General features: G+C 37.9%; 1 protein-coding gene across 1 annotated transcript; it reads left to right on the forward strand.

Annotated features, from left to right (window-relative positions):
• Nucleotides 1-3,994: 3,994 nt before the first annotated feature.
• Nucleotides 3,995-28,100, forward strand: SEC23A (Sec23 homolog A (S. cerevisiae)). The gene is made up of 19 exons (XM_009578937.1): nucleotides 3,995-4,220; nucleotides 6,048-6,105; nucleotides 6,373-6,459; nucleotides 7,605-7,841; nucleotides 7,950-8,029; nucleotides 8,725-8,869; nucleotides 9,212-9,370; nucleotides 10,199-10,314; nucleotides 12,549-12,672; nucleotides 13,617-13,697; nucleotides 15,443-15,532; nucleotides 16,796-16,902; nucleotides 17,918-18,071; nucleotides 18,806-18,883; nucleotides 19,974-20,135; nucleotides 21,652-21,738; nucleotides 23,169-23,324; nucleotides 23,941-24,006; nucleotides 27,587-28,100. Exons 1-19 carry the CDS (start codon nucleotides 4,000-4,002, stop codon nucleotides 27,674-27,676), a joined length of 2,298 nt encoding a protein of 765 aa, XP_009577232.1. The 5' UTR covers nucleotides 3,995-3,999; the 3' UTR covers nucleotides 27,677-28,100.
• The last annotated feature ends 43,304 nt before the right edge of the window (nucleotides 28,101-71,404 follow it).

A 71,404-nucleotide genomic window follows, 5' to 3' on the forward strand; every position in this document is an offset into this window, starting at 1 on the left:
GGCAGCGGCTGCAGCTCTCCTGTACCCGCGTCGCTGTGCTACTGCCAGGGGCTCTGGCAGGGGTGCCTTGCGCTATAGGTAAAGCTACACAAAAATTGTGTTTAGGCAGGCCCTGCTGCATTTGAATATGTGGTGTTTTTTTTTTAATTTAGGTGGGTTATTACATACGCTGGTTGTTTTTTTAAAAAAAAAAAGCCCTTAGTCAACAAAACTGGGGGAGCAGGTTTGGAGGATGGCTGTGTTTGAGTAGTGAAAATGAGATTCTTATGTTGTCAGTTTGACAATTTGCAGTTGCTTTGGATAAGTACTAAGTCATTCTCCTCGTATGTTTGAGTTCCTCCTTGGGACTGAAATAGATTTGTTTCTGAAATGCTGATTTTGGCATAAAAAATAATGAAAGGCTTATTATTAATCTCTTTTATTTTACCAGCTTATTGGTGCATAATCTGAAAGAATAGGTTTATTGTAAGAAAAGTGCACAGTGAACTGTACTAATTTAGTGGTATTTCAATACACAGTCATATGAGGACTCTGATCTCTCTATGCTGGAACTCTTAAAATGCTGTGGAGAGAAATGTTTTGATTTTGTTTGCATGTGCTTTGAAGGATTAGTGGATATTATTTTGGTGATCTTCTGTATTGGGACATGTTTACGTGTGGTGTGTACATGTTTAAAGGTGCTGAGATGAAGGAGGAGCTTTTAGAATAATCTACTTTGAAGAAACTTTTGTTACTGTACTGTTTGCAGTTGCTTCTAGAAGCATTTCAAAATAATGTAATTTCAAAGTGATGTATTTCAAAACTGTTTATTCAGCTATAGGATAGCTTTCCAGATGGTATATCAAACATGTTTGATATGTGTGATGGTTAGAAAGTATTAACTGTACTCTTGTATCTGCTCAGAGTAATTACATAAATACTATTATTTAGCTGAGAATCAAGCCTTCATAGTCAGGTGTAGTCAGCACTCTTTATGCAATTCAGTTGTGGCTTCTTTGTTGTGACACAGAGCGAGATTGCCATGGTGCAGGGATGCGAAGTACATTCAGCCTCAGCAGCGGGAGGGAGGAAGCAAGCTGGGAAGGACTGCTGGTCTCATCTGGGTGTCCTATCCTGCAGTAAAGCTGAAGCGGTGACACCCCAACATGAAAGCTGTTGCTATTCAGCTGTTCTGAAAACCACTTCTCTGTGGTTTTCTGAGGTGGGCAATATGTATTTTGTGGCAGTCAGGTGTATAAAGTTTGGTATGTAGTCTGTAGGTCAGGAGGGTTTGCTGTTCTGATATAATGTAATACATCTCCACACCTATCCCAGAAAATGTGCCTGGGTAGTTGTAACAACGCTATCAAAACTGAATGTAACTTGTCAGACCATGAGTTTCACATTTGATGTATGATGAAATATGTAAGCATTATTGGCTCTTGGAAACGAAGACAAGGGTGGAAGAAAAGATGAAGGAAAATTTGATTATTAGCAGGTTCTGCCTTCTGAATAGGAAATACATACCTTACTAGAAAGTAACAGTGTTTAACTCAATAAATCCAACAAATCTTTTATGTATATATATGCACTTTATTAGTCACTGCATATGGTGTTTGTATATTGGCCTCTGTGGAGTAGTAACTGAGTGGTAAAAATAATATCAGTGTAAAACCATTTCAAGTGTAGCTAGAGTAAAATGTGGGGAAAAGACTTTAAAGTCCAGTACAGAAAGTGGGAGTTCATGCTGCAGTGGAGATGGAGTTGGTGGACTTCTTAGCACATGCCTATAGAATGGCTGAAATGGCCTTTAAGTTGCAATTTTCTCTGTCTTCTCAGGAGATAATTTTAAAAGGAGAGCTTATTCAGTTAGTGGTTATAACTGAGATTGTTGCCTCATGCAGATTGTTGTATCAATACCTCATTTTTCAGGGATAATGTTCCTTCACTTTTCGCACAAAACACTGATGGATTTTGATGTATTAGCAGAGAAATTTCTTAAATTCTAGATCCTTTTCAGACACCAGGCTATTCTTTCCTCTCTTAGCTGAATTATCTTCTGTCTCTGATCCCTCTGTACCAATTATGATTTCCAGATATTCTCTTCCCTTGCATTTGCTCATTTTTGTTCCCTGCCCGATGGCCTTGTTCAGCCCGATGGCCTTGCAGCAACTTGAGTAAAAGTGATGGTGGAAGTGCTCTTTTGCACGAAGTCCCGTACGGCTCCTTGTGTTGCAATTGCCATGACACGTAAATCTCCTCCTAATATCAGTAAGATAACATGCCCATTAAAATGTTGGCAGACTAATTATCATAGTATTTCTATTACAGTGTGGCGATAGTGATTGCACCTGTGGAAAACTTTAAGAGAAGGGTACTCTATAGAATTAAGTTTGCCTGTCAGTCCATGTTTTATAGGAACAGTTTCTGCTTTTTGTAGCTTTCATCACATGCTGACAGTTGATTATTTCCTAATGATATTAACTATGAAATGTGGGGCTTCTCTTTGTGTTATGGATGTTGTTAATCTGTTTTGTTAAAAGTCAGCATTAGAATCAAACTATTAAGTTAAACTATAATTTAAAAAACTTGAAAAGTTTTTTAACTATCGTATAAACTAAAGGTGTAATGTCATCATAATTTTAGTAAAGAGAGCTATAGGTCTTTAGAAGTGGAGAGTTTTCCAGGAGTCTTCCATAGCATATGTAACTGCTGGGCTAAGAGGGTTGTCAGTGTGTTCGTGAGAATTCCTGATTCAAATCTCAATTCAGGGGGATTCCTGGATGTCTAAAGCTGTTTGTTAACTTAGTACGGTGTAAAATGAGACCTGGGAGTATTTTCCCAGGGCTACCTCTTAGGTGGTTCTTTTAGACTTTTACAGTAAATTCTTAATTATTAGCCAGTGGGAGTTTAGATATCCTAGTTGCTGGAAAAACCTGTATAATTTATTATAAAATGTATTATAAAATGTTCTGGGAAGCATACAGCAGTTATTCAGGGACAGTGTAGATATAGCTGAGTGTTGGGTTTTTTTTTGCGGGGGGGCGGGGATGGCGTGTGTGTGCTTCTTGCTGGCTTTCCTAGATGTTCACAGGCTCCTGCTGATGTGTCTCCTTTTCAGATGTGTCTGTGTTCCCCAGTGCTCCAGCTTCTGAGTAACTGTAGGTGAAAATTTTGAAAGCCTTAGGTCAGTGCCCAAATGGTAAATTTGAGTTCAAACAATTGTTGAAAGGAGCGTCTTGATATATAATGTAGTGGAATATGACACATGTACTTCTTAAAAAGTTATTTCCTAGCATTGCTGTAGGAATGTACTCTTGTGGAATATAGTAGTGTTATTCCTTTATATTTGCATATAGGCCACATGATGAGTTACTGAAAAGGGTTAATTATGGTTATAAAATTCTTACAAAATTTGACACAGCAGAAGACGTAAACCAATTACACTTAGAAATACTTTTTGCTATTTGATTCTTAAAGAAATCAGAGGATTAAACAGTTTGCAAGAATGAATGAATCTTGAATAATGAGCAGAATGAATAATTAAATGCATTAGTGAAAGGCCTTAAAGCAGGGTGTATTTTTTTTTTGTGTAAGCAAGTCTTTTTTTATAGTGTTTAGTGTGCTGCTGCATGTTGTCTACTCTGACCTAACCTAGAATTACTGCTTTAGTTATAACATTTCTTACCCGAATTTGTTGCTTGAGTCAAGATGTGATCAGAAGAAGGACTATTTTAACACTATGTATTTAACTTGCACCGTGTCAAATATTTGTTATTTTGAAGCGGTTGCTGCATCCTAGGAGTCTTAAATTTCATTCTGTTTCACCTTGTAATTCTGCGCATTGCTTTTAGGATTTTAGAAGCACTACTCAGTCTTTATTAATTATAACTCAGTTACAGTATTTGAATGTGTGACTGTCATTAAGTACATTCAATATTTTGTGATTAAAGATGTCTACACTTCAACATTCTGCTAATGATTCTCTCTTTATTACAGTGATAAACAGAGAAGTTGACCATGACAACCTTCCTGGAATTTATCCAGCAGAATGAGGACAGAGATGGAGTTAGATTCAGCTGGAATGTTTGGCCTTCAAGTCGTCTTGAAGCCACAAGAATGGTAGTCCCGGTGGCTGCCCTCTTCACACCACTGAAAGAACGGCCAGACTTGCCTCCTATTCAGTATGAGCCAGTGTTGTGCAGTAGGACCACATGTCGAGCTGTTCTGAATCCTTTATGGTAAACCTAATACATATGTTACGCCAGTATTTTTCCTTACAAACAATATTTAGAGTAGTGCCAGTGAAACATGCAAAAGATCTGGTATGTGGAAGTTCAAATACTCCTCACATGAGTATACAGCTCAAACTTCTAGATCTTGGATGTTTCTGCACATAATTTGCATGTTTAACATATATATTTAAAACATGGCTTTCATTTAACTAGTCTTTTCAAAGTACTTAATTTAATTAATGATTAGGTATGTTATTTTTCCGGAACTACACATCTTGTGAGTTACTATACTCCTGCATTTTGCCTCTAGAAAATAACTAGGGCAAAAAGTTACTATGCTATATCTTTTTAACTCTTGGGCCCTAAGATAGTTTAATTTCCAAGTAAAATAAACTATATTTGTTACTGACCTTAGTTCACTTGTAGACCAAAGCAGGTTAGCTGGTTTAGTTTACCAAAACAGAAACTGAAAGATGTGATAGATAGGTAGATAAATACATCAGAAGTAGGCATGAGAGAAGGTGAAAGCTGTTTAAACTAAAGGGTGATATTGGCACAAGCACAAATGATTGTGGATTGTAGTCTTGGATAAGTTTAGGTTGGAAGCAGAGGAGGTGTTTCGTATGTCATTCCAGTCACAGAAGTATGGAAAAAAAATGGAACCATTTCTAAGGTAGAGTTTGATCGGTGATAGTGAGAGTGATAGTGAGAGATTAGACATGATGTAGAAGATCCTGTAGAACTCACTTAATTTTATGAACGACTTGTCCCTGCTTGGGAGAAGAGACAATTTCAAAGCAGATGTAAAATTGTGTTTCAGTATTAAACAGACACAGTGGCTGATTATACTGGAAGTCAGACTTAGTGGAAGCTAACTTTTTCAGAAGCATTATCTTTTATTGAGGGCTGAAAGAAAAATAACGGAAAGACAAAGCCGTAAAGGGTCAGTCAGATCCCTGACATTACAGTGAACAGTGTACATTTTTCCTGTCTTATGTATGCGAGTCATGACTGGATTTTTCTTTTTTTTTTTACAAGGTGTCATTAGAGACTCAATTTGGAGGGACTTTTGAAGCTTGTGTGGCTAGGTAATCTGCAGCCCCTGAAATTGGTGTAGATCATTTGATCTCAATAGAACTGTGTTGTGTTTACAGCATGCTGGGATTTATCCAAAGATTTAATGATGTTTTAAAAAGACTTTTGCCCTTGTAGACAGGAGAAGATGTGATAGAAAGAAAACATGTAAAGTTTACTTTCCCTTAAGATGTGAGTAGGACTTTGTAAGACGTCTGTATGGCATGAAGGTACAAGTTGCATTTTTTATTTTAACTATCTGAATACTAATAAAAATGTAGATAAAAGGAGGTAAGCTCATCAATTGTAAAAATGTTATTTTCACCAGAGAGCTATTAAGTTGGAACCTGATTTTTTAGGGCATAATGTATATTCAGGGTAGTCGCAGACTCTGACAGCTAATAGGCATAGGCTGAGAAAGGAGAAAAACGCAAAGGTAGAGAAAGTTAAAATGATTTGCCTAAAACCATGCAGAAAGTCTCTAATGAAGGTGCTGAGTCTGTATTCTTAAATTTCTTAATTGCTTCTTTTCCTTGAAAACCATTCCTCTTCTCTAAAGACAGTAATTTGCCTGATATGTCTGTGTAAGACTACACTTACTTTGAATTTGTAGTATGGGTGTTTAGGAGGCAGTATATTAGGAGGAAGCTTTTTCAAAGTCAATGTGTTTTTGAAAAATTAAAAGAAACTTATTCTAGGGTCAGTGGAGGAAAAAGAATTGTTCATGCTATATAAACTTTTCTTATTGTATTTTTATAGTCAAGTGGATTATCGAGCAAAACTCTGGGCTTGCAACTTTTGTTATCAGAGAAATCAGGTAAGAAAATGAAACATTCAGGTTATAGAAGATCTTTTTTATAAGGTAAAAGTGAAAATCCTCATTTTTCAAGTTGTAGTTGCGAACTGAAATTGACAGCAAGAGCATGAGTGTGCAGCTATATCTTCAGAGATTGCATTGAGATTTTTTTCATGACAGCAGTAGTGAACATCTGTTGCAGAGGAAAGTAGTCCATACGTATGTTTTTGTTTTTTGTAGAAGTTGTAATCGTTTGTTTATACTTAATTTCTGTGTTTTTACTTGCAGTTTCCTCCTACCTATGCTGGCATATCTGAAATGAATCAGCCAGCTGAACTTTTACCTCAGTTCTCCAGCATTGAATATGTAGTACAGGTAAAATCATTAAATAAAATCTTTAACACCTATAACCTTGCAATATAAAAAAAGAATTAATTTTAATTTTATTTCTTCACTGTGTTTTAATGACTGTGAGTCTATATGTGCTTGTTAGTTGATTGAACATATGTGTCATCAATTGGAAACGGAAAACAACTTTTTATAAGAACACAAGGATGGCTAAGATGACTGGTTAAAAAAAAGAAAAAAGAGAGGTCTCTTCTAAAGGCAGTATTTTGGTTAGGTCTGTTTCTTTATCAGGAGTTTAATTTGGGTTTGTGATGGGGGTCTGCTTACTGCTGTGCTTCTCAAACGATATCAGTTCAAATTTGTCTGACTGTTGATTCATCTCTCATTAATCATTTGAATTTAAGTTTGTAACTGAATGATTATGAGTTAGCTTTAGGGCTAGCTGGTTTGGAGAAAGGTGTTTGAATTTTAATGTTCATCCTTTTTTAGGATAGAAGTTACTTGAATAGAAATAAAAAATGGACCTACAACCCAAAATTGCAAACACTTGCAATTGCAAATTTGTAGTCTCTAAACTCCATTTTTGAGGATTAAAATTTGTAAGACTTCAGTGGGGCATTCAGATTATGAAAAGAAGAGCGAAGACTGAACAGCATCTAGTTTTTGCCAACTCTTGTAACGTAAAGTAAAGGAGATATTTGCTCATACTTCAGCAAAATTAGTTTAGAAAGAATAAAAAGAACTGATGATCTCTAGAGTAAAATTATGAGGTGAAATGCCAAAGAATGTTACCAGGTTGGAATATTTTCTAATTGTGAATAGCCTTATGACTATTATGTTTACTCGGAGCAATAAAAGCTCATTATATAATAAGAGATTTATATGATTGGCACATGCTTCAAAACTATCATGACATCCTGAAAGGTTTTTTTTGTTTTCTTCTGCAGTGAGCATTTCGTTTTTGTGCAGAGTTCAGTATGATAGGGGTTTCATTCCCCTTTAGCCCCAGATACTGATTACTACTTGAGAGGGAGGTAAATTAGATGGAACATTGACATTATTGGTATGGTTAAAATTAAAACTTTTACAAAATGTACTTTATTTGTTCATTTTTGATCCTGTAAATATTGCAAGATTTGGTTTTCATGTGATTATATTTGTGTTTCTTAAAGCGTGGTCCTCAGATGCCTTTGATATTTCTTTATGTTGTGGACACATGCATGGAAGATGAAGACTTGCAAGCTCTGAAGGAATCCATGCAAATGTCACTTAGTCTCCTACCACCAACTGCATTAGTAGGTCTCATTACCTTTGGACGAATGGTGCAAGTTCATGAGCTTGGTTGTGAAGGAATTTCCAAAAGTTATGTTTTCAGAGGAACAAAGGACTTATCTGCAAAACAGCTGCAGGTAACGCACAAAAGCAAACAAAAAGAAATTATCGAGGTGATGGTGATGAAGAAATTCAAATAGTCTGTAAACAAATTTTGTAATAAAATCTTATGTATTTGACTACAGGAAATGTTAGGGCTTACAAAAGTAGCTGTTTCACAAGTCGGTCGGGGTCCTCAAGTGCAGCAGCCACCACCTTCTAACAGGTAAGGTGCTTAAAACATCTAAAAAACATACCTTGATTTACTGGAAAACTTAAGTTTTATGACAACAAAAACAATCAACTGACAGTCGAACCTTTTGATCAGGCACAAATTTGCTAGGAGACTAATGATTACAGCCTGTTTCTTTCCTACAGTTTGTACTGGGAAGAAAAGACTTAATGGGTGATGGTAAAATCATCTGGATGATGCTTTGGAAATATTCTGAGAGACTGTTATATAGGCATATTATAGATATGTAAATAATGATGCGTCTGTTGGTTGGTATGCTGGAAAATGTTAATACCTGCTTTAGTGCCCCTTTCTTATGTGGATATCCAGTTTTGCCTTCCCTTTTTCTCCCTCTTCGACTTCTCTCCCCTCCCTTTCTGTCTCTCATTTGGAAACGGTTGGTGTTTGATTCTCCTGTGTATCCCACTGTGACATAGAAGAAATTGATGAAATGATAAAAGAGAGAGAGAGTTTTGCAGTCTCCGCCTTCCAATAAGTAGCTGCATTTGTAGACAGCCCATAGCAGAGAGCATGAAAAATTCTTTATATGTTAATGTTTCTTCTGATCTTTGATTTTCACTGAAGTAGTGAAACTTGAGTTTCTTTTTGAGATTCATAGGTAATCATCTGCTGATAAAAATTTTATTTAACAATTTGAATCTAAACTAATTCCATGTATTTGTTTACAGATTTTTGCAGCCAGTGCAGAAAATTGATATGAATCTTACTGATCTTTTGGGTGAACTGCAACGGGATCCTTGGCCTGTTCCACAAGGAAAACGGCCCTTACGTTCTTCTGGAGTGGCTCTTTCTATAGCTGTAGGGCTCCTTGAGGTAATAGCTTTAACTACAGTTGTGCTAATATGTAAATAGACATTTTGTTGCAGAAAAGCTGCCACGATCAATATATAAAAACCTTAGTAATTGATGCATATTAGATTTGTATGATGATTCTGATGGATATAATTCCCTACATACATTGAGTAATCGTACGTTTTTACACATTTTAATGAGAGAAAATTGAGACTTTGAATTAACAGTGGATTTAAGTTTCTGGAGGGAAAAAGTACAGTTATTGTTAGAATCCTATAAACATGATAAATACCTGCATAGCTATTTCTTTTGTTCAGCTTGTCGAAAAACCTGATAGTTTTATTTGTCTTCTATTTCCTGCAGTGCACTTTTCCTAATACTGGTGCACGTATAATGATGTTCATTGGAGGACCTGCTACACAAGGACCTGGCATGGTTGTAGGGGATGAATTGAAGTTACCTATAAGATCATGGCATGACATTGAAAAAGACAATGCTAAATATGTTAAAAAGGGTACTAAGGTAAGAGATGGTCATGGGTGATATTTTAGGAATCTTACCAGTAAGCAAACATTTACATTGCCTGGCACTGTAAAATACTGTTAGTAGTAGCAAATGAGATGGGGATTTTGTGGTTTTGTTTACCTGTCTCTGAATAGTGGCATGCCTTCAGGAATTTCTTCAGAAATTTCAGTATATTGAGTTAGGACTTTGTCTAGCTTTACATTAAAGTTCTTTGGAGTGTTTCCGTGGTTTAAGTCAGAGAAGATTAATGTGACTAGATGATATATCTAGAGTAAGGCTGTCTGCTTCCAAGACAGCTGCTCAAAACTGTCTCTGTAGTTGGGGGATAGTTAGGCAGTAGAGTTTAGGCATAGTTTGTTTCATCCTAAATGTACATTTGGGCAGGTGAACTGCATCCAAAACCTGTTGAGTTCGTCTTAAGTGGTTATCGTGGGAGCTTAAACAATTAGCTCAGTCGCAGCCGCCTGTTGTTATAGACACTTGAGATTGGAAAGGTAAATTCAATTCTGTGTGTTGGATCTAGTACTTAATGCAAAGTTTAAGAAGAAAAGATCAAGGTAATTTTCTAGTTTAAATAGCAACCCCTGGTCTGTCTAGTGTGAGTCAGGTTCTCAGCTGGTCAGAAAAAAACCACAGGTGTTGAAAATTCCAGTCTTAATTTTAATTTCAGGAAAAAAAAATTATTTTCGCTTGTATTAGAATATGATGTGAATAAAGTCTGATAATGTTGTTTTAGAAAAATTTTGGGAGTTTAGGATTTAATCTGAAGATGAAGAGAGTTCACGTCATAAATTGCCATGAACTGTATTTTCATCTTGGATTTAGCATTTTGAAGCCTTGGCTAATCGGGCTGCAACAAATGGTCATGTTGTTGACATATATGCATGTGCGTTGGATCAGACTGGACTTCTGGAGATGAAGTGTTGTCCCAACTACACTGGGTATGTGCCTGTTCATTTTTAAGTGGTTTGTGAAGGTGCAGTTTTTTGTGTGTGGTGTGGGTTTTTTTTTTTTTGTTTTGTTAAATAATTTTTAACAGGAAGCACTTACCAAAAACATTCTGCTACTTTAAAAAACAAACAAAAAACCCCACAAACCTACTCTGATATACTGTGATGGTTGCATTTGTACCAGAATTGTGGAATTTCTCAGCCTCTGGCAAGTTTGTCACCATAATTGTGGGTTTAATCAGAAGGGGGTTTGCTGTTTTGTTTTGTTGTTTGTTTTTTTTTTTTTTTTTTTTAAATATGATCTGTTTGAGGTTTAAATAACATGGATATCTTTTAAACAGGCAATTTATCCTATGTGCTGTTGCTATTTTTCTTTTTCAGTGTGTGTATATGTAAGCTGCAGATTTCAGTAAAGATAAGGACCTGTCATCCTTCTTTTTCTTGCTCTTCAGAGTGGTACAAAACCCTGTGTTACTTCTTCTGTCTTGTTTATGCCCTTCTTTTATATACTGTTGTTCAGAGGTTCAACTACTGTCTTAGGTGATTATCAGGTGCATCTGTTGCTCCTGATTTTTGCTCCCTCTGTCCAGTTCTACATTTCAGACGTGGTCTTGTATTCCCTCCAGCTTGTCTTGCCATCAGGTCATTTTAACAGGATCAAAGGAAGTTCTAGTCTTTCTCATGAAACCACTCCCCTATTTTCTGTCATTGTGGATGACACCCTCATCCTTCCTCTTACACAGATCTAGAGTCTAGGATAACTTTTGCCTCTTGCTTGTGTGTTAAGTACCTCATTCATTTTGTAAATCCTGCCAATTCTTCCTCCGTATTTTTTTAAATACTGTCTTTTCTTTCTCCTTCTCTTTCTGAAAGTATTTTCTACACTTTTAATACTTCATCTTTGCTAGTATCTGCTTTACATACCGTTTGATTTTTAGGTTAGACTTCTCTATTCAATCTGAATTCTTTTGCTAAGCTCATTTTTCTTGCTTGTTATTGTTAGATGTGTCAGTACAAACTGCAGGTAAAATTAAATGAAATGTTTTTGCTTATCAGTTTAATAACTGGTATATCTGTGGGTAACAGGCTTCTTAGTTGCCTGTCAGTACCTTCATATGACAGAGGATCCTAAGCACATACTACGTATCTAGGCATACCAAGAAGAAGGAGAGATGCAGCCACAGGCTGTGATGAACATATGCTGCTGAGTTTCAGGCCAGCTTGGCCATGCTAGTCACTGCTGGGTTGCTTCTCTTCAGAGGTGTGTTTGTATAGCCTTAGCATGGGAGTTTCCACTGCTTACGATCTTTAAGTTTATGACTTTACGTGCACATGTGATTCCTATTCCTTTTCTGTATCAAACTTAAACTGTATTTTTCTATATACTACAGAGTAATTTTGCTCTTTCTCTCTGCTCTTGTGACTCACCTTACCCTGTTTCTGCTCTTCCAGCAAAACTAGCCTTAATGCGTAATTTGTCCGTTTCTCTTACAGCTGTTCCTATTTTCTATTTGGTTACACCCTACATACAGGGAGGGATTTCTGATTCTGCCCATGTCTATTGTCTTCTGTCTTCAAGTATCCACCTGAAAACTTCTATAAGTTCTTTCCGGTGTAATGTTTGACCTGTTAACATATTTTACTAATATGATTTAATTAATATTTTTGGATGAATAACAATAATATCTCCCATTACTGTTTCTAAATGCAGTCTATGATATTTCATGATGAGTGGCAACTGTTGCAGTTACATCCACAGAATATTGCTAAGCATAAAAGCAAATCATGCTTCTTGAGCATAGATTTAAGCTTGAAATAATGAGTGAACTACTCAAAATAAAATGGCATAGTAATAGGTTTGAAATATTGAATACTAGAAGTAGTTAACTGACTTTGCTTGACAAGGTTGTGAGACATTTGTGGTGTTGAAGTCCAGTATAGTATTTTCCCAGTGAAAGATTTTTTACATATTATAATCATAATGACCTTACGATGCTGATTGGGCAAGCAGCTCACTTACAAAATTCATCCCTAACAAAATATTAATTTAATGACAGCCCATTTTAAGAAGGCAAAAATGTGCCTCACCATGAACTGTCATTAGTTTTAGCCTTTAATAGAAATAAGGTATATAAATCCCATGTGCTAAATTATTGCATAACAAGTAATCTGTTTTAACTTGAGGCTTTTGTTTGTTTGTTCTTTTTGCTGTTGTTGTTGTCTAGAGGCTACATGGTAATGGGAGACTCTTTCAATACATCTTTATTCAAACAAACCTTTCAAAGAGTATTCACAAAAGATATGCAAGGACAATTTAAAATGGGATTTGGTGGCACATTAGAAATAAAGGTAAGAATAAAAACCGCAATGTGTTAGTGAAACACTGGAATAGGATGGCTAAGAACTGTGGAGTCTCTGCCCTTTAAGGAATTTTAGGAACGTGCTAAACAGATGTGTCAGGGTTGGCTTGCACGTAGCTGTTACTGCCTAGCTATCTTTTTACAGTTCTGTGATTCTGTAAATGTGAGTTAGGAATAATGTTAATTCCTTCTTACCCTGCGTTCAGTGACAGCTAAAAAGGGGACTGAACTAAAATTAATGTTTCCGTTACAAACTCACAATGCTATGCGCATAGATTTTGGTATCAGTCATGAGTGTTTCTTGGTTTTAGGTCCAGGTTCTCTACATAGTCCAGGACAGCTTTCCTTCCATTTTCTATCCTTATCAGAATCCACTCTGGGACTTTAACAATGTTCATTTTCACCTCCACTCTTGTGAGAAGCTTAGAGCTGAATGTGCTGTAGGTTCAGGTATGGTCTTCCATGATGTTTCTTGCACAGTATTACAAACCTGCCTTGTAGAAGAATATGGGACTATTTTCTTGTTCAGTAAAATTCTGTTTAAGTTTTCACTATCAGGACAAATAATTGAACCCTCTTTTTTTCACGTACATGTTCTTGTGAATTTTGTTGGAAGATCCTGGAAAATGCAAATAGGGAGCCCCAGTTCTAGAGGAACGTACAAATCACTTCAAAATTACATTGGAAGAACGTAAATAACTGAATTTTGCTTTTAGCTAAATATGTTTAGGAGATAAGAGAGTGTAAGTTCAGTGTGGTGTATGTACAGGCTTATCTTACGGTCTTCAGTTTTAATCTCAAGTATTATTATATGTATAACCTAAAGGTATCAAGAGTCTGATTTGCATTAAGGTTTTCATTAACTAATGATAAAATAAGACTGAGTTCTTCTTAGTGTGGCATATTAATTAAGTTTTTCTTCTAAATATGAAGACTTCAAGAGAAGTAAAGATTTCTGGAGCGATTGGACCCTGTATCTCTCTCAACTCTAAAGGACCTTGTGTCTCAGAAAATGTAAGTTAACTTTGCTGAAAATGAAGGTAATATCCTACTATGGAACAATAGGAATTAGGATTTCTGGATTTGAAGAGAGGCTGAAACTTTTCTATAAATGGAACAAAGAGTGTTTGCTCTTTTACCAGTTTTAAATTAAATACACGCAAGGGCTGTTTTTTGGATAAGCTCCTGTTGGCTGATAGATTAGATTCAAGTTGTATTAGACCTCGCTTGGTTGGTTAGGTTTGTCCACTGAGTGGTTGCTTTAAAATTGTTGAAGAGAAGTTGTATGCTGGCAAAGCAGAAACCAAGTAGAAAGTGAGTTAGCATGCTTTATTGTTAAAATCAGAGCTATGTCCTTTTATCCAAACAGAGAACCGTGAAAATACTTTGTTTAGAAGGACTGAGTGAACAGGAGGACACAAGACACCTTCATCTTGACCCCATCTTCCCATTTGTATAGCTGTTTCACCAAATGCACATTTAATTAATTGGTTAGAATATCCAACGATTACAGGCTCCTGAAGTAACTCCTTTAAATTTACATCAGACTTAAATGATCACTTATTTTCTTATCAAATAATGTTATTATAGTTTAATTTTGCATTTGATTACTAATCAAAAAGAGTTTCTGCAAGTAGCCAAAATGTCTTACATTTGAGAAGTCTTACTTTTGTTCCTAACAATTTGCATAATGGAGCACTTTTCAGTATGAAAGTGCTTACAAATGGCCTGCTTTAATCAAGCATTTTTCGTGCCTAAATTTTCCTTGTATTTATGATTGCATCTTTGTGAACTAAAAATCTCAATATAATCAGCATTTTTTTTTTTCTTTTCTTCTCAGTGGTCTGGTGCAGATTTTCTTATTTTGTCACCTGAATGATTGCATATATTACAATAAAAGTTAAAAACCCAAAAAACAGTCAAATGTACATCTCCTTATTTTAAGCTATATATTTAAATCATAGGAGGTAATAGAAAATTAATTGTGAATTCATTTGTTGCCTTGCAATTATATAATGATTAATTTCTATTCCAAACCCCTTTTTGTTGAACATACCTGAATTAAAATTTTTGGGGTAAAACATATGAATAAAATGTAGACGCATGCAGCTCGTTGCAAGTGGTAACTGGACAATTAATCTAGCCATAATGCTTTTAACAGTGAACACAAGCACAGTGAAAATATTGCCGGTATAATTTTCCTTGAATGTTTTGTTTGGTTTCACTGGGTCCATTGTGGATGACTGATTATTTTAATTGGTTTCTCTGGGTATTTATGTTGTTTGGATGACAAAAAGGAATTGTCACTTGACAGGTATCACTATCTATATACAGTTACCTTGTTAGTTACTAGAGACTATGTAACTATATACTATGTAAGCTGTCTAGTTAAAGTTTTACTGGTGTGCCTTAGAAGAGTCATTCCACTTACATGTGCTTCTTACCTCTTCTCTTGGGACTGTTTAAGCAACGTCTAGTACTTTTTCCTGTTTCTGACTTGCTTTTTCCATTTTTCTAATGCCATTTCCTTGTCTTTCTAATATTCTAATCTTTTGCAACCATCTCCTTTTTTATTATTCCTGCATCCAACACTGACGTTGTTTTCCAAGAGTGTTTGTCAGAGAAGCTGACAGAGTGAGCAGGGAGAAGACTTGTGACAGAGTAGTCATAAACAATTACCTGTAATGGCCAGATGTTGTACTTCACAAAGGAAGATAATAATTCTGGTTTGTAAAAGTATTATAAAAATCTTTCTACAGGAGATTGGAACAGGAGGTACTTGTCAGTGGAAGATTTGTGGACTTAATCCTACTACAACACTTGCACTGTACTTTGAGGTGGTCAACCAGGTAATAAATACTTGTCTTCTTGTCTACTAAACACAGTAATTTTAGTTATGTGACTGCTGAAGCCTGTATTTTACAATATGATACATGTACAACATACAAATGATGTTGCTATTTTGTGTTGTCAAAGTTTAGAGATGGACACTAACAGCTTAATGATGAGCTAATCTTCTTCTTGAATATGATAATGAGAACCAAAGAGCTCTACAAATTTTGGATAGAGTTCATAATCTAAGTCCCAGCTTTTCTTTTCAGTGTTACTTATTAAAATGTATGTCAGCTGCAAATATGAAAATACTGTAATCTGTATATTTAAAAGTGCCTTTCAGTATTACAAGGTAATTACTCCATAATGTTACATTTTAGTTTATGCTTTAATTGCTCAGTATTTGCAAGTAAAGGTTGGCTTCATTGGAATACCTCAGGGGCATATAGCCTGGTTTCCTGTCTCCCTGAGGGGGTGCTAGGAAAGAGGATAAAAACATGACAAGCAAATGTGCCACTTCCTGCTAGTACTTTCCCTTCTTCCAAATATTTGAAGCTCAGGAACTATGTGAGTTGAATGTAGTTTCTATATATTTAGTACGCTATACTTTATAACCTATGCAAAGGTTTGAAAACTTGAACTTACCTTAGCCATTTTTCATTTTACTTTTTGCATATTTATTTTGGTCTCATTTTATTACTAGCCCTAAAACTGATCCGGTCAGGGTGTGTAATGGTTGATTTCAACTGTCCTCCTCCTTTGGAATTACTTACAGGTTTATATGCTGCTAACAAGGTATTTCTACTGACCAGAGTTTTGAAATTTCAGTTTACATCTGGATTCCAATCTTCATGTTTCGATGGCACTTTCTGGGATTCATTAATCAACATTTTAGAGTAGTATTGTTTTTGTTGCCCTGTAATTCTAGTGAATCGCATGGTGTTCAAATAGAATCTAATGAAATCAGCAATTGTAACGCAGCCCCTTTGAAAGTATTGTCTCTGCAAGGGTATGTGGAAGGAGAGAGCATTGGTTGCTTTAAGGGTATCTGGTGGAGGCAGCAACTGCTCCTAACATCCGTTAACAGTCTCGAAGTTTGTTAGCCATGTTTAGCAAAGGTACTCAACATAATAAAAACACCAGACAATGCATTTATATAACTTGAGCTGCCTATTGCTAAGAATGTTATCATTTTCTAGTAATTTGTTTATGCATTTTCAAATCATACTGTAAAATCTTGAGATTCACCTCCATTTAATTTTTTTTCCTCCTGTACTTAGCACAACGCTCCCATTCCTCAAGGAGGACGTGGTGCAATCCAGTTTGTGACTCAATACCAGCATTCCAGTGGACAGAGACGTATCAGAGTGACGACAGTTGCCAGAAAGTATGTTTTACTTGTGATGAATCATTTTCGAAAAAGCAGGATATATATTTGCCTTTTAATCTTTAGATTTTGTAACCAATCTATTGTTCTGGGATATGCAGTGCCACAAGTGGTGAAGGCATGATCATACCTTTGAGACAGTTGCCTCTCTTGTTCTGTGGGCTGTTTCTTCTCTGAGAGGTTGCTGTGGCTGTATAATGATGTTATGGGAGTGCTCTGAAGTAACCCAAATGATTTTAGATGAAGAGGAAGCTTTGAGTGAAATTCTATGGCCTAAACTGAGGAGATGGTCGGACTTAGGGAATGGCAAAGATCACTTTGTAACTTAACTTGAGAGTGCTAGCTGCAGTTCAGGGGGGTGTAAATACCTGTTCTTCCATGTATAACCTTTACCTGCAGCTTCCTTGATTCAATTTACTTCACAATTCTAGAAGGTGATGTTTAATATCATGCAGGCATTTTTCAACGTCCAATGACATTTCCTTTAAGCTGAAGAGGATTATTGATTGGTTAATTCGATGGAAGATTCAGTTTATCAAAAAAAACATTGCCATTACTGTTGATAGGAATATTTTGTTAACTTACATTAATTATGTTAGTAAAATCTTCTTGGTGACTGTTAGAAGGACAGATAATAGTTCACTTTGTAAATTGAAAAGAACAAGCAAGGTGCACAAGAAAACTGCTTGTGTGGGAATGTGTGATTAGCTTCGTGGACAGTGTTTTCTGTAACTTACCTTTCATAATTAATTTTTTTTAATATAATAACTGTTTTATGAGTGGCATTATATTTTATTTCACTGGTTGCATGGCATCTGTACAAATAAGGACATTTCTAATTAAAGAACTGTTAACTGAGAGACTGCTCATTTACGCCCAGTAGATGTTTGAAGCTCCAGCATGAGTTTGTTAAAATGCTAACACTGCTTTCTTTGCCTTAATTTTGAAGGGATATTTTGAGGTTGGACATCTTTCCTTTCACTATGATGCAAATACTTGTATTTTTCTCTTGTAGCTGGGCAGATGCACAGACACAGATTCAAAACATTGCTGCATCTTTTGACCAGGAAGCTGCTGCGATTCTCATGGCTAGATTGGCAGTGTATAGGGCAGAGACAGAAGAGGGGCCTGATGTGCTTAGGTGGCTGGACAGACAACTTATACGACTGGTAAAAAGGACTATATTAAAAGAGTTAGATTGGTTTCTTGTCTCCATATTCATAAATGACTAGTGTTCAGTGATTGTTTCTTTAAAAACAAAACAAGACAAAAAAAAACCGGAATGCTTCATTTCCACAAGTGGGTATGCAAAATTAACTAAGATTTTCTATTTTAACTGCAAAAAAGAGCAGATATGTTTTTAGTTCATTTATTAATGTTTCCTCAGTCCTCAGCAGTTGGTAATTGCCAGCAATTGAGAGAAATTCTAGCATGAGATTAGCAGAAATTAAAGCTTTCTCTACTTTGTGCTGCCTATAATGATGTTGTAGAGAAAATATTTTTAGCAAAAAAAAAAAAAAAAAAAGTCAAAGTATCTAGAAAACCGTATGGGATTTCTTTATTTTCGAAAGTTCAGTTTTCTGGTGTTTTGTGTTTTTTATTTCTTACTTGTAAGTAAGTAGTTATTAATAATTTAATTTTAAACATGTTCTCCAGGGCTGTTTAATCATCTAACTCTGCTTAGCGATTTTAGAGAAAAAAACCAAAAAGCCATTAAAGCCTCATATGCAAGGAAATCACTGCTTGTTAAGAAAAGAACTTACATCGGTGTTTTTGCTAAGTTTCTGTTTGCTTAGAAAGCTGTAAGCACCTCAAATCATGTGTCTATTAAAAGCAAACAAACTTACAGTAATGACCAAGCAAGTATGTTTCTTAATTTAGATAAATTTTTCTTTTACTCCAGTGTCAGAAATTTGGTGAATATCACAAGGATGATCCAAGCTCTTTCAGATTTTCAGAAACCTTTTCACTTTACCCACAGGTGAGTAGTAGGAAGGTGTGTCTATGAGGGATAAAGAGAGAACGCTTAGTGAAGGAAGAGGCACTGTAGCACAGAGTAAAATAAGGCATTACACTGGATATCAGAATGGAAAGACCCCCTGCCCTCAGCTACTGCCTGGCATGTGACATTAGGCAAATCACTTCTGTTGTCTGTGCTGCTGTGTCCCCTTTTGCCCTCTGTCCTTACAGCTAAACTTCCTCTAACTGTGTATATTTTTTGTTTCTCCTGTAACGGAATCCACATCTTACCTGAGTTTGTAATTCAGATAATGACACTGGTTTTTTTAAGGGCAGTTTTAATGAAGAAATTCAGAAAATATGAGAAAAGATACGGTTTTGCTTTCTTGTTTCTTTCCTATATGATTTATAATACTGACCTGAAAAGAAACACTTCACTGGTGAAGTGAACTTGAGCTTGACTATATTAAACTTTGAATAATTTCTTTGCTAATAATCCGTTCTGATTAATTCCTTCATTCTGATAGCTCCTGATATGTTGCTTTTGGACTCTTCATGGACTTCCATGATATTTCTGTTTGAGTTATCTACCAATCTGTCTCAGGGTTGTGGTCTCAAGTGTTGTTGAGAGATTGATTCAGCATGTGGAGAGATTGATTCAGCAATGAAAGGATTTGCTTTTTCCACTTTACTAACAAAGTTCAACTTTGCTGTGGTTAATGTTCCTTTTCCTGTTCACATGCTATAACTTACCTTCTGCGTGCAAGCACAGCAGCCTCCCTTGTAGGAACAGTAGAACTTATAGTAAAGTGAAGGCTTTGGCAATATTTATTCCTATTTCTCCAGTGAGTACTGGAGAAGAAGAAATACTAAACTTTTCCTCTTAATTCAAAGCTGCTTTGTAGGTTTATCCATTCTGATCTCTCTGTCTTACTCTCATGAGAGTATATAAAAACTGGCAAAGGTGCATATACCAGTTAAAAATGTTAAAGGACTTGGAATTCAATTTTTTTGTGGCATTGGTCTCATGTAGTCTGTGGAAAAGATTTCTCTCCTTGTACAACTCTCCTTTTTATCTGTGAACGTTCAAACAAATGGTTTTTGTTTTGCAGTTTATGTTTCACTTGAGAAGATCTCCTTTCTTACAAGTTTTTAATAACAGTCCAGATGAGAGCTCATATTATCGTCATCATTTTATGCGTCAAGATCTAACCCAGTCGCTTATCATGGTTCAGCCGATTCTTTATGCCTACTCTTTCAATGGACCTCCAGAGGTATCATTATATATAACATAATAGTAGGTTAAAAGGTGCTGTTTTGAGAGGGAGATGATTGTTGTCCTCACTGTTACATGTTATAAAATGTGTTGTTTTAAAATTTATCGCATGAGAAAGAATATTCATTTAATATAGAACATACTATGAACAAGGCATATCTCAGAATTCTGATGTAGCATAGTCTTGACAAGTCAGTTTGTGAAGAGATGATGTTTTAAACTAAGGAATGGTACATTTTTTTGTTAGTTTTTGAGAGCTGTATGAGTTTTGCTTTTGTTTTTGTGGTGCCAGAATGTAAACATCAACAAAAATGTTTTTATTTCAGAATGTACTTTTTCTGTAGAGTTTGAAAGAAAAGTTGGGGTGTTTTTGAAATGTACAAAATTTCCTCTATCTTAATGCCCTCATCCAAAGCTTCTAATTTTGATGAGGTTACCATTATGTATAGATTTGGTACAGAACCTTCCAGCTGACCTTATCATGCCACATTCTGTATAAACCTAAAATAAAAAGATGATCTTCCGAGAAGCTTGTGAAATAAGTGTAAGGTAGGAGACAACAAAAGTAGTCTGATAGGTAAGAGGGAGTGAGGAAATGTTAAGACAGTGAAAATAAACATAGTAGGCAAGGATCTTGGCAGGTTGGAATTCTAACTTTTGTTAGGAATTTTTTTTTTTTTTTTTAAAGACTGTCATGGGGATAAAAAAAAGACTTTTAAAAGTGGAGTTTAAATTAAAGTAATGAGGGGGTTTGTGAAGAGCTACTCACAGGTGTAAGATCATTCTCCCATGTATGAATAACAATTAGTCACATGGGTGATGCAAAGGAGAAGCATGATCAAGCAGAAGCTGACACCTCAGTGTAGAATGAGTAATAATCTTTTTTTTTTTATTCTTGGAATAGTTAATATTTTTGGTATCCCTAATAAGATTGAGCCAATTAAATCACCTGGTACTGATTCAATTAAAATCATATAGTGCCAATATAGTGTCACTGCCCTTAAAAAGGTGAATTAAAACTTTAAATATTACATTAGATTTCATAAGTATTAGATTTCATGAGTATTTATTCTATACAGTATTGGTGGATATATATGCATAGTAATAAGAGCTGTAAGGACAAGACTAAAAAAACCAAACAACGCACAACCCCCAAATCTTATAACTACTGAATCTTTATATATTGAAATATCATTTAAGTTAATGGCATTGTATAGGTAAATATGGAGGTACTTGAAAGACTAGAAAAGTGCATGATAATGAAAGAGGTTTCAGCTCTTGAATACCATTTTTATTACTTTCATGAAGTTACATATTCAGAATCAGGCTGGATAACTTTAGAATGAGATTATGTGGGTTGCAGATGTATAACATGAAAACGAGCAAATATGGAGCTTTAGTAAGTGATTGAAAAGGCTCCTAAGATTCAGTGACTGATTCAAAAAGCTGGTAATGCCATCTGATTGCTCAATTCTGCATCAGTTGGTATTTTTTAATTTATTTTTAAATCTTAGCCTGTTCTTCTGGATAGCAGCAGCATTTTACCAGATCGCATTCTTCTTATGGACACCTTTTTCCAGATCCTTATTTATCATGGAGAGGTAAGATTTGTAATTTCTTACATAAATATTCTTTTTCTGTAGGAGTGCTACGTTATGAAAGTCAAGCCCCAGTTCTAAAGCACTCCAGTGCTTTACCTCTCATCTGCATGGCTGATACCAGACTCCTAATTCATGTTTGTAGTTTGGTAACCTAACATGCCTATACACAGATACCTGACCTTACTTGATGTTTTGGTGCTATTTGTTATGACGGGTTTCGGATGAATTAGCTTCAATATGCAGATTATTTGTTTTAGATCAATAGTTTTCCAACTTTTGAGTGTTATTCCCCGCGCACCCCCCTGCTTTTCACTCATTTATTTTAGACCTCTAAATTAGTTCTTCAGGGATAGGCAGTCAGAACACCAGTCACCCTTCACCCGCATTGTCCTGGAGGGATGAAACTGCTCCTGGCAGTTCAGTAGATAGACATTCGCTAGTAATATAAATATAAATGCTTGTGACTTGCCTAGTGCGCTGCTGCCCTGGAGGAATTGAGCTGCTGCTTTTTACTGCTTTGCAACTGGAAATGGTTCCCAGCTGAGACTTTGAGAAATACTGTTCTGGATCATGTTCTCATAGCTGCACTATTGCAAATGGTTACTAAACTTTAACACTTATTAAATAGAACAATATTCTCTGTATTTTTGTAAGACGCTGTCAGGAAGCAGCAGGAGTAGGCTGCTCCCTGAGGGAAGGGGAATGGGGAGCTGAGCGTGATTGCAAGGCAGCAGAGGCCTCACCAGTGAGTACCTGGCTTCATTGAGCATGGCAAGCAGAGCAGTTTACAGACAGTAGCGAGGTTCAGCCACCAGTCCAGATCATCACACAAGTCGTTGGGGATGAGACAGGTCCAAGTTCTAGCCGGTTAGTCAAGTCCCCGGGTGGGGGTCTGGATGAGTGGGGTACATGGCCAGGTACAGGCACGGCTGCAGTGGAGCTCAGGCAGGAGCCAGCGATGAGAGCCTCAGCTTAAAACAGCTGCCAAGCAAAGGAGGGGGAAACCCCTACTGAGACTCCCTCCAGGTCTTTCCTAACAACAGCCTGTATCGGTGAGCTGACCCTGAGCAGCCAGCTTCACTCCTAGAAGGTGGGGAGGCTGCGCTGCAGGCCCTGAACGGTAAATGTCAGTGTAAGTATTTATTTTTTATGTGTCATAGACGTGCATATTAGAGAAATGTAAATAGTATCCTTGACCTCATGAACTAAATGTTTGACACAAATTGTTAGAGTTTAAAAAAAAAAAAACTAGCGGCATGTTACTTGTACACCTTGGTTTTTAAAAATTAACTTGCATACTATAGGGCAGAAAGGGCTGAGTGATAGAAAAAGAGGCCAGCAATGGCACATTCTCCTCTGAAAAGCCCTGTGTATCATCTAAGAAAGATTGATGAATCAGTTCTAAACTTCTTTCTTCCCCCTATCCCCAGACCATAGCTCAGTGGCGTAAATCAGGTTACCAAGATATGCCAGAATATGAAAACTTCCATCATTTGCTACAAGCTCCAATAGATGATGCCCAAGAAATTCTCCATTCCAGATTTCCAATGCCCAGATACATTGATACAGAGCATGGAGGAAGCCAGGTGTGGTAAAATATATATTACATAATCTAGGAAGTGATGTGTTAGTAATGTCATGAGATTTTTTTGGTAGTAAACATGCATTTCTGTGCTGAAATATATGTAAATTGCAAATGAAAGTTTTGAATTTTGAAGCTTTTACAGAGCCAGATATTTAGTAGTAGCTTTTTGCCTAATTTGTGAATCCTGTTGTTTATTACTGTTTTTACCATACTGACTTGGACTGTCAGATTCCTTGTGTGAGGTGTGTAAGACAAAAAAGATAGTACTTGTCAGGGTCTCTGGACCAATACTAGAAGTATTCTTTGTGTTATTTTTTTAAAACTTATTAATTAACATTTTATTGATATCACATTTGCTTTGCTAGTGCTTAGAAAAAGACAAAAGCTTTACTTTCTGCTGCATTGAAAAGTTGTTAGCAGTTCTGCATTATAGCTGTGGAATCCAGGGAGTGTCTTTATTTATAGAGGTGCTACTTGCTCTTCTGAATAGGTACCTGTGCATGTTTTTATCTCCAAATAATACAAATGGTGTATTTCATACACGTGTAATTTTTTCTGAGTATGAGAAATTTCTATTTAAGAAGATTAATTTATTGCCTGTGTTTTGCTTTTTAAAGGCTCGTTTCCTGCTTTCAAAAGTAAATCCCTCTCAGACTCATAACAATATGTATGCATGGGGGCAGGTAAGTGTGAATCTGCTGATGAAGCTGGTATGCATGATTTTACGTTCTTCCTCCCTATTTCAGAAATCACGTGACGCATTGTGTACATATAAGTGATAATGCCAAGTTTTGAAACTGAAAAAGAAATGCAGTTTTGGCCTGATGTCACCAAAATTGCAAAAGTTAAGAAAAATGGATTTCATCTCTTCAGACAAAAATGATCTGGTTTGCTGTTTCAAGCTTCTGTTAGGCTACTTTCATGTCTAGCCATCTTTCTTAGACAAATACCTCCAAATACCTTAGAAAGAGCACTTACCACACATAAAGACTAGGGGACCTTTTTGCAATAGGGGAAATAAATTTTGACGTTAGTTATACGGAAGAACTGAAAAGTACATCACTACAACTGTACTGATGTTTTCCAGAATTTTGGTGGCCCAGGTGACCAGGAATCAGTTTTTCAAATCTTGTCTTTAGGAAGGAAGTTATGTACGAGTTCAAAAGTTAAACTTCCTGGAGCAGCTTGTATTCCTGAACGTTGCATCCTAGTTCCATGTTCTCCCTCCAAATTCAGTTTTTATACTGGGAAGAGAAATACTGCTGTGGGTGAATGCTAGTGCAGTGTCATTTTCTCATGAAAATGTAATGGCATCAGACAGTTGAAGCTACATACTAACTGTACTTTTAAAGTACTTTGCTAAAGGGCATACAGTGTTCAAGTCATGAGTAAGAGAGCTCTCTAGCAATTTTACTGCAGTGATTTTTGTCAGGTGAGTTTTATCAGGGTACGTTTTCATAAGGATGTATTGGTTCTAGTGAAACTTCTGGCAGGGAAGAGCACTGAGATCCAAAGTGAAAATACTTCAAAACTGTACTGAGTCAGGGGCAGCACGATTTGAACCCAGCTCTCTTGCCTCCAAAGTTGATAACCTAACCAGCAGACTGTTAGTGTCTCTCTTCATCACGTTTCCTCCACAACATACACACAAATCCTGTAGTTTGAAAGGTCTTGTTTTTATCTAAACATTACCTGGAAATTTTTGAAGCTTTGGTGTTTCCAACAGTACAGGACAACTGTTTCCTGCTCATTTAATTAGTAAGCAAATGAAACAGTATTCCAAATGTAAATGCAAATACAAAACAATTCTTGAACTGATCTCTAAGAAAATTGTTCATGCTGGACAAGTGAGACTCTTTGATACGTCTTAGAAAAGACAGCTTTCCCTTTTAATATTGAAAAGAATTCAGTTCTAGAGTAACATAAGAAATGGTGTGTTAATCTCCCCAGTGGCATTGCAGCATGTGTGCTCAACATAATATCCTGCTGTGTTTGCAGGGTTTTTTGTGAACAAAGTTGAACCAAGTACAAATTCTGAAATGAGAAATGTAACTGTTGGGAGAAAATTTTAAACTGAATTGGTTTTGCTCTTGTTTTTCTCATGAGCTTCCTGGATTGTTTCATGTAGTTTCATTTTGTGCATAACTGAGTCTACAGAAAAATTGTTAGTCCACATTGACCTGAAGAGGGCACTCACACACCACTGAAACCACTTTCCAGGAGGTGATTAATTGACTAGTTTGGTTTTTAATATTGTCCGTAAAGATTTTTTTAAACTTTAGCAGGTAGGTGCCTTATATAGTACAGAAAACATTTTCAGAAGATAATGGTAAACTTTTCATACAGCTCTATTATGTTGGTAGTCTTTGAAGATGCAGTTGAAATTTTCAGATTATACTGGATCTGACATTTATTTGAGAATGCCTTTATTTTCAGCTTTTTTTTTTTTTTTTTTGATCTTTTTTGTCTTGGTAACTATGGGGAATTTGCAATTTGAAATGAAAGAAGAGGTCACTGGCACAAATCTTACCAAATACCCAGCTAGCTGTCACGAAATCACTGTTAATTAAATTTAAATTCTCATTGCACCTTAGATCAAAATTTTGAATGAATAGAAAACAAAACTTAAGGTGGTCTGTGAAAAATCAAAGCTAATTCTCATGTACTTTTCAGATTTGTACATTGTGACCTTGCTGGTTTTCACGTTATTCCCCAGCAAATAAAATACTCTGCTACCTTACCTGCTAGAATGAAGGGTTCCCAGTCTTCAGAGTAAAGCTACTGCAGATGGTGGTAGCAGTGGTGACAGCAGCTGCCTGTGTGCACATGTTGGATAAGGTGTTCAGCTTCAGGAATAGTCTGTGCATTGGTTTTGTTACCCTGGATTGCCACTAGCAGTCATCGTGAGGGATCTCTTTTCTTAGGGGTCTGTCAGCTCCTTTGGTGGTTTATTTACTGGAGGATGATGTACTGTCCTTCCACGTGTAAGGCACAAGGTGGCAAATTGTATCCTGCCCCAGAATTAAACTACTTGTAATTCACTTGTGGCCTCTTAAATGAGAGAGCTCAGGCTTAGCATTTGGCAGGCTTGGAAGTAGAACATCCTTTATTCTCATCTTGCCACCATCAGCTCACAGATAATTTAGTGGGCCTTCCCTGAGCGTGGCTGTGTATTGTGTCAAGTGTATTGTAGTGATCTAAAAACTCTTACTGCTCCTGGATTTGTCCCTTGATCATTAACCGAGAACTGGTTTTGGCCTGTTCTCAAAAGGGGGCACCAGTTCTAAGCGTCGTCATTAAGACTTTCATGTCTGTGTTTTTTAAGATTTTGTAAGAGTTCAGACAGCTCTATTTCATTTGGAAATATGAGTGCTTAGTACCTTTGAAGAGATTGAATTGTTGAGATTTATAGGAATTCTTCCTACAGCTGTAAATGGAAGTAATGGCAGATTGGTTTCAAAGGACTTAAGAGAGTTACTATGTAACATTTGCAGAGTTGCCAGTTGCTGTTTTATTTCTACTGTAAATTTGTTTAAAAGTAGTAATTAAAAAATGACCACTTTGAACTTACTGGATTTTTAAAAATTACTTCTGAGGTCAAAAAGTAAATTGCAAAAATCCACCCAAAAGGTTTTTTTTAATCTTTTGTGATATGATTTTGCAGTGGCATGACCTTCCGATGTTGTTTTTGGTGTTTCTCTGAGGTGGCACAGAGGCTGTAGGAGAGAATTGGCCCAGCTTTCCTTGAGAAAGCTGGTTGACCTTCACTCGGTATCAAATCAGACCCTTAGTGGATTTATTTTCTCCTTTCGCCATTCTGATATGTCTGAGCTTCACTGACAGCTATTGATTTGTTGTGTCACTTGCATGTTTCTGTTTGTCTCGCCTTTGTCTGCTCCACTGAGGTAGGAATGATACAGGAACTGTGGCATGGAAGTTTTCTTTACTTTTAAAAATTTGTAAGTTAGTATTTGGCATCTGTCAAATACTCTGAGTTTTGTATGGTTGATGTAAATATCTTGCTATACTGCAGCTCATTGCCATATGCAAAAAATTTTGGTTTATGCCTGAATTTATGTAAACAGATGAAAATTTATGTAAATGTACAGTCTACTGTTTTTTGTCAGAGGATTTCACCAATGATATGCTTCTAAGGTCTTTCTAAATTTATGAAGTGTTTATTTAATGGAACGTATTGTGCCTTAAAATGCTTTTTCTTCACAAGGAGTATAATCAATTCTCCTTGTTTACTTTTATTTATAGGAGTCTGGAGCACCCATTCTTACTGATGATGTCAGCTTGCAAGTATTTATGGATCATCTGAAGAAACTTGCTGTCTCTAGTGCTGCCTGAGATTCTGCAGTGCATTAAAGGCACAGATAAGCTGTAGCCATATTTCAGCTTTTTCTCCTTTACCTTTTCCATGTCTTGCTTGACAGAATGCTCTGATATGCACAAGCTGCCTGACTAGATGTAAAGCAGTGTTGTTTTCAAAGAAAAGCTTTTGTTATCAGCAAATGTTTTAATGTGAACTGCAGTTTGTAAAAATGACAGGTAGTAGATTAAGTTATAATTAGAGGAAAAAGAACAGTCATTTTGATTACTGTGATACTATGATTACTTTGAGATCATTTATAACAACTTTGAGATGTGATTTCAGTTTCCTTTTTAAATGGTTGAGGTTGATTCTGCTCTGCACTGCAAAAGCACATTGAACAATAAAGGAAATCTTTGGTGGTGTCGGGCTTTCCAGACTGCCATATGACTACTTTTGCTTTCTCAATTTGAGCACGAAGTGAACAAAGAAGCTACAAAAAGCATATAAAAATAGTATTAACTCAGTCTTTTGACTTAGGCTGTTGAACTTTTCTTTCCTGCAGAGATATTATTGTTCATGTATTGTTCATTTTAGGAGTATTTAATTTCAAATATTTCTTCCCACGTACTCCACTTGATTCTTTGGGAACAGAGTTTTTCTTTATTTCCACATGAATTTGAACTGAAAAAGTAAAAAATCTGTTATTGCACAAAATTTAAATCCACATGTTGTATTTTTGACAGAAGTATCTATTATCAAACACAGTAACAGATGAATATGCTTAAAAGTTAACACTTTTAGCTTGAGCTAAGAAGAAATCCTACACTACCAAAATGAACTAAGAGTACAGCCTTGATTTTTGTCTTGGCGAGTATACTATTAAAAAAAAAAATATTTACCTCTTTTATTATTGCCTTATAATGTTACTACACTAATGCATGACACTGCACATTTGCTTTTTGTTTCTGCATCCTTTTTGTTATGAATTCAACAGGCTATAGTTCTTATTGAAACAGTATTATATAGAATATGATGTAATTAATTTGATATTTAGTTCATACTTGATTTTTTTTGGATGGATAAATTAGAAGGCTTTCCCATTTACTTGTTGAAGTTTACACATAAAACAGATGTTTACATACGTAATATGACATTTTGAAAGTAAAGATGTGAAATGTGGTAGCAGGCAATAAAAAATTGTGCCAGGTCTAAAGGAAGAGAGAGAGTTTTGACATAGGAAATTCAATCATATACTGGTATGATAAGCGTGAGGGTTTTTTCTATTTTCTGTAAATTCTCAAAAACTTGATTAAATCAGTTGCTCTCCATTTCTTTGATCTAAATGAGATGAGCTCCTTTTGCCTCAATACAAATAAAATACATGTTTTTCTCTCACTTTTTGTATTTATTGTGCTGGTTTCTGTCAGTGCTTGAAATGAAATGTGGAAATAAAGGTAGTAATGATAAAATTTAGAATAACTTCCCCACTTTTAGTCATGTAATAATTGGTATCAAACTTGTTTAACTTCCAGAGATACTGAACTGTTCACACTAGTGGCAGTTTAGGAGATAAAAATTCAGTTGCCCTCTTGACTTTGTTTTGTTTTAGCTAATAAACAGCTTAAAAAAATTTTCTCGTAACACTACATATGTCCAATTTATTTGGCAGTTAAGTACCGTTTGACTAATAAATCAATTCACCACCAAGTCATGATAATGGATGGGGTTTTTTGTGCTTTCCCTCCTACCCTTTAACCAGCTTTCACCTTGTAATAGGTTCTTTTATCCAATCTCTTGCAGCATTAGCTTCTGTAACTTCAAGTATTTAACATTGTCAAAGACTTTTTGAAAATCCAAATATGTCTGATGTATTACCTTTATCCTCCTGCTTATTCACCTCTTCCACAGACGCTGTGTGGTTGGTGAGACAGGATTTTCCTTCATAGGAAGCATGCTGGCTCTTTCCCGAAAGCCCATGTCTGTCCATAGGTTCACAAGTCTTGCTCTTTATTATAGCCTCTGCCATCTACCAGGGATAGAGATCAGACATGGGCAGCAGTCTGCCAGTCATCTGGCACAGTGACTGTCTGTAGTGATAGTTAAACACGTTCACTGGCACCTCTGCCCTTCGATGTTTCACTTCCTTCAGAACTCCGGGGTGAGGGCCATCCAGTCCTGGTAACTTGTTAACATCTCATTCATCTACTTGATCTAATACTTCCTGCACATTTACGTAGGTCAGATGAACTACACCAGGGGAGGTAAGCTGTTTGTTATGACTGAGAATTGATCAACATTTAAAATCAAAATAATCTGTTGTAGGGTTGTGCTACAGGAGAAAGTGATTCAAAAAAGATAAATTACTGCTGTTTGCTGTCCTTGCTAGCATCTGTATTACTAAGCTTCTTGGTGAAGAGATGCTACCGATCTGTGCAATGTCCATGACACACAGCCATCTTATCACAAGGGCTGACCTATTTAACCATGATAGCAGGCTTTGCAATGATTTCTTTAAATAGTTGGTTTTGGCTGGACACAGATTGGAAATCAGAGGAAGAGTTGGTCAAATCTCCTTGTGAAAAACACATGGCCTTAGACTTGGAAGAAGTAGCCTTCTGCACGACAAGGGATAAAGCAGTTGCTGACTGTTCTGTTAAGGACTGGGAAGTTGAAGACTGAAAATTATCCATGGGCACTCAGAGGTAGGGGAGCAAGCAGTTGGGTGCTGCTTTCTCTGCTTTTTTAGGCAGGCTGTGAGTCTTAGAACAATACAAAATCTGTTATTGATACAAACTTCCTCACTGGACACATACGTGCCTGACGCATTGCCATCTGGGAAGTACATTTGTCTCGGAGAGCAACATAGGTGAATCTGAAGTTTATGTTTTGCCAGAATCATGAAATCAGATGGAGGCTCATAGCAATGTAATAGCTGGTCATGTTCTTAGATACTCTTGTTGCCGGTGTTTGGACGTTGTATAGAAAAGCACATTGTGATTGTCAGTCCTTACACAGTGCCTGGTCTATAAGTTGCTTATTTCTCTGGACAGCTTTTCAGGCTGTATGTGCTAAACAAGCATCTGAATTTTTCTTTTCTTTTCATTGTCTTAAGTCCTGTACTTACAGTCCATTTATTATGTCCACATGCCATCCATGTGTTTAGATCAGCCCACAACACAAAGCTCTTACTGCTAGCATACTAAAGATTAGGTGAAAGTTTGCTGGACCTTGTAAGCATGAGAGCTGCCCTCTGTTCAGGAAAAGAAACTGTGTTTAAGCTCTATTTTGGAATGAGCCATTTAAAGCAACAGAAGCATCATCCAAAACATGGATGGTGGTTCCATATTTATACATATAAAACCCTCAAAGCTCAAAGTGTTTCTGACTGAACCTCAAAACCAGACTCCTTGCCATCCACACAGAGATGTAAGTATGCTGGAAAGCAGGTCGGAATATCCCCTGGCAGCGCTCTGCTCTTTCACTGGTGAGACAGCAAGCCTCTGCCATTTGGTGTCTTGCTGACTGTGAGCTGCTGTGGTAAATGCCCTGGCTTGGCCTCTCCTCTCCCCGCAACTTCACAGGTCTGGGACTGGCACAGCTGGTATGTTAAGAACCTTTGGAAATACTTTACATTAATTTAATCCATGTTACGTTACAGCTTCAGGATCTCCTTTTCTGGAGAGTTGAGGATTTTTTTCAGCTACTCTCAGTTTATTTAATCTTTTCTGTTTTTTTAATACCAACTGTCAATAATTTTCTTTCCTCTTGTTTGGGAAAAAGTAGTGGATTGTTGACTTTAGACTGTCATCTCCTGCTTGAATGGGATAACTCACAAGGTACCAGGTTTAGACACAGATTTAACAAACTCAACCAAAAGTTGAAGTTAAATTGCTTAAAGGCATGTGGATTTGCCTAGAAATACAAATATTGTCAAATTCCTAGAACCTCACAGATTGGTCTGTGAGACCATGACATTGATGAGTGGTCCCATGGCTGCCTCCAACACACAATGGCGTGTTTGGAAAATGGCATTTCCCAATATTCCCTCTTTTCCTCGATTAAAAATAATAGTTGATGAACAGTGACCAGGAGCCTATTCTGTTCTACCAAATCTGAGGCAAACAACTATATTATCCCCCTGTCAGATTGTGAAGCACAATAAAATTGAGCTTAGTTTAGCTTTTGGTATTTTGGGTTCATACAAAAGTTAAATGTTACATGAAAGCCAACAAGCCTGAACAGAACAGATGGAAAAATTAATGAAGCTGTTGCTTTGCTCTGAATTTAGTGTAAAATCTTCTTTAAAATAGCAGATTGTGCCTAATAGTGTAAGCTTTTGTCTGAAGGAAGGACTGTGACGCTAAAAGATAAACAATTAAATCAATGTCCATAAATCGATTTTTGGCAAAAATGAAGCAAAATAATCACTGCATACTTTAACAACGGAGGCTGTCCGCAACACCTGCAGGTTGTCCATCGCATGTGTCTTTCAGTGCTCTTCCATGACTGCCTGGAGGTATCCAGCTGTGTGGTACATTTGCCCTGAGGTGGGGTAAGAGTTTGCTTGGAAGCTAATGTGTGTGGAACAAGCAATAGGCTGTCCTTTGCCTTTCTCAGGGAGAAATACACGTGTTAAGTCATGGTCTACAGTCGGCTTATGTATTGGAACTGTGCACATTCAGGGGGTGTTTCTCTGGCTAGAGAATGGCCAAAGACCAATATATCTTATTAGAAAAAGAGCCTGTGTCTCACAAAGCCCAGGCATGGCAGCCCTGTAATTTTCTCCTCTTTTCCCTAATGCTAGGAACAGACAACGACTGAAGGGATTAGCCACTTTCAAAGCATGCATATAAATTGTGCTATCAGGGTAACTTGGAACCATAATGGTTTTTGAAGTGGGGTCAAAATAATGTGGGGGTGGCATCTGAGGTCTCTGAACATGCACTTCCTTCTAGGTTAGAACCCACCTCTGTGTGGCTGCCAGCCTTTCATCCTCAGGAGAGACGCCAGTGACTCATGGGCCACAGTTTGTACAGACAGCATATGGAACTGTATTGCTTTTATAGGGTTATTAATAAAAGTTTAGCAAGGCAGCATAGCCATGTGTGAAAAATTGAAGCTAGGTGGAGACCCAGAAAAGTTTAGGTGACACTAGACTGGTATGAAGTAGCACATGTAATTAATAAAGTACCAAAGAAGAGGAGATTACATTTCTAGGATTCAACTGTGAGCTCCTTTTCAGCTGCATTCTGGGGGCTGGTACATATTTCACTGTTTTCTGTAGCAGTACAGTCATGTTTGAGCCTTGGCTCTGAATTGATGTGAACCTTTTAAGACCCTGTCCTGTATGACCTGAAGAGAGTGCTACCATGGGAGAGGGATTTTTTTTTTCCTTTTTTTTTTCCCTGCTAGGTTATGTCAGGATGGCTTGAATTACTAATTGAAATGTGGACAATTTAAACTGAGCTATCCTAATCTGCAGACGTGTCACACCTGGCTAATGAAGCAGAGTTATACGTGGTTTGTAGCACTGCTGATCTTTATTCATCCTGGAGCAAATGCATTTTTGTTAGCACTGCTTTTTAGAAGGACTTGTATTGAATTTTTCCAGAAAACTCGCAGGACATTTATAGGTGGACAAAATACTACTTGCTGCATTTTTCTGGTGCGCCATGAAACAGCCAAAAGAGCAATGAATGACTCTCAGATCTCTTCTTGTTACCACAGTCGCTGTCTTCATGGAAGCCCAGCTGCTGAGCCCCCCTCCTGTTTGTCCAAGAGCAGATGAGGAAGACAGGCTGCAAGGAGAGGCACTGACAGCCAGCCAGGCTGGCAGTCAAAGGGCCAAACTGGGACTGTGAGTTGCCGAGGAGCTCGTGGTTTCAAGCAATGCTGCCAGTCCAGTTAGGATCAAAATGTGACCCTCCCATACAAGTTGCTGTACTATATCCTCCCACTCCAGGTATTCACACACTGAACCAAGGGGAAAAATAGCCCAGATAGATCTAGCACTGTGGCGTGAGCAGTACTACAGCATGAGAGGATATAACTTCTCATTTCAGACTTGCTCCCACTCCCCTGCAGGAGGAGGAGGTAAATGGAGATGACACCCGCTAAATGATGGCACCAAACCAAGCAATGGAACTGTACTCCATTTTTGTCCCTGTAAAAGCAGAAAACGAGAGAGCTAACTTGTTACAGAATTTAACAGAATGCATTTTTTGTCCTTTAGAAAATAAGGATTTTGTCACAGACTCTTTAAAGCTAGAACTGTTTGCAGAAGATACAGTGGTTTTTTACTGGAGAAAAGACAGGTCTGGAAAGAGAGATTGCCATCAGAGCTAATTCCCCCCAGCTGTACTTGTGTAACAGACACTTTGCTCAGGCGGGTCTACTTTGTGCCGTTTCCTCTGTGAAAGAGCTGTCAGCCACAAAAGATATTTTAACATCTGTCGCAGAACGAATGCTTTTCTCACAAAAATGCGAGATGAAATTTGCACTGTGTCATGGGAGAAAAAGCAGCAGAGATCAAAAGTATATGACAATGTCTGGGGTTCTCTGCAATAGCAAAGAATTTTAAGTGAAATGCCCAGTTGACAGGAGGAAGTTGGCCACGTGAAATGCAGTACCTTGGTAGTCCCTGCCAATCTAATCAGAACAGAAAAATCCTTGCCAGCTTCCAAACAGGAAGCTAACTTAACCCCAAATACTAGCAAGACACCCTAGAGCTTTCATTTGATTACAAGTACCAGTCTGGCATCCTAGAGCAAGCGGTGGTTAGTGGCTGTTTCCACGGAAGGCAAAAATGCCCCAGAAGCAAAGCTGTGCAATGGGTGGGTGGAGGAGCAGACTACCGCAGCCTTTGCAGAATAGGTTATCCAGTATGTTCATGGCAAACAGATCTGAATTCTATTTTCTGATTTTTGGCCCATCAAAGGTAAATTGAGCCAACTACACTGTGATTGCTATTTTTATAATTTGGCTGACTAAAAAGAAAAAGATGGTTGTGCTGAAATTTTAGCACATAAATGCTCTGCTGTTACTTCCTTTCCTTTGGGAATAACTGAAATTGCTTTACTTTGTACTTAATCAGATGTGTTAGTCACACATCCTTGACAGGATGCTTTTGAGCACAGATGCACAAACTGATGGCTGCGCCTTTCAGACTGAAGTGATTGTTTAATTGACTTAATAACCCAATAACCTCTTTCTGGCTAAGGGATATGAATGAAATCTGCTTGAGAAAGCATGAATGTGGCTCTGACTGATAGATAACTGTAGAAAATGAGACAGATTTGGTAATTGCATGTGATCTACCAAGACTGCAGGATAGAGTCCCGTTACTGTATATGTCACTTTTCACAGAATCACAGAAAGGTTGAGGTTGGAAGGGACCTCTGGAGGTCATCCAACCCTCCTGTTCAAGCAGGGCCACCTAGAGCTGGTTGCCCAGGACCTTGTCTAGATGGCTTTTTTGGACTTAAAAAGGAGTAGAAAATTTACAGATTTAAAGACAGGTCCTTGCACAGGCTACTTGTTATCCAGCGCAAGTGTAGCCCAAATGGACATAGTCCCATAAGCTGCAGGAGATGGACCAAGAGCTCTCTGCTCCCTGTGTCAGTGTCTGTCTTTGTGGCACTGTGCAAAACTACATGTATAAACACGCAAAGAATATTTTCTGAAAGATGATTTTAACTGAAAAGATAACATGTGGGCAGAACACTTTCAAAGGCTAAATCCATCTTAATCAGTAGACTGAATGCAGATTAAACAAAAATTTAAATTGTTCCCTGTGCGTAAGTATCTGAAATCCATGAAGTGACAGGTCTGTATAGTAGGCCAGTTGCATCTGAATGAAAAATATCCTTTGTCCTAGTTAAGTAATGTGTATAAGTAAGTCTGGATTTATTTTTTGAGATGATATATTTGGTAATGTATGACATAATGCCACTCTAAGCAGAGCTTGAAATAACTTGGAATTAGGCAGAACAGAATAAATGGGACATCTGTTTTAGTCAGATTTCTGCAACGTGTTAATCTTAGACACAACTGTCTTATTTGCTAATAGAAATATCTATTAAAAAAATGTATTATTTGAAATACTGCATTGCACATTGCAGTTGACAGTTTCCATGTCCGTACAAGAAGCAAGGAATACTTTTACAGCTTCTGCCTCCAATCTCACGAAGAAATGGAATAATTTGCTTTTGCAAAGTTGATCCCGGTGGAATAAGTGGTTTGCTGTGTGTGGATCAAATGTGCGTGCTAATCCCCTGCAGGATCAGAGCTTTGGTTAAAGAAAGATGTTATCTTCTGAGACGAGTATCAGTACTTAATGCTAACAGATAAGCCCTGCCACACTTTGGCTGCAATTCCGTGTGTTTCGTAGGATTGCAGGAGCAGGCCAGCTGCAGAGAAAATAGTAGTATGGATTCGCAGCTTCCCAGCGAGTGGAGTATTTTAATTGCTGGCATTACCTGTGGCAAACCTCGAGAGGGCAGTAGATGCATGAGGCTTCTGGCCCGATTCTGGTTCCAATTATTCTAGTTACTGGTGTAATCAAGTGCCTTTGATTGTTCCTCTTTTACTTCCGTGTGAGTGTGGGCCCAATCAGTGTAGAATTTGAGTTAAATTCACCTTCGCTTAGAAAAACACAGCAATATTTTCTTTCTTTCTTTTTTCAGTTTAAACTTTTGTGATAAAAATAATGACAACCCTCTAAAGTAAACAACCTGTCGTAAGCATTTTTGATGTTTTAAGAAATAATCTAGAAAAAAGAGCTACAAAAACTGATTTCAAATATTTTAATGGAACAAGCTGCAACTCCCCTAAGTGTAACAAAGCATCTTTTAAAAAGGTGAACTTATAAGATAAAATGTGCACAAATAAACACATGAGAGGGAATTCAGCAGAACGATCATCTTTTGATTCTCACCTTCTAAAAAGAATACAAAATAATACTAAATACACAGGCACTGATTTGCATGCACTTTTTTTTTTTTTCATCTGTAAAAAGAGAAAAGCAGAGTGTGATTGACTAAAGGAAATGAGATTGTATCTATGTGGCTGGACAAAGACTTGCCCAAAACGTTTACCCAGCTGGAACTAATGTAAGAAGACAATTATCTTGGAGGTGTAAAATGCCCAGAAGAAAACTTGTTAAGTTAGGATTTTTAGTGTTGAATGAACGCTTCTGATAACTCCAGGTTCATTTATTAATTGGGAAAAAACCCATGGAATATACAAGGAATTATTAGTTCAGAGAACAAGAGGATCATCGCACCTAATCACTGTCCCAGGTGTCGTATGTACAAATGAGTTAATCAGCTCTGCAAAATACTCAGCTGGGAGCTGTCCCATGAAATGAAACAGCTAAAACAGGCAAACCTGAGCGAGGAGTTCCAAAGTGTCAGGAAAGAGAAGCAAATGACCTTGGAAGGCTGGAGCAGCCACAGGTGTCTTTGCAGCTGAGGAAAGGTACTTGTAACTGGTAGGCATTGCGGGAGAAGTTTTTACAATGGGAAATAGATTGGAAAGTTTCTTGCTTTTTTTTTTTTAAGGGATCATTCAAAACAGAGAAAATGATGTAATAAAAAAAAAAACCCAAACCAGGCAATGTAAAAGTACCTTCTACTACAGCATCATCCATGATGACTTTGGTGAGGACAGGATTCAGTTTCACTTCCCAAGCGCCCATTGCACGCAAAGGTTAGACTGCAGAAGTTGCTGCAGCCGAGAAGCAGCTGTTCTCACCGTGCGATTGAATTAGCTGATTTCATGTAGATGCAGATGCTCAGGCTTGACTTACAGCCTTAAACATCTGTTAGAGGGAGTAAGCTGTGAACAACCAACAGAGCTATGGGAACAGGCAGTACGACAGTTGCTTTGTATAATACCTCATTTCTGTTTATTGTATCGCATCAAGAGCTCAGTCTGAAATCAAGCTGTTTATATGTTGTTGTTCCCTAGTAAAGCTTCATTTGCCAGAGAAGGCAACCCTTCTGCAAGCTTATGGTGAATGGAAATTTCAAGACAACTGCAAGAATTTTTCTGCATCAAGTAAGGGCAACTTCAGCGACAGACAACTGGAGATTTAGTGTGTTTTTAATAATAAAAAAAAAGGATTGTGAATTTTAGAAACCCTGCCATTTGCTACTGGCCTGCTTGCTAGCTCGAGCAGACAGTGGAGCCGTCCGAGGATTTTGTCCACCAGCATCAGACTGTGGTCACTGCAACCAGCTTGCCGCGGTCACGGCTGCTGTGTGTGGTCTCCCAGCTCGGGCCTTTGTGCACCAACATCCCTACGTGCAGCTCCTTTCTGAGATGCCGGCCCCGCAGCTGCTGCCCTGCGGTCTTCGCCCCCCTCGCTCGTGCCCCAGCCTGTTCCCCGTGCTCCTCCTCAGCCGGTGCTGCCTGCCCTATGCGTGGTCTGGCCGCCTACCGCCGCCCGCCCTCCTCCCTCGCGTGAGGGAGGCACAGGCTTGGCTGCTCTAGCTTCAGTTTCAGGTGGAAGAAGCATTTGTTGGGGCATCCTGCCAGAAATGGAGGTATCTGGCTTCTTCAGTCTCTCACGAAACGCAGGAAATGCCAGTCCGCAGCACACCTGCAGTGGATATGTCTGGCACGCGCTGGCTCCTGCCCCTGCTGTGAGGCCGAGTCCTGGGCTCCACTGCGGATACCGCAAACACAAAAATGTCCTCCCTGTTGGTAAGCTCTTATGGTGCCATGCCAAGGGCTAAATGCCAGGTCCCCTGTTTACTCTAGGAGGACATCTGCAGATACAAGGCTCCTCACTGGTGAGGTGCTGGCGCGGCCATTTTCTCCCCAGAGTGCTCTCACCAAACACACAGTCTGCCCGGGCTTCAGGTGCTGCATGCGTGGTGACACGATGAACGATGTGTGAGGAGACGCGGGATGGCTGTACGTTTCTGGTGAATCCAGACTCCCCTAAATGTACCAGCAGGACCCGAGAGAAGGTTTTATTCAAAGCTGTCCTGTGACTTTACAGCGAGGGGGAGGTTAGAAAGCACATCTGCAAGGTCTGCTTAAGGTGCTGCTCTTATGCTGATGCCGCCATTACCCGAGCACTGGGCAGAACCCAGCTCTGCTCTTTACGGTGATTTTTTTATTACAGAGCTCAGAAAAGAGCACTCGACTTGTTATTTGCTGGAAATAAGGACAATGTTAGACATTATGCTATAACTCGAGAAGGAAGGAAGTAATTTGGAGAGAATTTCATGCTTTCTAAAGTACCGACAGTTTAACTTCTTTGTAGTTTTTGTACTACTGTAAAATACCTCACAGCTGTGGCCTGAAGCAGTACAGCAGATTTCCGTGAACAGATTGCTCTTCCTTCAGTGTGTCTCCCTTATTCAGTGTGACTGCATCCTCAAATGGGATTAGGTGACAGGGTGTTTGAAGTGCAATGCTGATTAAAATCAAAACCATCTATTTCCTTGTATATTGAGTATATGGCTTTGGGAACATAGTGTGACCTGACTTTTCTTTAAATTAAATAAAAAGCAGAGTCATCCAATGGAGGTCTGAGTTGCCATTATCTAGGGTTTTCACCAGTCATAAATGACAGGAATTAAGATGCTTTTGAAATAAATGGGACAAAACATATAAAAAACAAATAAAAGCACCTAGGATTACAGACCTCTTGCCTGCCTAAAGCTACTGCTCTAAGCAGGCTATGAGCTGGAAGTAGAGATGGTCAAAAAAAGTAATAGAGGTAAATGATGTTATGTTGCCTCCACACTCTTTTACGGTAGAAAATAGAAGTAACGAGGTCTCAGACACAAATGGGTCAGGGCAACTGGTAGGTTGCTCCTTGATTACATTTCTTCCTTCAAGCAGTTCAAGTAATTGGGGCCACACGGTCCATGCAGTGATGCATTATTCCCTTTGCTTTTCCAGGTGTGTGAGCACCAGAGGCAGCTGTAGCCGGAAAGGCCTCAGACACATTGTCGGCTTTGTTGGGCAGCACTGTGCAGGTAAATTTTCAGCAGAATTCTGCAAATTTGTGTGGGGCAAAGCAGGGAGCAGACTTGTTTTTGTGATCTGACAAGATGTGAAAGTGTTTTTTCCAGAAAGAGCTGGAAAAAGTTTATGTGAGTTTGAGTTCTTATTTCCTAATAGGCCAAAGCTTGTTATCTTGAGAACTCTGGCTTGTAGATGCTGAATATCTTAGTAGACTGGAATTGTAGTCTCTGGGCCTAATCTGGATATTTATTTGTTGTGATGGTATAGTGCTTTACTGAAATGGTTAAAGGACTTCAGCCCTGCAGTATAGGATTGGTTTGTTGGTTGTGTACTCACAAGTTGGTCAGAAATATTTCGGGAGAAAGTGCTAGTGAATGTTCTTTGTTGGAGGAGAAACTTTGAATAGAGTTTCTGATTTAGGTGAGCCACACTAATCCTTTAATTAAGACTAGCTGAATAACCAAGGGTACTATGTTGTCATGGGGCATCTGTTAATGCTCTAATGACCCAGTTTTTGCTTTAGTAAGGAGTAAATGCTAACTTCAAAAGTGGTGTCCTTGAACTGGTTTTCTTTTTTAATGAAATGGGTTTTTCTGTCCAGATTCAAGTTGTAGAATGTCGTAAAGCACTTTCACAATGGAATAACTGCTCAAGGGATGGATTTTTTTGTTGTTGTTTTCTTTAGTTTTACCGCTGTAAGTTGAAACAGTCTAAATCTTTAAAATGTGTATGACATATTTTTTAAAATGTGTATGACATATTTATTAAATCAATTCCTTTACTTGCTTGTAGGTAGAAGTATTTTATATGCTCAAACAAGAGAACACTAGGGCTTACAATGTTGCCCTCTGTGTTGCATCAGTCTTCTCTTTTTTTTCCCCCCAGTAAATATATGTGCTAAAACCTACCACAAACCTTTGTTAAATGTGTCACTGTTGTTGTACTGTTATTTTATTTAATAAAGCTGTTGCAGAAGGGAAAAAACCCCCTAAATTTGATTAGGACAAAAGCTGATTCTATAAAGGCTTAATTTACATTTCATTTTTCCCAATAGGTTGTGCAAAATGGCAGTAGCCCAGTCATTTTTGTAACGCAGTAATCCTGTGCTTGGACAGCAAAAGCCATAAGTTTAGGTGAAGTTAAATAAAATAATGAAAGTGTAGAAATATTAACAAAAACTATAGTTGTTTTCTGAGTAGTTTCTACTGCTTTCTGCCTAGCGGAGCGCTCACAGAAAAAACTTTTTGCGAGAGACCAAGTGCTAGATTGTTTTTACTGTCATCATTTTCACCTAAGGAATCCTTTTGAGGTAAATGAAGTTACAGGATAGTAAGGTTAGCAAAAGGACTGGGAGAATAGACACCTAAAATAGCATATTAGGTGCTGTTATGGCTCAGTACTTTTGTATTTGCTGTTCTGTTTTCACTTGCAAATGCCACTTAGTTATAGTGCTTTGAGAATTTCTGTCTTAGTCACCAGGTGACACTAGAAAGAGAAAGAGGAGACTCCTGAGCTGTCTCACTGGTTCAACACCCAGCTGAAAGAAGTAGTGAGATTACAGCTTCCAGTTATGATCTGGGTAGACAGTGAACAGAAAATAAAGAAAATATCAACATTTGAAGATATTACAAACATTGATTAATGTGTTGCAACTTCCTTCTGACTCTAAGAAGTGTTATCCTTCTTTTATAGATAGTGATACTGAGAGGTTAACAGGCGTAACCAGGAGTCTATGCCAAGTCTCAGGATCACCAGATATGGCGTTCTCATCTCCTGAATGTTAAGTCTGGCACCTTAAGAGAACTGTCCCTTCTGTATGCTCCTGTGACCCAGTCGAAAGGTTGCTAGCAATCCAATTCAACACATTGATATGGAAAGTCATTCCCCTGTATTGTAAAAAGTTCAGTGCCTCAGCTTAATTCTGGGTCACCACTGGTTCTCTGGCTATGTTCAGTTTAAGTAGAACTAATCATGAATACGTTTCTGCAGATATGTTTTCTTGGGAATATGGCTCTTGCTATGCCACCTTATTTTCAGGTAGGGACAGAGTTATAATCTCATCTCTAAATAATGATAAGAGAAGCAAAATATTTCAAAATCTCTCTTCAGACCACTGAATGTCTGCCACTAAAAGCCTTCAGAATACTAACTTCTCAAGGGTATGCTGGGTTTTTTTGCAGTCAGTGGAAGGTGAAAGTGGATGCTACCTTCAGTGAGGCCTTTGGGTTTCAGTAGTTTCAGCATGCACTAGGCAGGAGCTTCTATAATGACTGCAGTCCACACACTGTAATATCCTGAGGTGAGCAGTCTCATGGCACAATCGGATAAAAATATAGGTGGATAACTGAGATTCTTAGTCTGAAACAATGTAGATAGGTCTCTTCACATAAAGTTTTTTAAGAAAGATTACCTCATTTATAAACATAAGGTGGGCGTATAAACCTGTGATTTAATTGTCTTATTAACATTACACAAGTATTTTTCATGGTGACTTCTCAGACTGAATCTTTAACTATTTAACAGGCAACTTTTATGAACCATCTTGAATGCATGTTCCTTTGATCTCCTCTGTTAGCAACGATTTGTGCCTAATTTATTCAGAGACAGTGCATTGACAGTGCATATTAAACTGAAAGAATCTGTCATATACAATTTTCTATTAAGTCATGAAATAAATTGTGAAAGCTACTGTAAATGAAATGTAAAAAAGCAAGGTGGTAGCTATGCAGCTAGGTTGTCTTTCATAGTATTTTGTAAATGATAGTAAATTACTTTCATGAATACAAAAATAATATTCTTACCATTATAATTTTCAACGGGTATGTTTTCATCAGACTTTTTTTCCCTAGGGTATTAAAAAAGATTATAAAACAGACAGTGATACTTTTCTTTTTGATGACATGATAACTTAGTTATTGTATTAGTATTAGCAAATCCAATGATCTTCATACTAGAAGAGAGGAACATGCTCAAATAAATGGCCTGGTCATATGAACTAGGCAAAAGAGTTTGTAATCTATTTGCATAAAGAAAGTTTTAAAAAATCTTTCTGGAAAAAGATACCCTTGGTAATAGGAGTGATGCTAAAAAGATAGTGACGTAAAGGGCAAAATCTTGCGCCTGCTGACACTAGCAGGAGATGTACTGACCCCAAATCCTTTTACATTAGTCAGAGATTGAAAAGTGAAGTTGACTTTGGCTTTCTTGAGTAGCTGACCACTTCCGGAATATAAGAGAACTAACTTTAGTGGCTTCTTCTTACATCTTAGGACAATGATGTAACTATATACTATATAATGATGGACTATATACTGAAGAATATAGTAGCTACTTGTGGTATTGAGTATGCTTTCAACTGCTGTAGTCAGCAGTCTTGTTCTATGTCTGCTCAGACCATCTCTGGCAGCTCAGGAGCATTTATTCTCTTTCAAAATCTGTGTTTTAGACTCCCCGAGGGCATCCTATTAACTACTAAGGGTAAGAGACAGCACCTCTTTCATCTTCTACCCATTTCAAATGCATGGAGAGCCTTTTAGCAAATAGCAAAATGTGATAAGAAGCTTCAAGCAATCAGCTTGTGTGGAGGAACTGTGAAGGAGAGGTAGCCTGTCAAATAAAGAGAGCTTTGAATAATAATAATAATAGTCATGGTGATATATAGTGGGTTTCTTTGGGCTTTTTTTTGAAACACGCTAAGAGATCTATTTAGAGAAGTAGTGAAGTGCTATAAATCCTACTGGATTTGGGAGGTCAAGGATTTGTCAACAGCCAAGCACAGCTTACTCGAGGTGAAAAGCTATTGGTACATCAAGTCATGTATCTGAAGTGAGAAATCTTGAAGATATAAAATCAGTAGATGTAGGCTCCACTTTCTATTTTCAAATAGTTGTTCCATTGTTTCTTCTTGGACTGTGGATGCTATTACTGCTGTTTGCCAATTGATATGTTGTCAGCTTCCTGTACATTTAAAAAAAAAAAACAAACAAACTTTAAGTGCATACTGCCTCTTTACGCTGATGTGATTTTATGTTGAATTTAAACATTTCATGTGTCACTAAAGAACACAGCTGGCAAAATTAAAATGCATACTGAGCCTTTAGCTTTGTGTGTCACAGCTGTGCTTGAAATATCATTGCTCCTAAACAGGTTGATCTGTAATTACATCTGACCAAGTGTACCCTAAACCCTACCCCACTGTGGATGTTGGTGTTATGCCATGTAGCGCCACAGAAAGTCTTTTGTAAAGCTGCAGCTCAGATTACCATGAGCCTGCATCTCCTATACTAATCTGCTGCTATATATCAAGCCCTTTCATTTTATTTCTTTTGCCACTAAGAATTCCAGTAGTCTATCAAACCAAGTAGAGCCAGTGCAGAATCTTGTTGCTGCTGTTGCTGAAGAGATGTCCCATTACTGTTTTTATCTTTATACAGTTAGTGGCCCATCTCAACAAAGTCTGAACCCCAATCGTAGCTATGTGCCATCACCTATCTAACAGCTAATGACAAGTACAGACACTGCTGTGGTGGAGGAATGCCCTTTTTGAAGCTCTGTTTTTTTTAAGTTGGACAGTGTTAAGCAGTAACTACTCCTTTCCTCGGTAAAATCAGTATATATTTTAATTTATCCCTGAGTTCTTAGTTGAAAACTTACCTGAGAGTACGTGCAAGAATAGTGAAATTTTGCCAAGACTCTTTGGCTTGGTAAAGTTGGCATGTATCATATGAAGAGAGGGTTTCGATGAACCAGAGAAACTGATAAAATGAGAGAGCTGATAAGAAATTTAGTCAAGTGTAAATCTGTGCACTGATAGAAGGCACTGTTGAAAGCAGTGTCAAACCTTTCTCTAACATAGAGATGCAGTTTTGAGGAGTAGGTGGTCTTGGTATGTGTCTTGAACAACTTGCTAATTATGAAGGATCTTTATTTTTTCTGCAGCTTTATCAGCCTTAGCTTCTACTGAGAACTAATTAACAGTATCCTCCAAGTCCTTTACCTGCATTATTCTGTTTTTCAGATAATGCCTGGTTTATCTGTGTCGTAGGCCTAAGCTTCTAAAAGGCAGGAACACTGACAGAGCTGCAAGTGTTAGCTTGTTCTCAGCAAGAATGTCTTTCTTCTGGATCCTCTTACGCAGGCATTTGACTACTCCAAGCATTGGATTTATGCAATCAACCAAAAATTAAATAAGGAATATGGAAACCTGTTCCGAAATCTATGCTGCTACTTTCTGCTAGCTTCTCTAGGAGACTAATAAAGGTCCTGCATGATTAAAGACTATGAACACAGTTACTCAGAATTCATCCAGTCCTGTGAGACCTGGCACTCTTGATGCAGATGAGTATTGAGAATGTCTCAGGACAACGAGTTCCAGGTCTGAGATTGGTGTGGCAAAGTCCTTGTAGCTCTAACTGTGCATGCATGTGTGGTAGAAGTCTGTGTATACTCCAATGTGGAAAAAGATTTGTTTTCTTCTTCAGGCTGTCAGGACACACAGATAGCTGAAGACACATGCATGCATGAGTTTTGAGTGGCAAGTCACATCCTGGGTGTTCCTACAACATAGGCCATAACACTTGGTGTTCCTTTTATCCTTCATGTAGTAATCAGTCTTCATAACACTTTTCCCAGCAGAACTGGAGACAGGAGTCCCAATCTACAAAGGCTTTTGGTATCCCTTTTTCCCCTGAGCTGAAAGATCAACCGATGCTATCTTTTAGCATCAATGTGAGAAAACAAACCTGTTTTCTCATTATCTACTTTAGATGCTACCTGAAAGTTACAGAAATCCTGTGACTATCGGTCCAATACACATTGTAGGCATGTAGGAAGGTAGAAAAAATTCATAAGGCTCTGCAGAATTTGAGTACAATGGATTTGTTTCCCCTCCAGCATCAAAGAGCACAACAAAAGCTATGGGTTCACAACTGAAGTACTGTAACAAGTGAGGCTGAAGTAGCTAGAGAACAAAAGTGTCTGTGAACTTGGGGAAATATGCATGAATATATGGGAAATGTGAGTCAAATTGCTTCATCTCTCCGGGCAGGCTGGGAGGCTTGCCAGTTTAAACAGCCTCAGTGTTCAGAATCAGAAAACTGTCTATTTTAACGTTAGCAGCTAGTTGTCTTTGATGTCTTTTTGTTTAACAACTTTATGATTGCAGGATGCCTCAAAAGGGGCTGAGATGAAAGGCACTTTATTAGCTACTGAGTTTGAAAATGGAGTAAGTAGGCAGAGAACAGGGGTTGGCTTAAAATGTCTTGAATGTTAGAATTTGTGTGACTTTTTAAAACTTCCAAACTGTTGCTACTCTTTGCAGTCTAGGGCTCCTTAATGCCAAAAAGGGCCATTGTTTTAATGTGTTTTATAAACCCTGAGTTACAATTGCTCTGCAGCTCTTGAGTTTGCTGATATATGTCTGAGTCCAGGAAATAGCCCAAATTAGGGGATAAACTCACCATGTGGGGTGTACGGGGTAATGGTCCCCAAATGTGGCACTGACAGAGGCACAGAAGATTCTTTGTACACAGAAATTTCTCAGACTTGTGCTTCTTTGCTCATGCCAGTGTATAGCCTGTGGTTAGCATTGGTGAACTTTTTCAATCTCATTGCACCTCCCAGAGAACAGGCTGAAATGTCATGTTAAGCCTCTGATGTTCCAACTGCAAATCTGGACTTTGGTGGTTAGGGAAATTCTTGTCCTTCCTGTACTCCCCCCCAGCTTTTCTGTTTCAAAGTTTTGGGGAGTTTTATCCTAGCTGAAATCTTCTTCAAGCAAGATTTAAACAGCCCTTGCCCCTCAAATTGTCAGCTGTATTGACTTTTTTAACACCCAGTGTGGATGTTTCCTCTCACTGTATCTTTGTGGCACAACTTACTCATTAATGAATTCCATAGTGCCTTACAATCTGCACATACAACCATATTATAAGATCCATCTGAGGCTGAGAAAGCACGCTGAGAAAGTTTAGAGCTCTAATTGATTAGGGAAGGTATTATCTCCCTTCTTTAAGAGGATGCAAACAGCTGGTGTTTGCGTTATTAAAAAAGCTGTTGTTTGGTGATGTTGATACCCTCTGCAAAGGCAGTCTGCTTCCTTGTCCTGCAAACTGATGAACGCATACAGGGAATAATTCCTGCTATCACCTTTCTTCAGGTGATACTTCTTGATCCCATGTGGACTGTGCTCTGAAAAAGGCCTTCAACTCCACAGTGAATCAAATCTAGCTTTAATAATAAACGTAGCTACAAAAGATTCTTGAAACTAACCATCCGTAGCATGAGATTGTTTGTGATGCATACAGTCCCTCTCATTCTGCATGCCATTAAAGGGATCCGAGTATAGACCTGATGACTTGTAACTACTGAACAAAAAAGGGTATGTTTTTCTTTCCAAAAGGTTTTGACTCAATTAACCACTGTATCCTGATATCCAGTTAAGCATAGTCTGATTTTTTTTTTTTTTTTTTTGTGATGCTGTTTAGTTCACTTTATGTTTTCAGGGTTACATAGTATGTTCTAGTCAAAATGATAGACTTCAGAGCTGTGGCTTTATTTGTCATTCATTAAAATCTTCTGTTTCATATTTTATCATAAGTTTTTACAATAGAACTTCCAGACAGATCAATTTAAGTCACTGGAGAGGTACATCTTGGATGTGTTGTTTAAGTGGGAGGTAAGGAAAGCACAGGCATACTTGCACAGCCTCTGCTGAAGACAATATTGCTGCATTTTCACTACAACCTTTATGTGAACTTAGGTGGGTTCAGGTGTCACTCTGCATGCTCCTGATTGCAGTGTACATCCCATTTGGCATCTGCTAGTAAAACACCAGTGAGTGTCTGGAAATGGGCAGAGGTTTTAATTTCAAATAATATTGATTCAAGTTTATGCTGGAAACTTTCAACAGTTTAACTGGACTGTCCTTGGCATTTGCTTCATTCAGGAGGACACTCTGCTTTCCACAGAGACTCTCAAATCCTGGGTGCTTTACCAGGAGAGTGTCAGGAAGAAGCTCCAATTCCTTCTCTACCTTAGGGACAGAGTGGTGTGGAGGCAACTGGATACTAGTGCGAGCTGATTCCCCAACTTGTAAATGAGCATGTAAATTCAAGTAGCTTTACTGGGAACAGGCTTTGTCAGGGATGTTCTTGAATGTTTTTCTTGGCCTATGAGTTGTCTATATGCACAAATCCTTTTCATCATCAAATCTTAACCGGAAGAGTTCTGAAATAGAAACTTCAGCCAGGCATCTTTCTCTAGAAATTGACTGCAAATTGTAGCACATTAACACACTGCTAGGAGGAGTTTTATTTTGAATGTGCTTTTCAAATGTGCAGGTGAATCCCATCTAGACACCTACTTACTATTCTTTGAGGCTTTCTTTAGCCTGGGGGTACATGGAATCACAGACATATGGAAAACAATTAATGCTTTAAAACACTTCATTTTTTCATAAGCTACTTTGCTGGCAAGCAGTGATCCCTGTAGTATATTCTTCAGGTCCAAATGCTCAGAATATGCTCCAGGGACCAACTCCTGTTACAAAAGCAATGAATGCACCTTACACTTATGTTGTGACTCCTGTGGCAGATTTGTAGGTACTGGTCAGTTCTGAATGCTTACTGCTGTTGGTGACCTTGGTGACCTTTGGGAATTCATGGAGCCTTCAAAAAATCTGGAGTGCTCTTAAAGATGATTGAAAAGGCTGCAAATAAAAGTGATCAGATGGTGTGGAAGAGTAGAATAGCAAGTGGTAGATGCCACTGATGACAACAGAAACAGTGTAATTAAATACAATGGAATTTTTTGTTAAGGAAATGTACTGCACTGATAATCTTTCATATTTAATGAAGAGTCCAATATCTCAGCTGTGGTTAGAAATGCACCACGTGTGTTGTGCAAGTTGCTTCCAGCTTGGTTGTGCAGACCAGTCCTTGGGAAATTCCTCTCAGTACAGTTTGATGTGGTAGGCTGCAGGGAGGGTTCTATCTGTGCCACTGTAGATATTCCCTGACTCGAGGGAAGGATGGTGTGTGAGAGCAGGCCAGGAAAAAATAGCCAGCATTAAGTGGCAACTGCTCCCAAGTAATCTTCCTTGAGCAGTCCCTGGTATGACTGCATGGTCTTTATGCTTGACATGACAAGAGGAGAGAAATCTTCCTTGGTCTCTTTGGCTATCTTATTGGTGGTGTCTTGTAGAAGTAAAACCAAAACAAACTGTTAGAAAAGTAAACTCCTTTTTTTCACAGCGCTACAGTTTTAACGTCAAGAGGAAGATAAGCTGATCCCAAGTGGATGCTCCCCAACGTGTTGAGCGGAAAGGGTGACACTTCAGTATTCTGGCCTGACACGTATGGCAATGTAGTAAGATCTTCAAATACACAAAACCAAAGCTGAATGTCATTCTCTGTAGAGCTTCCTCTCCAAATACAGTGCTCTCATAGGATTATTACTGACATATTTTACATTACTCTCCTCAGACCCACAGTAACTAAGGTTGCCTTCTGACTTTTTTTTGGAGAATGAACTAAATTCCACCACTGCTTGAAGTGGTACAGTCTAGAGTATGTCCACTCCAGTTAGGGATGTATCTCAATTGATGTCATTGTATTGATTAAAAACCGAGTAAAGGTATACAGTTATCTCGTCTGTTCTCAAAGTGGGTCTGTAGCTTGCGCCTAGGCCATAAATAGCGCTGTGGCCCAGCCAATTTAGTTTTCCCAAGTGCTAGTAATAAGTTTTGTGATAATAATTTAGCCATATCAGGCCTCAAGCTTTAAACTTAGGCTCTTTTTTTTTTTTTTCCTTTTTAGCTGATTGGCAAAATTGTTTTAAGAAACTTTTGATCTGCCTGTAATTTGGTTTATGATCAGATGGCCACTATCCCAACTGCAGTAGCAAAATCACCCGGTATGTGTGTTGCCTACCCAGTGTTTTTGGGCTTGTTTCAGTGAACTGTCTCACAAGTTTAGCTATAAAATGATTGTTTAGATTTAGTAGTCCTCCATGTATAAACTGATGTTTTAAACTGACTCATAGTGTGGCACTGGACATGTGTGAAATCTTCAAACTCCTCTTAGGCCCTAAAAATATGATGTCATAGGCATTTCTGTTAAAGAAAAAAATACTATCGTTGCAAATAACTCTGTAGTTCTGGAGGGATTTTTTGTATGCTTGGAGAAGCATAAGGACTTGAACAGAAAATGGATAAAATAAAAAAAGTTGGCTTCCAGAACTCACTGATATAAAAACATTTTGTTTCTTTAAAAACATTTATTACAAATACAGCTGTACAACAGCAGACTTGGTGGATGTGAAACAGTTTTTCAAACATGGGGTTTTAAGTTACCTCTAAGAGTAACAGATTTTCTATCCAAATATCTTTTGATCTTCAGCACACTAATTTCATCTTTCCAGATGAATTTTCCAGAGTGTGGGTGAGAGTCCGGGTTTGTTATTGTACACTCTGGGCAAGGATCCTGAACTGGAATGCCATGCCCTGGTGCTAGTTAAAATAATCCTAAGATTACTTTAACTTGTGCTGGGATTCAGCCTAGGCTCTCCCTTTCACTAGCTGTCAGAGATAAGATAAGGTGAGGTAAAATGTGTGTTATCATTTATACCAACAAATCCTCCAGGACCACTCTATGTTGCTGCATGTTCCTGAAGACCTGTTCTCGGTCTATTATGCAAGAGTTTCACTAATGCTGATAAAACGAAGAGCTGTAATTACTGTATTCAAATATAGCCCACTTTTCTTAAGCTCACCAGCCTCAACTCTTTTCCTGCTTAGGCTTAGTTCGTTTGCTATTTAACATTTTTATTACTGCTCAGTAACCACAAAGGGTTTTCAGTGACATGACATATGAATAGATATCTGTGCGTGACTCCCAAATTTTACACCGAATTTCAGGCTATGACTTAAAATATTCAATTAAGTTCTGAAACTGCTTATAATAGTAACACTAACTGATTCATGACCACAGCTCTGTCGTATAAGCTGTTCTGTGCAGTTTTCAGTCTAAAGCTTTAGTGAGGGAAGCAGATCTGTTTATTAGCTAATCCTATGATAAACTGCAACAAAGATAGGAAATACTCAAGACACAGTAAAATTTTCATGTAAATGCAGTATTATGAAACTTCATATAAAAATGAATCTAGATCTAGGACAATCTTGTTACAGTAAATAACAGTAAATTATTTCTGCCCTTGTAACTCTTTCAGCCTTCAGTCAAGTCTCTGTAAAAGTTACTGTTTGTTTTTTCCTTCTAGTTGGCTTATGCAGGACAGATTTCTGACCACCTTGGTAGCCTGTACTGATCTCCTCACATGGGGAATATGGGAAAATCTCTTTTTTTCTTAGGTGATGGCAGTAAAACAACATTACCAGACAAGATACCTCTTCTACAGTAGTTGCCCCTGTGCAAGTCCCACAGGAAAAAAAAGGCAGCAATCTTCCCTGTGTGCTGATCAGACTGAGATCTAATAGATTAGGTCTTAAGTTTACTATATTGATGGAACTGCTTTAATAATGTTCTTTTCACTCTTTTCTCTCTTCCTATCAACTCTTCTTTGTATCCTTAGAAATGGGAGCATACTTCTAGTCACAAAGTACACAGAGTCAGACATTTTTAAAGTATGCTGTTGAGTGGAAGCTAGTACGTTTGACTGGGAGCTAATTACAATGGTTGGGAGATGGCTCAGTGACAGGCCCAGCACTAGAGAAGTTATTTTGTCAAGTAGATTGGTGTTGTAAGTGATGGCGTATCTCTGTTAATTAATTTACAAATGATGTATGTTAGAATGAATTGTGTTCTGGTAATAGGAAGGGTTTTAATTCTCCAATTAATTTCCTTTTGGCTAACACAATAGTATGTTTTGTCTGGCACTGGTTAAGGACATATTTACAAGGAATTAAACAGAAACACTATTTTTATTCTTGGAAGTGTTCTGTGACGCTTATAAATATTCCATTGACTTTTATTTTAATAAATTTATTTCAGATATAATGGAGTGGTCCATCAAGTTAAATAATTAAAAAAGGTACATTGTTTTCCCATGAGTTTTCAATGAATACACACACACAAAGTATTACACAGCTTTCTAAAGAACAAGCCTTGCAGCTATGGTATCCTGATATAAGTGGTATGTGTGTGTTTTGATGGTTGACTGCTCTTTAGGAGGTTTCTGGACAGACCTCTGTGGACTGATTCAGAACCTGGAAGACTTCCAGATGGTGAGGTCAGACTTGGCACCTCCAGCACCTTCAACTTATTTGTAGATGTTGTGTTGTTCATCTTGGGTTTTTAAATTAGTGCTTTCTCATCCCCCTCATGAAAGGAGGCAAGTTGGACATGCTTATCTGCATGACTGGTTTCTCCCTGGCCCTGCCCCCCCTTCCAGTACTTCCTGTTAAGGAGGAAAATGACCTTTTTATTCTTGCCGTCTCTTCTTCTATTAGAATTTGCCCTCTCAACGTCTTTGACATGTGGTTACAGTGAATATGTTTACAAAGCAATAAAGATAATCACAGTTTTCATGGTGACTTGGGATCAGTCACTTGAAACACATCTCTACCCCCAAGTATTTGTTTACCACTCCGCAGCTTCACTTAAGAGCAATGAAAACCAGGCAGCACTAATTCCATGCGTGTCTGTTTTGCCATTTTGAGATGGAAAATGGTATTCTATGTTTATTTCACTCTTATAACCATGCAAAGTGCAAATGGTTTATTTCTGGTTTAGTAACCTTCAGAACAGTTACAGATTCTGTTTCCTGCCAGGATGGGAGATGTTTGCACTTAGCTATGCAAAGTATTATTAATATTTTTGGGAGCAGTCAGTAGTGAGGGGGAAGTGGAATGAGAATGGAAATAATCTCTGTGTTCAGATTTAACTTCAAAAGAACTTTTAAGTAGCTGGCACAAGAAGAGGCAAACCTCTTGAACTGGATTGAAGGAAAGGAAGATGGAAGTGTTTCATTTTTCTGTCCATTCATATAAAACCTGTATGTTAATTTTAATGAATTTTTATTTACTTTTTAGCATAACCTCTCTTTAAGGGTGATTTTTCAAGGTAGCTGCAAAGTATTGATGCAATATATCTATATTTATTGTTTTTTAGGGGGAGGGAAGTGCCAGCATGGGACTTGATAGCAGAAGAATCTCCATGGGTGAGAGATTTCCTCTAATAGACAGGTGACATCAGGCAAAATGGCAAGCAGAAGGACAGTGAGGAAGAGTGCTTAAACTTTGAGAGCCACAGGAGGAAAATTTAATAGGAAACACTAAAGGAATTGATGAAGAAATGTGGGTTGTGGTATGTTTAATAAGCTACTTTTCCCATCTTGATACAGATGGTGTTGGGATGGAAAAGCAACTGGAGAGTATTGCAAGACTTACTTATTGAATGGGTGTATCTTCTGCCTGCTGGTCAGCAGGTTCTTAATCAAATCTAAATGGGCACTTATTGCTGAGTTAATACATCCCTTGACAGCAGAAAAGATCATCTGATAAAACTGCTTAAGCAAACTATTCAAGAATGTGCTGAGGTTCTTGGCTTCACAGTGATGTGGTTTCTTGCTTACATGCTCTACTCGTTATTTATTATAATTTACAATTTTTATCTGCATATGTCATTGCCAGGATTCATGACTTCTGGTCTAAATATTAGAGTCTTGTGTTGATCTGCATTTTAAGCTTCTCCATAGATTAGTAAGAAAGCTAATGCTGAAAGCTGCAGCCTCCCAGATAAAGCATCCAATCTATCCTCCATGACATCCACTGGCTAGCTGGGAATTTCTAAAAGAAGTACAGGGAGGAGCTGTAAAGCAATTTTGCTTCATTGACACTTTCACTGAAATACTTAGGTTTCTCTCTAGAAAACCTGAAATTATATATTTAATTGAACCCCTGACTTTAGGTAGATGCAATGTAGTGTTTTAATGACACAAAGTTCCACAGTTTATCCAGGGAGTTATAACTTATGTCCCTATGCTCTTTACTAATGCCCCGAATACTCCCTTGGAGTGATGAGCTTTGTGCTTTGTCACGTGCTTTGGTGGATTATGGAAGACTGGGCCTGTTTGAAAGGTTTGACCCGTAGAAGCGACTGAAAGTATGAAGTACCTGAAAGACAAGTATTATGAGGTGTTATGAACGACACATAAGAAACAGACCTTTTGAGTGGTCTCCCATTCATTGTAATGATGTCTTGATTAGACACACCTACCTTAATTCCTTGAGACTTTCTGAACTGGAGTCTAACTCCTGAGCAAAGCAAGGCAATTGATGAAACTTGCTTATTCAAGCCTTTTTGATTAGAGTAATTATGGAAAGGGAAGAGGCAAATCGCTGAAAAGTTAATTCCTCAGGGCTGCCCAGGCCAATGGAAAACTTAGCATCGAGCTAGAGGAAAAAAATCCACTCAAACTCCCTTCCCCATCACCAGCAGAAAAGCAATCTTATTATAATTCAATGATTTTGCTGTGCAGGGTGTCAACAGATAGGAAAGCCAGACAGTAAAGTTCTAGCTCATGCCAGATTGGATTGCAATTTAACATTTAAATGGGTTAGTCTGTCTATAAATCTATTTGTGGCTACTTCTGATCTTCCCCCGAGAAAAGCAAGGAAAAGTCATCTATAAATCATGCTGTTACAAACGTCTTTTATTTTCCTGGTTGGTTTTAGGAAGAGAAAAGGTATATTTGTTTCATCATTTCCCTTCACTTACACTTGAAAAACAGCTTTGCTTTTATCTTTGTTAAACAGAAATGACCTTTCTGTTAGTAACTAGGCTGATAATGTTGTGTAAGCATTTGGCAATGACTGCGCACTGTGCAGATTGTGTCACAAGTGGGTAGGTCTATCCTGTCAAAGCACCAGTAGAGATGTAACTGCACATTCGTGTGGCACTGTGTAAGAGCAAGCACGTGGGCTTATCTGCTCTGCCTGTCGCAGCAGTGATGAGTCCGTGCTGCTGCTGGGGTGCTCTGGGGGTGGAGTTTCTGGGGTGCTAGGCAGGATTGGCATTTGCCTCCCTTACCGGCTGCCCTCCACACTTCCCAGTAAAATGGGTTGGTTTTTGTTTTCTGTGCATCCCTATTCCTCTCCTGGCATTTATTCCTTCTGCATATTATTCCTTCTGCCTTTTATGGTGATCAGCGTTAAGAACCTTTTTATTATGGCATAGTGTTATAAAACTGCTTAATTTAGAAAGCAGAGCTGTGTTCTTGGCAGAACCTAGGGAAGCAAGCCCTTGAGTGGAGCTGAGAAAAATGGAATAAAATCAATATTCATTTGTTTAAGTTTAGTCAATGCCCCAGTAATGCCAAGCTGTGGCAGGTTCAGTCAGATGTGCTAGGAGAGGTGGAGTGAGTACATCTTCCCCACTTCCACTGTGACCAGAGATAGCTGTCTGGAGCCAGGGAACCTTACATCATTAGCTGGTGCTAGGCGGAGGAGAGCTTGTTAGAGACTTCTTTTCTAAGATAACATTGAAGATGTTTTCAGCTAAATATATGTTCCCCAAACATATTTTGCTTTAAGTTTCAAGCTTTGTTTATGTTTTTTGAAGACGGATGGCAGGTTTTCTTTTCTATGAGTGTTTGGATTCCCCGCCCCCCGGCCTTTGTTTTAGGACAGAAGGTTTTCAGGTACTGGTGGAAGGAAAAAGGAAACCATTTCTCTTTAAAACTCCTATTAAAAGGAGGAAGTACTCTAACCTTTTATGTACTTTCCATACTGACATTTTAAGTATTGGCTGGCCAGTGGCTGTGCTTAATCTCAGTAGAAGCATGTAACTGGAACTTACTATTTTTTTTCTTTGGTACAATAGATCCTTTTGTTTTGGTAGTGGTGTTGCCTGTTTTGCAGGTGGTGAATCTGTTTTCTTATAGGCCGATTTCTTATGTATGCTGAGATTGTGCCTTAAGGCTTTTAATAAATCAATTCAGTTTGTTATATGTGGTTTTAGGAGTGCTTCAACAGCTAAAAACCCAATTGATGGAGAAAAGGACAAAACAAATATATGTGTTTGTTCCTTTAGGGGATAAATAGCTGATCTGATGACAGAGTAAAGGCAATTGCACTGGTCAGTGCAAAACTGCAACAGTTCACCTGAGACCTGACAAAGAAGTTCATGACACAGATGAAGCAGGAGGAAGTATGAGCAACAACAGAACATACAGTCTGTCATCCTTCATGTATGTTGATGGTGTAGGTGAAGACTGGTGTGGGGATTGAGGGCAGCATCTCTGAAAGAGGGGCAAATCTTGCTGACTTGCTTGCCTTTCTGTTGGAAGGCTGAAGAAATCTAAGCCTATGCCTGTTCCAGATGAAATGGAGCCAGGAACTGTCCTAGTGAACTGAGGCCAAGTACCGCCAAATACCAAGGTATTTGGATGATGTAGTACTTGCCATAAATCTCTTGCAAGCCCCATGCAGAGCCTCTGTGCTGCTAAAAAGTGATCCAGGGCAGGAGTGCTGAGTTCAAAGCCTCTGAAATGACACATGTCTTTGTAGCATGAAAACCTGGGACTTGGCACGAGGACATGCAGGTATGCTTTAGGGTCCAAAGCCATCTGGGATAGCCTTAGAGGATGGGAGGAAGCCAAACCTAGTGCAGCCTGTCCACACTGCTGACTGGGAATGGATCTTGGCATAGATATGCCAGCTCTGAGTTATGTCTGTGCTTTGTACTGGGGAGCACTAGTTCCAGTATGCCAGAACTGTGCCAGGGTGACAGCAAAACCCTAGGGGCAAGATGCAGTCCTGTACAAGAGCTTGTCCTATGGACTTCTTTAGGATTCTATAACTCTGCTGCTGAAACAGACCTGCAGAACGTCCTCTGCAAGGTCAGGCCATCAGAAACGGTCCACAGCTCCAGAGGATTTTATCTTGTCCATGAAGTAGCAAGCAGCTCTGCTACGGTGCAGAAGAAATGTTGTGTGTTGAAAAAGTAATCCTGTGTTGAGTAACACAGGCTTTGATTAGTATTTTGGGAAGTGTTGCTTGTATGTATTTCTTTATAGAAAGAAACACTTGCCATACCTAGGAGGGATTTGGCAAAATATCAATAAATATCAAGTGGCAGAGACAGGGAAAATTAGTCTGCGCTATCAATGCGAGGGTCATCTTCTCACAGGTATGATTTGGCTTTTGCTGTGTAGAAATTCAGTCACAAATACTACAAGATATATAGCACGCTTCATAGCAGAAATGTGTTATTTTGAGTCTTGTTGCGTATCTTTTCTAGGACTTCAATGAAATTACAATTATTCCCCCATGAAATCTGGTGACCTTTTTTTTTTTTTTTTTTTTTAAAAATCAGTGTTCCGTGTCGCTTGGTTTGCTTTTAGTTTGTGTGGAGTTTCTAGACACAGTTGCAACTTGAAAATACAGCCTTGTATTATAGACAAAACTGCAATGAAGCCGAAGCAACTCAATGAGGCACTGTGAGGGTTTCAGCTTACAACGGGTGTTAAAGGAACTTGTTGGTACAAGAATGTTTAATAAGCTGATAAGTTCCTAGTAGTTCTCATACAGCTTTCTTGGGAACAAGTGAGTTCTGATTTCACTGCCATTGTTTCCTAGGTAGAAATTCAAATAGGTAATGAACATGATGTATTTGTTACCTAATGCAGAAGCGTTCTAAAAACGTGGTAGGAGGGAGTCTGTTCTCTAGCCTGAGTCCCAAAAAGCTGACTGGGTATGTTGACTTACAATTGGTCTCTATCCCACTTGGCTTTCCTATTTTTTTCTTTCAGTTAGTACTCTTAGCTGTGGTTGTGTTTTTGTGTGTGTGATGGTGAAAAATTACTGTAGCTGTGTGTGGCCAGATTTTTTTTCCAGTATGACGAATAGGAGTAAGTAGTCTGTAAGATCATGCCTTAAATTCATAGCATAATTCATAGCATAAGCTTCCATTGCCCAGGGGCCTGTGAAAAATTTGAAAATCCTGCTGACTTGGGAATCATTATTTCTCCCGTCTAGACTCCCTACAACTTTTTTTTTTTTTTTTGAGTGCCTATGTCTTAAATTAATTTTCTTTCACTTGGGGAAGAAATAGTTGTTTGTTTTAAAAATAGAAACAAACTTGTATAGATGTGAAACAGGGAACAAAGCTTGATGACCTCTAACTATGAGACTGCATATTTCCAAAGTTGTACAGTGAGGCCCATGATGAAAAATATCTGCTAAGCCAGAGAAGTTATAATAAATGAAATTGCACAAAATTGGAATGGGAACTGAAAGCAACAGAACTTCTGAAACTGTACCGTGTCTGTGATAGTATTTGGTATTTAAGGAACAAATATTCTAGAAGAGTTTTGATTTATTTACATCCGGATTTATCTTTCATGGTCTTGTTGTTTCTCTAGCTCTGGAAAGATTAGTAAATGCATGACTTGGACTACTACATTGTTATGACATGATAACTCATCTGTCAAATAGCTGCATTATGGCAAGTCATGTCATTCTCAATTCCTTTCAGGGAAGAACTAGTTTGCAAGGTTGAACAACTACAGGATATACTAATTAGTATCATTCTCTTCTCAGATCTCCCTGACATTGATTTATATTTTCTGCCAAAAGATTAATAACTGAAGGTCTGGGAGGAGAACTGAATGTAACATTTTATCATTGAAACAGGATGTTTTGACTTGATATTTGTTTGAACTGATATCTTCAGAACCCACTCAGATTGCATGTGTGCTATTTTTTCTTAAATGGAGTATTGCTTAAAAAAAAAAATTAAATCTGCTTTTTTTTGGTGGAAAAATTTCAAATAGCCTAAGGGTTAGTCTGTTGTCATATGTTTTCCCTAAACCCAAAGCCATGCATTGAAAACACTTGATCTTACGTGTTCTCAGGACCTGACGGTTGGATAGAAGAGGACTAGGGAGTCCTTGATGGCATTGGTAAATGTCAAGGAGCTGTAGTTTAACAACTGGCAAATATTTGACTTGCAGTTTAATGAGTAAAACATCCGCTATTTCTCTAGAGCTGATAAATGGAAATTTATATCTGTTTTGCTAATGGTTGCAATGATACAGGAAACCATAAACGTTTTTCAAGTGACTTCAAGGTATTTTGCTAAAAGAAACTTTTACACAGATTTTTGATAGCTTACAACAGCAAGAAACTTGGTGGTACCAAACACAAAATACATGTTTTTTAAAAAAGTTGGGTTATGGCTCTAGAATATTGTATTTGGATAACACATACTTCTAAACATCAATCTTGTAGTCCTTGAATCAAGAACATAAATGGTCCTTTTAGCCAACCTTGCAAAATATTTTTACGATTCTTTCAGTGAGTTAGTGAGGCAGTTATGTTCCCATTATTTCATGGTGCCAACAAAAGGTCCAAGCTACTACTGCAATGCAATCCGTAAGACTTATTATTGGCTTTCCTATGTTGATGGACTAATCATGAGTTTGTTACTAGAGTAACTGGCAGAGGATGCAGCTGAATTTGTTTATATTCACATACTTGCACTGTTTCATGCCAAGTCTGAAGAGCTTTGTTATCCTCACTTGTAAATCTAATGTAGAAGTTCCAAATCATTGTTGGTTTTTTGTTTGTTTGTTTTAGGCAAAAGATGTTAAAGTCAGCATGTGCAAATGCTGTCTTTTGCTTAGTATGGTGGGGAAAACCTACTTTTCATTAAACAGAAGCAAGTTCCAACTTAAATTACGTGTGCCACTGCTCAGTTGTGGTATGGTCAGACCATTCAGAAAGTGGGACTGTATAAGTGGAGGCACCTTGCTGTAGAAGTGGCAGAAAGTGTGGGTAAGAGTCAGGTGGAATAACAAAGGAAAGAAGAAAATATAAAATACACCTACAGAATCCACAACCTCTGAGAGAAATTTGGGTTTCAATGTTGAGGATTAGGTATTGACTAAAGGAAAAAAGCTGAAGATGTGAGAAAACATTTTTTGTTTCCTTTTGATTCCTCCTGCACTCTGAAGAAATGGGATTTTTTATGTTCCTTGTAAATAAAAATATCAGACTCCATTATGAATGTCTTATCTTTAGTAAAATCAATCCATATATCTGTGTTACTTTGGTCAGCTGCTTGGATCAGATGGGTTATGATAAGTGTGAATATTTGCTCAGAAAAGCTCCTTTGCTTGCAGCTGTACTACTATTTCAATGTCTCCCCTTGTTCTTCTGGAAGGCATAAACAGAAACTAGTGACTTCTAGCAGGTCTGTCACTTCATTCTCTAAACATGAGATGAACAGTGATACCCACTGTGACAAACCTAAACAAATAATCCCCAAAATTCAAGTCAACTACATCACGAAATATTGATGTAAATGTATTATCTCAGAGGTAAACATGAATAAAGAGACAAATTTTCAGCTACATTAAAAGAAAAAGCGGATTATGACAAAGGAGGATCTGCTGCCATCAGCAGAAAATGTTATCAGGAATCTGTTTTGTGGTGAGTTTCTTGTATAAAATAGGAATATGCAGTTACCCCCTGGAAAAAATTAAAATCAATGAATCACAGAAAAAAGTGGTTTTATGGCATAGTGGAAGAGGCAGCTATGTGAGGGAGGCCTTAGGATGACAGAGGAAGAATATATAAAGGAAGGGAAAAGCAAATGTCACAGAGAACAAGAAAGTCAACACATACAAATTACACCGCAACAACAGATTGAATGTCTAAATGTATTGACTGTGTTGAAAGATAAAGGCCATAAAAGGGGTTGGAAAGTTGGCTTGCAATGCAGGTACCAAGCTGCATGATTTTGTCCTCAGGTATCCAGTCTTGTGCAGATACAACATTTTATCTCTGCTAAGAAACAAAAAATTTGGGAATTATGTGGTCATTTTGCAAGGCTTGTCAAAAGATTTTCTTCATGTTCAGACCTTCCAATGGTCTTTGAAAGAATGCAGTGATCCTTGGTCACTAGTTTTACTCTGAGGAAGACTTCCATTTTGAAGAATGGTTTATGATAGATGTATTTAGAAAGAAAAAAATACTATAGCAGTATGATAGGGCCTCCTAAATAATCTCTTCTTTATACTTTATAAATGGCATGCCCTGTAGGAGGCTTTTTAAAGGAAACTGTGAATACAGAATAAACCTAGAGGTGTTTAAACCTCAGTTTTTAAAGATGATTTTTTTCCTATGTCTGCACACCATCGGATAATCAAAATATCAGCTCAGTGCTTCTTTAGGTTTGTATTTAATATGTTTAGTTTTCTTACTTACCACATATTTAATACACCTAGTTTTCTTTCTTACCACTTTGTAAAACCACCATTACTAGCTGTGTCACATTGCCATTCTCCTTTCCAGATCTGAACCAGGGGAAGTTTAGATTGGATATTAGGAAAAATTTCTTCACTGAAAGGGTTATCAAGCATTGAAACAGGCTGCCCAGGTAAGTGGTGGAGTCACCATCCCTGGAGGTATTTAAAAAATGTGTAATGTGGCGCTTAGGGACATGGTTTAGTGGTGAACTTGGCAGTGTTAGGTTTACGGTTGGACTTGATGATCTTAAAGGTCTTTTCCAATCTAAATGATTCTATGATTCTATGAAAATCTTTGATTGAGAAAGCAAGTGGTGCTTGCTAAAACTGCAAGTGTCCGAAGTATGCTGCTTGAGTCAGGCTTGCTCATGATTGAAACGCCTCCTCCAGCACCCATCTAGGAACACACTATTCTAGCAGGGCAAGCTCAGGGCTGAGGGTACGAAGACCTAGTTTCTGTTTTGAACTTCACAAATAGCAGTGATCTTGGACCTGTGAGCCTGAGGTTCCTGTGACTCGGAACATACAACTGTAATATTAAACAGGGATTCTGTCCAACTTCAGGATTTGTGCATGGGAAACTGCTATCCTTGCTGCAACCTATATCATTTGTGTTTGAAATATATGAGGGAAGCAATCATTTTAGCTAGTAGAAGAAAAAAACTTAAATTGTTCTGTGCATATTCATCACACTATTTCTCTCCTGGGGTGGTACAATGACAGTGCTTTGATACTGCAGTAGTTTGTACTACAAGATGTTCGAAGGTAAGGGCTCTGTCTCCCGCGTTTTCCATGTGCTGTTTCATGTACTATTCTTGGAGAAGCTTGTACACATACCATTTTAGGCTTCTGTGATACTTCTTTACCTTTACCCCTTTGCAAAATGTTTACCTGGATGGTCTGCATAATGTCAGCAAGAAGAAGAACTGAAATATCACATTCTAACAACTCACAGGAATTGTACTTTTCAGCAGTTTTCTGGGGTTTTTTTTGTTTGTTTGTTTTGTTTTTTCTTCTTTCTTCTTTTATTTCTCTTTTTTTTTCTCCTGGAAGGAGAGTGGAATTCTAAGAATTTTTTTTCAGTGACATAAAGAATGGACCAAAGTTGTTTGTGATGAATGCAAGTCATTGAAGTTACTGAGATTGAACACATGGCTGCAGATTTAATCTCTCTCTTGAGTGTAAGTAGTTCAATATGGAATATGATGATTGGAAATGAGCAGTGAAATTAGCAAGCAGGACAAGGTGACGTGATATGAACTTTCTCAAGGTCAGTAATTCCAAGCCAAGAACTCATGTCTTGCAAACATTTGAAAACTCAACCCCCAGATGGTAAGACAGGGGGATTTGTCCAGTAACTGTTTAGCCCTACTGAAAATATGAATTTCTATGTAATCTCTGTTGTGGGATCTTAGTGCAAGGGAGAAAATTGAAATGAAAACAATAAAAAAAGCAGTGCTGCACTAAGGAAGCTGAAATTTGTTTTGGAAATATTCATAGGCTGAAGAAAAATGTTAGATGATAAGAGGTATTGCGAGCTATTAAAAGAAGCAAAATTGTATAAGCTATTGTACTGTGAATCTTGGATATAGATTATTCTTATTCCTGATCTACTAGATCATCCTGAAATGTTTCAAACCAGTGATGCTTACACTGGCTCAATAGGAACTCTTTCATTGTTATAATGGCAAACGAAGAGAAGACACTGACAAATACATGAAGATGTTTCTCCCTTTGTGTTTGCTCCTTCTTCCTCTCTGTGGCTCTGGCCTGCACATTTTGCCTACATGAGTATGAGTATAGTGAAAATGATGCCTTGTGAAAGCAGTCAATTCAAAATATATATGTTGACAGGAATGGAGAAAGTAAGGGGCAGTACAGAAACTTTGGTTTTCTTTTGAGTTCCTGTTCAAGAGGACATGGTGACCACCACTTTATTTGCTCTCTTTAGGCATGGACATTTTCTCCTCATCCATGCCTTGTTCCCCAGAGTACTCTGCTGAGTGCATAGGGTACATTTTGATGATGTGCTTCTGGGGGAAGCCATGGGGCAAGGAAACAGGGTGCAATCCTTTGGACAAAGGCATTCTGGGCAGGTTACAGAAAATGTTCCTTGTTCCAGGTGCAATCAGAGGCACTCATAAGTAATACAGAGAAACTCTATTCTCTTCTATCCAAATGAGTCACTGGAAGAAGCCTTTGACACAGTCCTGAACTCCTCTAACTTTCCTCTACCACCCCATGTCATGTTGTTCCCTGGTTCGTAGTTCTGGTCTGAAACTTTTGTTAACTGCCTTCTATGTTCTCAATCTCTGCAGAGTTCAAAAACTTCTATGTGCTTTTTAATCACTTAGTACAACTTAATTTGCTGATTCTGTGGACTGAACTGTACAATTTTCTTAAAGACAGTACCTTTGTGAAAGTGAATTTTGTTGTTTTTCTGTTCATTCAGTTTGTAAAATGGACTGGAGAGGCAGGTATATTTTTAGATCAGTCATCCAGTAAAACTGAACTTGTGAATAACCCTTTTGTATAACATAATAAAAGAAGTAATTGGACTGAATAAATCAATCTGCAGTGAACAGCTGAACCAAGCTTAAAAAAACAACAAAGAAGTTAATCTGGTTTAAAGAAAACAAAATAACACCTACATAAATCCCATCAGGAGACGTAGCTTGCAATCTTTAGACATCACAAACTTTCTTAGCATTCCTAATGTGTTGGGATGTGTGAAGCATCGTTTCCAGGATGTCTGTGTTTAGACAATATGTCTAAAGGCAGAATCTAATATGCATTAAGATTCCATTTTTATATAAGTAACTTCAATTTAACTGCATTCTTAGGTTAGACAGTAACCAATTACTCTCTGAGTCATATTTTAATACCATAGCATCTATGAAACCTTAGACACTATTTTAAAATACTAAGCAAATGCTATCTTAAATGCTGTTTCATGCCCTGGCTCTCACAGATGCAGAGACTGGAGCAGGCTACTGCCAAATATACAGCATTGGCATATTGGCATCAAAGCTGTGTGGGAGGAAATGCCATCCTGTATCAACCTTTCAAAGATGCAATTTCCTGCCATTCTGCTGCTAGTTGGAGCATAATTGCATTTTTAGTATGGTCCTTTGCATATTCCTTCAGTGCACTCTTCATTATGCTTACGACCTTTCTGCAGAAGGGATGGATGGTGGTTCTCATCCTGAACTTCACCACCTATCTACTATTCAGCTAGCAGAGGTCATACACATTGTAGCGCTTAAGTTAGGTACTGGAGGCAGGGAAAATCTTGGTCTTCCTGTTCTTCAGTTCTCTGTTGGCTCCCACTTACAGCTGAGATGGGCAAGATCGGAAAAGGGTGAATGGTTTTGGGGGAAGAGAGTGTCTCATGCTGGAAGGGATATGTTGTTCACTTTTGGCAACTAAGACAGGTGTGAAGGCAGAGCAGGTGATGTAAGTAACACTCGTGTCTGTCAGTGCCTGATTTGGAAGATCCTGACCTGCCTGAGCCCTCTCTACACTCTGTGCAAACTCTCATATGTAAACGACAAACAATTGTACAAGCTATGAGATATTGCCTCTCAACAAATCATTTTTCACAATATAAAACTCATCATTTATTTGAACAGTCTTAGTAAATGTTATAAATGGGTCCAGGCAGAAAACCTCAAATCATGACCTTTATTATCTGTTAGAAAACCTGGTTTGGCACCATGCCTTGAAAGCAGTGGTAATATTTGTGTTTAAAAATGACTGTCTGGTGAATTAAGGCCAATTGTGAAATTGCAGCTGAAATTCTTCTCACAATGTTTTCACTCCCCCCACCAAAAGTAATCAACCAGCTGACAAAACCCAGAAGTCATTCTTGTCCTGTGCCCATGTAATTTTTTTATTGAAAGAAATGTTTTGTTTATAATAATTATTTACTTTGCATTTAGTTTCAATTATTATAATAGCTTTTTCTTTTGACTTGCATGTTCTGATTACTTATTTTACCTCTCTGGATATCAGGTACAAGAAAATGCCATTTCTCTTTTCTGCAGTGGGTAGCTGATAAGTCTTTCAATAGCTTTTAACAATAACAACAAACCCCCAAATATTTCAGAAATTTCTGTTGAAAAAAATCAATCATTACATGCCTACATCCTCTTCCGAGATCAATAACTTCTCCTCAGTACTTTTTCATTCACACTGCCCATCATGATTTCCTATTCAGGTAACCAAAGCGTACCTGCTGTAAGTGAAAGCAAATATTAACACTAATGTGGTAGTTTTCTTTTAAAATAGCAAACAGAGACTCAAGCTCCCTTTTGTCTGTGACCTTTTCCGTAGCCTTAAATAGAATCCAACTCTTCCACTGAGTAATCAGCATGAAGAAATAATGAGGCATACATGAAAAAGTTAATATAGTAAGAAAAAAGACTTTTTACTGTAGCAACTGGCAGTGATATTGTATCATACGAGGCAGAAGTCTCTTGGATGTGTGTTTGTTTAAATGGATTTATTGTTGTGTGCTTACACATGGCACACTTGGTGCTAGTCAGGTTAAGCAATGACAGCAATGTGTAACCTGAAGAGCATAACATTAATGACATTAATGAAAACTTAATTGTGTATCGCTAGCTATCCTGTATTTTTTTTTCTTTTTTGCTTTTCCAAAAAGCTAGTTGTATATTGGAAAATCATAAAACTACATCCAACACAACTTCCACAATTTCCTTCAACAGTTGTTGGACTGAGGTTATCCCCCACTTCTTTCCTCCCCCAGAAACATTATTATTGTGATTCTTTCATGATCTTAGTCCATTACAAGGACACTTCTTCCTGTCTGGGCAGAACCAAAATAAATCCTTCAAAGGGAGAAGGGAGAGTGAAACTAGTGGAGAAATGACAAAGTTAAGAATAAAGTGCTCTGCTAAGAGAATGTGTAGAAAATGGTCTCTTTTCTGTATGTGGGAAAATACACTCCTCCACATATCCAAGAACCTGTGCTTGGATAGATTCTTGGATACATAGAGTCTTCTGTCCTTGCAGATGGAGCTTTCTCAGAGCCCAAACCACTGTTCATTCCTTGTGCCTTTTTTGGTGGGCCTATTTTCAGAGTCTTTTAGGCTGGTTGGGGTGGTTCTTGCCTTCTTGCATAGAAAGGATCAACTTTCACTTTTCTTACCAAAGTTGGTTGTATCTACGTTCCCAGGACTTCCTGATAAGCAATGAAATGTAACGTGTATTTTGGGGTTGAGTGAGATAGAACTGAGGGGTGATGTGTTTCAATCAAGGCTTCAATCTGAGTGTAATGACTATTAAATTCCTGTTGCAATCCTTTACATGAGTACCTCTTTTGTCAGAGTACTTTCAAAAGTCAACAAAGCAAACATTTTTCAAGATTTATGGTTTGCTCTAAAGAAAAGTAAAGAAAAGCTAATTACTTAATCTAAATGGATTTTTTTCATTCTCTGAAAGGTTATACTTTTCCAGATCTTCCAATTAAATTTTAACTTGTTTTATCCCTTTCTGCTTTCTCATAGTGATACAAGATATTATATGTTCCATGTGGCCAAAGTATTTATCCTAAATAAAAAAAAAAGAAAAAAAAATTTTTGATAATTAAAATGATGTATTACTTTTTCTTTATTCTGTTTTTTTATTTTTTTTTTTTAATGTACTTAGCTAGACACTCTATTCTTCCTAAGTACCACAACTTTTAGACTTAACACATTTACTTGTAGTCTAAATGCTGTCTTTCACCTTTGGTTGATTATATTGACTTGTTTTCCTTTTAGCTTGACTAATCTAGAGCTTATTTATTGTGTTTCCCCATCTCTCTTCCCTACAAGGAGTAGTCTTGAAAGTTTTTTAGTGTAACGGGTGATTTTAATAGTCTTTTCTTGCATTTTAATCTAGGTTAAATAGTGTAATACCCAGGAAAATTTTTAAAGATCAAGTTTTTAGCACCACAAGGGGAGTGATCTAATTTTTGTGAGACTCAGAACATCTGTTTATTACAGTAAATGGAATTAAGAATTCGTCAGTGAATTCTTAACCTTTCATTTGAAAGGCCTTCTGGAAAAAAAAAAAAAAAACAAAGAAAGTTCTGTATATCCTTACCATGTTCAAATACATCTGAACATCCTAGCCTATATGTGCTTATTCTGGCTCCCGTCAAAGTCTATGGCAACCTTGTAGTGGGAGTAAATTTCCTGCAGCACATGATAAGTGAGACTGCTCCAGGGACAGCAGTTGTTCACTCAAGGGTCCCCAGTAGGACTATGAAAACACCCAGTATAGAAGTTCCAAGGTGCCTGACAGTGATACACAATGAACCAGAAATGAAACAAAATTTTTGTGTAAACCTGAAGCAAGATGTTTCATTCCTGTTGACAACCAGGAATTTTTTTTTTTTTTAAACTTACATAGGAAATTTTGATCACAATCTAATACCTGTTAGCAGAGATACCCAGTGTGAGATATGCAGGACTTATTTTGTCTCAGGCTTCCTAATGTGAACGACACGATAACACATATTCTATTAACTTTAGTTTGGCGCATATAGTTCTTCTGAAAATTTTGATATATGTGTCTGAAATTGAGCACTTGGAAAATGAGGAAGAATACTTTGACTTTAGCAGTTTAAGGTTTGCCTGGATTATCTGTGATGGAGGCAGGGATAGACACTTCAGAAGCTGAATTATTTTAACCATAGAAACAATTTATCTCTTTGTGAGCACACTTACAGTATTCAGTGTGCATTTTTCAGTTTCTGCTTTAAAAAAAAAAAAAAAAGAGAGAGACAGAAGTTCTGCAGACAGCTATAACACTTTTATTGTGATTCATCATTTGTAGTGAACTCAGATTTAAAAGGTGATGAACTTCAGTTGCATTGACGATACAAATCCTAGCATTTTTTTGGAGATCTGTTTATTTGACCTTACAGACTTTGTGTTCTGCTGACATAGTGGCCTTGCATTTTCCTAGATTACAAACAATTAAAAGAAAATCTATCATGCATTACTGTACTGGAGACTTTGAGCTGCATCCGGAATCCTGCACACATGTCTAGAACTGAAAAGTTGCTTCAACAGCTGTTATTCTTCTTGTGGACCTGGAGGCTTTCAAGGACATGTTATTTTTTAAGGAGATATGAGACAAATTATTGGAAGAGAAATCTGTAGAGTTGCAAGATGCACAGAAACCATCTCTGATATAGAAAATCCCTGATCCACAAATTGTTGGGCCTGGGACAGTGGGAGTATAATTAAGCAAAGTCATACCTCTGTTCCATCATCTCTCCATATTTTTCTCAATTCCACTTCTCTCGATCATATCATTCATAGTTCTGAATTTAATCCAGATTTAATCAAAGTGGTCATATGTACCCTTACTACAACCTGGCTACCAGGCATAGGAAGGCTTATTTTCTCTTATTTTTCATGCTAGACACCACAGCAGCTCCTATTATTTGGAATACAAGCTGCAGGAAAAGTACAGTTCTCCCATTTCTGAGAGGCTTACTTCCCTCAAAGGGATGACATTTTGCTCTGTGAAGATGACACATGCTGATGCACAAGAGTTGTGTACTTGGCAGATTTTTATGGCAAAGTGTACAACTGTTTACAAATGTAAACCAGAGGAAAATCTTCTGGAGATATTTCTTTCTTCAAGGCAAGGCAAGGGCTAGCATTTTTCTCAGCAAAAGGGAGGAAAGCATGCAAGTTAAATGGGGCACTACTTTTTCTCTACTAGTTCCCTCTCAGAATGAAGGAATAGTTTTAATCGAAAGTTTCCATATACTATTCCAAAGCACACACTTGGTACAGGAAATCTTAGTCCAGACTGTTAGAGCTCAGGAAGCTTATCAGCATTGAAAACAGGACCTTCAGTTGGAAACCCTGAGGCAAGTTTTTCTAGAAGTTACCATCTCTGCAATACCCGGACAGGAACAAACACACTACAATAAAAGTGTGTGGTGTCAGTTAAGGTGTTTAGTGTCTCATGAATTGCAAATCTGAGAGGAATATTCCAAGTAAAATGTAGTTATTCTATTCCAAACTGTGAAAATTGTATTATTTACGAACTGCTTCAGGGCTTCCTGAGGCCTTTATAGCTGTCTTGATATATTCTGGTTGAATATTATTGACTGATACAAATGATCCTTTCTGTTTATTCCTCTTTGCTGCGAAGCAGAAATTTAATGTTAGTATGCCACAGAAGACAACTTTCTTTCAATGTCTGTTTTAGGATTTTCAGTTGTGAGTTGAACAGATACTCCAAATTACTTATTATGATACTCTGGTGATTCCTAAAAAGATCAATGACAGAGCATGACATAATAGGGTCAGGTAGAAGTAAACAAAAATTAAAAAAAAAAAAACGTAAAACAAAAGGAAACTGTACTCCTATGAAAGTTGTTGCTATTATATAGTTGTTGCTATGAAAATTGCTGTACTGTGAATATGCTTCCCCCTGACTAGCAAAGGTTCAAGTGTGTACTCATCAGGCAGGGCAATAGAGATAATTTAGTCTTGATGATTATTCCATTGTGATTGGTAATGGAAATGCAAAGGAAATGACTGCTCTGCATTTCAGGAGGGGAGGAAAAAGACAAAAAGAGCAGAAAAATATCAGCAGCTAGGGGAAAAAAATCAGAGGAAATTAACAGAAGAGGCACTTAAAGAGGGCTGACAGGAAGAATAAGGAAGGAAGCACAGCAGAAGGTTTGGGTGGGTTGAAGTGTTTGGTCATGTTTTGAGGGAAGGGCTAGAAGTAAGAAAGCAAACTGCTGAAAGCCCAGTACTCAGGAGACATCCAGATACTTGCAGCAGAAGGCTCCAGCCATTTATTCCAGTGCTTCTTTGCCTATTTCTTAGCCAGCTCTTAATCTGTGAGAAAACCTTCCCTTTTGTCCTATGGTATCTTTAGATTATTTAAGAGCCTTAAAGAAAGAAATTAACACAGAGGAAGAAAGAGGGAGAAATAAAGAGACGTGTTTAACAACGTAGTGGAGAATACAAGTAGAGTCTAGGAAAGATCAGTGTGTGGACATAATCATTTCATCGTGCTCATATATAATCCTGGGAGCTGAGCAGTGATGTGGCAAAACTTACCAAAAAAAATTTTCAAAGCAGTCAGACGAAAGGTGACTGTCAAAAGTCTCAGGTTTTGTGTTATCATCACTTTCTGTGCATGGGTTAGGAGCTTTCGGCTATCTATTACTACCCAGGAAAGATCTTGGCATCACTATTCTTTATGCTATGGAAAGTCAGTTCAGGGCTTCATGACAACAAAATAATAATAACAATGAAAATACTAGGGAATAGTAGGAAAGAAGTGAACAGAAAATCTCGGGTTATCATTATGCCGTTTTCTAAAACTGTATCTCATCCATCACACCGTTCTCTTCTTATGAGGAAAGTTTAAACAGCGTAGAGGTGTTCAGTGTGGAAGAGAGAGGAGGTAGATACAGGAAAGGCATATAAAATTCTGAATTTTATGAAGATGGATAAGCAATAATTATCCACTGCTGAGTATAAGGGCTATCCAGCAGCAGGTTTAAATGAACAGCAAAGTAGAATTTTTACATATGATATCTCAGCAAGATTTTCCACAGGACTCCAGAAAAGAAGAAGGGCAAGAGAAATTGTGCAAATTAACGTTAGAAAGATTTCTCAAATTCTATTAAACGCAATGCTACAATCTCTGGCTTGGGAAGCAAGAAGATATTAGTCAACTTGTTGTATTCTTACAGACTCTTCCTCCTGGGAGATAATGGTCAGGTAGCTTTTGGTGATTCAGTTAATCTCCACTTAATGAACTGAGGTGAAAGAAAATGAAGGAAGGTCGAAAAAAACCCCAACCTGTCCTAGTTCATAGATCTAGCGATAGAAGGGAATTCTGTCTTTCTAAATATTGCTGTCACAGATGCCATTGCATCTTCCAGGTTAAGGTGAGCAGAGTGGGAGGATGTTATAGCCAGGTAGTGTATTTTCTAATGATGTGCATTCTTATGTGCTTTATCCTGTGAGGAAACAGCAGAAATATCTTAGAAAATATGCAAAGCCTATCTGCATGTACCTTTCTGTGTGCATCAATCAAATGCTTCCTGAAAACTTAAGCTATATGCTAGGAAGCTTGTACCTTTTGTGCTTGCAAACCTAAATTTGCATTATGTCCCTGTTCTTTGAGCCCAAATCCATGGGGAAATTTACATTTCAGGAAAACATATGGGTGGGAGGGAAGAAACTTGAGCCTCCTTCAGCTTCGAACCGTTACGCCCAGACCTGCAGTGTAGACGGGTTGGGCAGGACATCCATCCGGTCTCTCTCCTTTCTTTACAGAACAGATGGAGAAACACCTCTTGCAAGAGCAAAGGGTGCCCAAACCACTGAATGACCCTGCTTGCTCTTTTTACAGATCTAGGCTGTAGATCTGTGGGAAGGGGTGGAAAATGGGCTTTGGGATCAGGAGAGAGGAAAGAATAGCTACCGGCTCTCTAATACTTTTGACAGGTT

Source organism: Fulmarus glacialis, unplaced genomic scaffold (assembly GCF_000690835.1).
Source record: "Fulmarus glacialis isolate BGI_N327 unplaced genomic scaffold, ASM69083v1 scaffold27355, whole genome shotgun sequence".
NCBI lineage: Eukaryota > Metazoa > Chordata > Aves > Procellariiformes > Procellariidae > Fulmarus > Fulmarus glacialis.

Bases quoted from the DNA above. Each gene is read 5' to 3' on its own strand.
- SEC23A (XM_009578937.1), top strand. From the start codon at position 4,000: ATGACAACCTTCCTGGAATTTATCCAGCAGAATGAGGACAGAGATGGA. The intron at 4,221-6,047 runs GTAAACCTAATA...GTATTTTTATAG, and splicing joins GCTGTTCTGAATCCTTTATG to TCAAGTGGATTATCGAGCAA. The intron at 24,007-27,586 runs GTAAGTGTGAAT...TTTTATTTATAG, and splicing joins ATATGTATGCATGGGGGCAG to GAGTCTGGAGCACCCATTCT.